We start from the raw sequence: 71,574 nt of genomic DNA on the forward strand, positions 1-71,574 counted from the left end.
CCCCAAATAAGCTGTTTAAAAAGAAAGAAAAAGGGAACTCATGAAGAGGAGGGAGGATGAGGTTTAACATTCCAGAACAAGTGAGGCCGGGCAGAACTGGGGTCCAGCCACAGGAACCATCTTCTTAAGATGTGCCCCTGGGGCTGGCACCATCTGATGCTGGTGGCCACACCAGTGGAGTCTGTGGGCACTGGATTCCCATGTTCACCCCGGCTGCCATGATTAATCATGATTGCTCTGGAACATTCTTGTCTTTCCCTCAAAATTGAAAGTCTTGGATATGAACACGTCTTTGGTCAACCTGGGCCGCCTGCTGCACATCCAAGCTCTCTGTGCCGGGGAGCTGGAAATGTGACCCTGTCCCCTCTCAGCCTCTACAGTGTGAGGTGGGGTCCTGTCTCCCACCTGCCTTCCGATTCCCATCAAATAGGAAGGGTCCAGAGCTTCCCTGGTGACGCAGTGGTTGAGAGTCCGCCTGCCAATGCAGGGGACATGGGTTTGTGCCCCGGTCCGGGAAGATCCCACATGCCGCGGAGCGGCTGGGCCCGTGAGCCATGGCCACTGAGCCTGCGTGTCCGGAGCCTGTGCTCCGCAACGGGAGAGGCCACAGCAGTGAGAGGCCCGCGTACCGCAAAAAAAAAAATAGGAAGGGTCCAGATGCTGAGCAGTCAAAAAGGGACAATGGTCCATGACACATGGACAGCTCTTCTGAGAACCTGGAGATGCTCCAGTCCCAGCAAGCCCAAGCCCTGGCTCCTCAGATTGAGACAGGCTGGGACCTGGGACACTTTGCTGCAGTGTTTGCACCTGGATAAACGTCTCCTCAAGCCACAAAATACAAAGAAACTATAAGGGACTAAAAATAACTGCATGCAGTTGGGGCAAATTATGGACAACAAGATACAAAAAGACCAAAAACCCAAATGCCACTTCTGAAGACCCCGGGAGCAAAAGCAGGGGGTCGGGAGAAACGCAGGGTACTGCTCATGTCCCCTGCACACAACGCCACCAAAGGGGTGGGCAGGCCACCTGAGCCACCCCTCCGGCCTGACCCCTGGACACACCCCTACCCTCACCCCATAGAAGGAACCAGCTCGCCCCCCTTGGGAAGAAAGCGGGCAAGCAAGGGAACCTGTCACTTGTTCCCGCTCCCCCCCTGCTGCAGCAAGAGCCCCAGTAAAGCCTTGCCTGAATTTCTTGTCTGGCCTCTTATCAATTTCTATTGATTAAGGAGGCCAAGAACACCGGTCGGTAACAAGATCATCACAGTTACAGATCCATGAGCATTTAACCAGCAAAAGCCTCCATGCTGAGCTCTGTACAAAGCGGGTGACTTGGGATTTCAATGAATTCTCCTGGTGGGGCCTCTATTCTTATCCCCATTCTACAGATAAATCCCGCAGAGGTTGCCTGGGGGGCGAAGAATTATTCCTTACCCTTCACCTAAAGAAGTTTAGCAGCTGTCCCTCCGATTTGCTGCAGGGGTTGGATCCCCTGTGTATACACGTGCTGCTCCCACCCCCACCTCCCTGATGAACTCCTATGCATCCTTCAAGCTGCACTCAAGTAGCCTCCCAAAGCCTGCTTTGACCTACTTAAGCAGGTTGAGGTGGAGGTAGGACACAGAGGGTAGGGCTGTCCAGCCCCACCTTTGTACCCCACTGAAGCCTGCGCAGGAAGGAGTGCCCTCCAAACTCCCCTTCCCCTGGCACCCTGGACTGGCCTCCATGCCCTCCTATCCCCGACGCGTGCCCACGCCACCAGCAGGAGCCCTGGGATTGCTGTGGCAGGTGGGAGCAGGTGCCGGGATATAAGCAGTGGACGCCACAGGCTCTCCGTTCTGGCCTTTAAACACTGTCCACTGCTGGCCCAGCCACGGAGGTGACCTTGGTTTTTCTGATCCTCACACTGGGACTCTTCACCCTGCTGAGTGTCCTCCAGGTCAGATGTCTCCTGCCACTAGAACATGGGTCACATTGACCTTCTAGGCTCCATTTGAACTCTGGAACAAATTCTGGGGCATCACCAAGGGACCTTCCTTTATTACACAAAAGAAATCCCCATATGGATTTGGAAAGAGATGGGAGACCAAATAGTAACCATGTGCCTGGGCTATGGGGACAGAGACATGAACTGGGATGTGACTAACCGTCTACTCCCTGTGTGATTTTTGTCCCTAAGCCTGTTTGCTACTCTGTAAAATGGGCATGACTGCCCTGCAGGGCTTTGAGAGAGTGAGTGTGGATAATGCAAGTAAAGTGCTCATCATAATTCCAGGCACATACTAAGCTTTTAGTACATGGAGTCCCTAATGACAACGTTCTGGATGATTTTTGTCATGCTTTATAATTAAAATATGTTTGCTTCTATGTACATCGGTGGTTCCCTAACTAGAATCCCCTCGGGAACTTTTAAAGCTCCTATGCTCCAGCGGTACTCCATACTGATGACATCAGAATGCCCGGGGTGCCACTGGGCAGCAGAGTTTGGGAACCTCTAGCACACAGCATCTGCCACGGTGCTCCCATAAGGTTGGCAGGACAGTGTGCTCACAGCAACATAGCAGATGAAGAACCCGGGGTCAAAGAGGGAAATGTCATCTTGCAGGTTGCCGACCAGGCTGAGGCAGGACGGGCCCTCTGACCACTGGAATCTCCACACGCAGTAGACACACGTCTGCGTGGATGAGCTCTGCTCTGAGCCTCGGATCTGCATTAGGCTTCCCCACCTGACCACGCTCTCCCAGCGCAGCCCCTTTCCTCCCAGCCAGACTCCCACACAGGAGGGAGGAGTGACCACCAGCTTCCGGATGTCACAGGCCCAGGGGCCAATGGCCATTGGGAAAATATCTGTGACTTCCGTCTAGAAGGCTGGAAACCACACAAAATCCTCAGCTGCCTCAGTACAGGGATATGGTCCTAGGGAAGTAGACTTGCCTCACAAAGCACTGTCTCGTTAATGATTTTTTATTATAAAGGTTTTTTGCTGTAACAGCTTTTTGCTACATTGCCACTTTTTGAAAAACTATTTTTTAAATAAATTATTTGTTTATTTTTGGCTGTGTTGGGTCTTCATTGCTGCCTGCGGGCTTTCTCTAGTTGTGGCGAGCAGGGGCTACTCCTCCTTGCAGTGTGCAGACTTCTCATTGTGGTGGCACGGGCTCTAGGCGCGGGGGCTTCAGTAATTGTGGCATGTGGGCTCAATCCCACGAGGCACGTGGGATCTTCCTGGACCAGGGCTTGAACCCGTGTCCCCTGCATTGGCAGGCGGATTCTTAACCACTGCACCACCAGGGAAGCCCCACAGCACTATTTACAATAGCCAGGACATGGAAGCAACCTAAATGTCCATCAACAGAGGAACGGATAAAGAAGATGTGGTACATATATACAATAGAATATCACTCAGCCATAAAAAGGAACGAAATTGGGTCATTTGTAGAGACATGGATGGACCTAGAGACCGTCATACAGAGTGAAGTAAGTCAGAAAGAGAAAAACAAGTATTGTATATTAACGCATATATGTGGAATCTGAAAAAATTGGCAGAGACGATCTTATTTACAAAGCAGAAATAGAGAGACAGAGAACAAATGTATGGATACCAAAGGGGAAAGGGAGGTGCGTGGGATGAACTGGGAGGTTGGGATTGACATATATACACTACTGATACTATGTATAAAATAGATAACTAATAAGAACCTACTGTATAGCACAGGGAACTCTACTCAGTGTTCTGTGGTGACCTAAATGAGAAGGAAATCCAAAAAAGAGGGGATATATATATACATATAGCTGATTCACTTTGCTGTACAGTAGAAACTAACACAATATTGTAAAGCAACTATACTCCAGTGGGTGGATATGTACACACTGCTATATTTAAAATGGATAACCAACGAGGACCTACTATATAGCACAGGGAACTCAACTCAATGTTATGTGGCAGCCTGGATGGGAGGGGAGTTTGCGGGGAGAATGGATACATGCATATGTATGGCTGAGACCCTTTGCTGTGCACCTGAAACTACCACAACGTTGTTAATCAGCCATACTCCAATATAAAATAAAAAGTAAAAAAAAAAAAATCCACCCCAGGAAGTCTTCATTTCCCCACACTCCCAGGCTATGTCATCTGCCAGCCCTGTGGGTGATACCAGATACCATGCCCTGCTGCCAGCGGGCGTCAGGAAGTCTGGGTGAGCCACAGCAGCCTGGGGCCAGGGCCCAACACTGCTGGCCGAGGACTGGGCGGTCGGCAGCGGCATCAGAAAAGTCTGGGTGCCAACTAGAGGCAATGGGGGGGCCTCCCCTTACCTTCCTTCCTCATGTCTGGACAGCGGTGCAGCAGAGCTGACCTAGAGCAACACTTTCTGAGTCAGAAATTCCGACCTAACTGCACACCCTACGTGACCTTGGGTAATGACTTTGAGTCTCACTTTCCATAAGCTTAAAACGAAGATGAAAATAACACCATCACCACCCCCTCCCCTGGCACAGAGAGCTGGTGTGATTGAGAAGCACAGCAAAGGCGCCTCGCGCACAGTAGGCGATTTGTAATTGACAGTTATTATCCCTATTTCCAACTAGTTCCCCGGGGAGCAGTTATCTGGGGCTGGATACAAACCCCACATCCTTGACCCTGACACAGTAAGAGTTTACTGCCATGTTGTGTTATCTGCCTGAGTCAGTCTTCTTGATCTGTTTCAGCAAAACACAAGACACAACTGCCAAAGGGCCAGCGGCACCTGGTCCTGAGGACGGCAGCGCAAGAGACGATGCTCTTCCCATTGCAGCCCCTTGGGCTGGGCCAGAGAGGGGACACGTTCCTGCTCCCAGGAGTGTAACCATCTGCATCTGGACCCTCCCCACTCCTGGCGCTGCCACCTCGTCTTGGCCCCTCTCAATAAAATCACCGTAACTGCCTTCATGGTGAGGGTCCTCCCTGCTGGGGTCTCCTGCAGAGGTGGATGCTGCAGAGGCAGACCCAGCAAGGGCTGGGTGCTGGGGGTGGAAGAGGGTGGCATGGCAGCCAGGGGTAAGGGGCATCGGGGTAAGAGGGACAGGTTTGGGGGCCACAAAAGGTGTCTATCCAGGAAGCGTGATGGTCACCTAGATCAAACCAGGGCTTCTCAAGTGGCTATTGTCAGGTCCTTTTCAGCCCTGAAGGGATCTCTGATGCAACGCTGACCACACAGAACTACCGGCTCTGCCCTGAGCTTATATTTGCCCTGCATCGTCTCAAATCTCTGTCTCTCTCTCTCTCTGCCATTGTGTCTGCTCTCAATCAATTTAGTCCAGTGGGATCACAAACATTCTAATAACATGATGACCAAGATACCTGGGGCAGGAATCTTCTAGGCTGGCGTGTTTCCCTGCCATTCCTGCAGTGCTGACTACACCCTCCCAAGCCCTTCCTGCTGCTCCCAGCACCCCCATGAGGTTTCTGAGTACAAGCAATCCCTTACAGGAGGTGATCCTGTACTTGTTTTGTTACAGAATCCAGGGGCCCCTACTTCTGTTATTCTCAAATCACAATTCAAAGACACAAATATACCCCTCAAATTCTCCTGCTCTGATTCTGTGGGATGGATCCCCATCCCCACCAATCCCTCCAGGCGAGAGGCAGGGCTGGCAGGGACAACAGAGACCCAAAGAAATGTTACAGCTCTCATGGGTTATTTTTTATTTTTTTTGCGGTACGCGGGCCTCTCACTGTTGTGGCCTCTCCCGTTGCGGAGCACAGGCTCTGGACACGCAGGCTCAGCGGCCATGGCTCACGGGCCCAGCCGCTCCGCGGCATGTGGGATCTTCCCAGACCCGGGGCACAAACCCACGTCCCCTGCATCAGCAGGCGGACCCTCAACCACTGCGCCACCAGGGAAGCCCTCTCATGGGTTATTATCTCCTCTCCCTTGACATGTAACCCTAGACTCGTTATCTTGAAATTAATCTGATATGATCAGCTTTCCTATATCTTAATAGCAGAGGAATGGGGAATATTTAAAGATGAAAGTAATGTAGGCAGTTGTATGTTTGTGTGTGTGTGTGTGTCTGTGTGTGTGTCTGTGGGCAAATAAGATTAAAGGCTCGTGGATTTAGGCAATTAAATCTGAATGAAAGTGTTGGACCTTCATGTCCCCTTTTCTAGGCTTAATAAATTGCAATCAAGGCAAGTACCAAACGAAGGTGTGACTGTTTTCAAAGCTCCCCATTATAAGAAAATGAGTTCACTTCCTCTTTGCAGCATGCAGGACAGATCGCTTTGGTCGAGAAAGTTCAAAGTTATTGGCAGGAGTGGAGCTTTGGTTGGGGTGAGCCATGGAACTTATTTTCTGCTTTGCTGGTTGGGGACAACCAAGGTTGCATTCCTCAGTAAGGATACAAAGCAGGTGCCTCAGGCCTCGAGTAACTCACCTTCTCTAGTTCTGGCTGCTGCTGCCTGCTCTATACGTATCCACGAGAACCTCAGAATTGAGCTCCAAATGGACAGACAGGACAGTAACCTGAGATCAAGTTTGCAAAGCGTTGGAATGCAGGCTATGGCCAGGCCTTCTGATGCCTGCTCTTCCTTCTTTCCTGAAGCTTCTGCAGGAGTGTTTGCATCAGGGAAGCCCAGAGGGAGCAGAGGCTGCTGTGGCTGTCCCCAAGCAGGGCTCACCCAGCGTTCACTGCTGCTCGGCACACTGAGCTGCAGGGGCACCCGTGGCATCACCATCCTGGATGGAGCCAGAAAGCAGCTGTGCCTTAGTCTACCTGAGGGAGATGGGGAAAGTCTCACAGGGCAGGGAACCGCATGGGGCCTGACCAGAGGAAGAGTTTGAGGTAAGATGGAGGGCTACAATGAGGGGTGGGATTGGCACGCATGGATGGGTCCTACAGAAGCAAGAGAGAGCCTACATAAACCTGTTCTGTTCGTCTTTACTCTGACTAGGTGTTGAAGACCTTTCCCAGCTCTGTTCCTGGGAATATGGTAGGATAGGCTATTTGCGCCACCCTACTCATGGGGGCAGGGGAATGGTTAGCAGCAGTGACTTTTAAAGGACAAAAAGTTTGAAATTTTGACTTTTTTTTTTTTTTTGGTGGTACACAGGCCTCTCACTGTTGTGCCCTCTCCCCTTGCGGAGCATGGGCTCCAGATGTGCAGGCTCAGCAGCCATGGCTCATGGGCCCAGCCGCTCCGCGGCATGTGGGATCTTCCCGGACCGGGGCACGAACCCGCATCCCCTGCATCATCAGGTGGACTCTCAACCACTGCGCCACCAGGGAAGCCCTGTTTTTATAGTTCATACTTTTTGTGTCGTATAAGAAATCTGTGCCAAATACAAAGATAGTAGGATTTTGTCCCATTTTTTTTCTAGTTTTATATTTTTAGTTTTTACATTTAGGCCTATGATCCATCATGAATTAACCTGATAGATGGTATGAGAAGGGTGGGAGATTTTTAAATATATCCAATTGTTCCAAGACAATTTTTTGAAAAACATTATCCTTCCCACACTGAACTGCCTTTCCACCTTTGTCAAAAACCAAGTGATTATACATATGTAGCTCTATTTCTGGACTCTATACAGTCCCATGGATCTATTCCATGGGTCTATTTATCTATCTTTACACTAATACAATACTATCCTGATTACTGCAGCTTTGTGATAGTCTCGAAGTTATGCAGTGTAGCCCCCTCAAATTTGTTCTTATTGACATCTTAAGAACACTGAGTTTCCAATTCATGAACATTGTATTATACATATCCCTTTTAGGTCTTCAATAGTTTCTCTCAGCAATTGTTTTTTTTTACTATACAGGTCTTTCACATCTTTTGTCAAATTTACTAAGATTTTGATAATTTTGGACATTGTCAATTGCATTTTTAATTTCAACTTCTGATTGTGCAAGGTAGATGTATAGAAATACAATCAGTTTTCATATATTAATCTTGTACCCTGCATCCATGCTAAACTCACTTATTAATCCTTTTGTAGACACTGTCAGATTTTCTACAAGTCATCTCTGAATATAATTTTAATTCTTTCTTTCTTGTACTTTTTTTCTTTACTGCCCTCTTGCACTGGCTAGAACCTCCAGTAAAATGTTCAGAAGTAGTGACAGTGGACATCCTTGCATTGGACCGGTTAGTAGGAGGAATGCATCCAGACATTCACCATGCTTCCTGAAGATTTTTTGGTAGAAGGGCTTTTTCAAACTGGGGAAATTCCTTTTAAATTCTTATTTGCTTAAAGCTTTTATCATGAATCAGTGTTAAACTGTCCAACTCACTTTCTGTGTCTATTAATTTAATCACATGATTTTCCCCCTGTATTAATATGGTGAATTACATTAATTGACTTTCAAATGTTAAACCTACTTTGCAGTGCTGGGATAAACCCTATTTGGTTAAGATATATTATGCTCTTTATATGAGTCATTTGTTGGATTTCATTTGCTAAAACTCAAAGAACCTTGATGTTCATGGCAGGTAATCTTCTAGCTTTCCTTTCTTGCAATGTCTTTTGTTGGGTTTGGGGATCAGAGCAATGTTGGCCACATAGATGTAACAGGAGAATATTTTTTCCTCTTTGATTTCTTGGGAGAGGTTGTGTAGAATTGGTGTTATTTCTTCCTTGAACATTTACCACTAAAGTGATCTAAGCCTGAAGGGTTCTTTGTGAGATTTTATTTATTTTTAAAATTTATTTATTTTTGTCTGCATTGGGTCTTTGTTGCTGTGCGCGGGCTTTCTCTAGTTGCAGCGAGCAGGGTCTACTCTTCGTTGCAGTGCGAGTGCTCCTCATTGCGGTGGCATCTCTTGTTGCAGAGCACAGGCTCCAGGCACACGGGCTTCAGCAGTTGTGGTGCGTGGGCTCAGTAGTTGCGGCACACGGGCTTAGTTGCTCTGCAGCATGTGGGATCTTCCTGGACCTGGGATCGAACCCATGTCCCCTGAGTTGGCAGGTGGATTCTTAACCACTGTACCACCAGGGAAGACCCTTTTTGTGAGATTTTAAACTACAAATTAAACTTCTGTCATAGACAGGGCTGTTTAGATTTTATATTTTTTCTTGAGTGAACTGAGATAATTTTGATCTTCCAAGAAATTTGTGTCCATGTCATCTAAATTGTCAAATTACCGTAAGTTGTTCATAATATTCTCTTTTAGTTGTAGTATCTGTAGAATCTGTAGTGGTGTTTCCTCTCATTCCTGATATAGGTCATTTGTTTACTCTTTTTCTCCTTATCAGTCTCAACAAAGGTTTACATTTTTTTTTTGAGCTTCTTAAAGAACCAGCTTTTGGTTTAATAAAATTTTCTCTATCATTTTTCTCTTTCCAATGTCATTGACTTCTGCTCTACCTTTGTTATTTCCCTTCTTCTGCTTATATTTTTGTTTGCTTTTCTTTTTCTAGTTTCTTAAAGTGGAAGCTAGGGTCATTGATTTGACACTGTTTTTCTAACATAGGCATTTTAGTGCTATAAATTTCCCTCTAAGTACTGCTTTAGTTGCATCACAAGATACAAGGTCAATACATCAAAGTATAGAAACTGCATTTCTATATACTAGCAATGAACAAGTAGAAACCAAAATTAGAAGGACAATACCATTTATAACAGCTCCAAGAAAATAAATACTTAGCTTTAAATCTAACAAAACTTATACAGGATCTGCATGCTGAAACTACAAAATGCTGATAAAAGAAACTAAAGATGTAAATAAATGAAGAGATATATCATGTTCATGGATTCGTGACTCACTAGCATAAACATGTGAATTCTCCCCAAACTTATATAGATTTAATGTAATTTCAATCAAAATCCCAGCAGTGTTTTTGTATAGATAAGTTGATTCTAAAATTTATAGAGAGGCAAAATTGATAGAAAAGCCAAAATAATTCTGCAGAGAATAAAGATGGAGAAATCACACTACCAGATTTTTAAGACTTATACAAGCTACAGTAATCTTGACCGTGTGGTATTGGTAAAAGGACAGACCCATAGATCAACAAAAGAGAATACAAAGACTGGAAATAGACCCATACAAATATGGCTGATTGACTCTTGACAAAGATACAAAAGAAATTCAGTGAAAAAGAATAGTCTTTTAAACAAATGGTTCTAGAACAACTGGACATCCATCCATATGCTCCCCAAAACAAAAAACATAAACCTCACATAAAAAAAAAAAATTAACTCAAAACAGATCATAAGCCTAAATGTAATATAAAAATCTATAAACTATTTAGAAGAAAATATAGGAGAAAATCTTTGAGAACTGAGGCTAGACAAAGATTTCTTAGACATGAAGCCAAAAAAGCACAATCCATAAAAAGGAAAAAAGGTTGATAAATTGGATTTCATCAAAATTAAAATTTTTGCTCTATGAAAAATACTGTTAAGTGAATGAAAAGACAAGTTGCAGACTAGGAGAAAATACTGCAAAGCACGTATCTGACATCAGATTTGTACCCATAATACATAGAAATTCTAAACACAACAGTAAGAAAATTAACAACTCAATTTAAAAATGAACAAATGAGGGACTTCCCTGGTGGCCCAGTGGCTAAGACTCCGTGCTTTTACTGCAGGGGGCACGGGTTTGATACCTGGTCCCCTGGTTGGGGAACTAAAATCTCACATGCCATGTGGCATGGCAAAAAAATAAACCCACAAGGCACATGAAGAAAGAAATCCTGGCCCAGTAAAAAAGGAACCAAAAACAAAAACAAATGAGTTGAACAAACACTTTGCCAAAGAAGATATGCAGATGGCAAGTAAGCACATGAGCAGATGTTCACCATCACCAGCTATTTCAGAAATGCAAATTAAAACCACGATGAGAATTCATTACACGTCTATTAGAATGGCTAAAATAAGAAGCATTGACAACATCAAGTACTAGTGAAGATGCAGTGCACCCTGTAACTACCTTTTTGCTGAATAACAATGTTTTTCTCAAACACACTACATAAATATGGTTTTATAAGAGGTAATATTTTGACATTGTGGTTTCAGGCAAAGACAGACTCACCAGTTGACTCAACACAACAGTTTCTCATCAGAGAACATATGGAACAAATTTAAATTCGCACCATATTTGAATGAACTGTAAAATGTTTTTCGTTGCATGGTGGAATCTTCTAGATTTCAGCCTGTTGTGTGCATTCACTCTTCACTCATTTTAAAAAGCTCTCTTATATTCAGCCTTTATTTTGTCCTAAAGCAGGGTCAGCAAACATTTTCTGTAAAGGTTCATAGTAAATATTCTCAGCTTTGCAAACCATAAGGCCTCTGTTGTAACTACTTAACTCTGCCCTCAGCAGAGTAGCCGGGGACAACAGGAATTCATTTCTACCAGGCAGGTCCCAATGAAACTTTACAAAAATGGACTGCGACTTGATTTGGCCCATAGGCCCAAATTCACCAACCCTCGTTCCAGGGGCTGGAGTAGATGATGAAGCTGTGGCACGTTTAGAACACGGTTGGCAGCGATGAGGCAGGGCCAGCTTCCATGGACACTAAGCATTTAATTAGCAGCTGCCTGAATTTGTTGGAGAAACATCTCAACTACTTGCACGTACTGGTCCCGAGGTAGTTTCAAGAGACGGCCCCTTCCTAACCCAGACCTCCTGCTTCAGCAGCACGTCCACGTTCTTAAGTCCTTTCACCATCCGTGCAGCAAGGGTGGGTGGAGCCTGAGGCGCGGAGGGGCTGAGGGCCTCTCTTAAGCGGCAGAGCTGTGTCAAGAGCCCAATTCCCGACCTCAACTCTAGGTCTTACCCACTGAATGAGCCCCCCTTTACAGGCTGGGCGCTCCCCAGAAAAACAGGAAGTATCATCACCTGCCCCAACATGAAAGTAACGGAAGTGTTTCTCAGGGCTGTCCAGGGCTGGCATCAGAATCACCCACTCCATCGGCATCTCTGGGGGTGGGACCCAGGTGGCCTTGACGCACACCCCAGGAGAAAAAGCAGTTCCTACTCCTCTAGCCCATCCAGCAGCCCGAGACAGGGCCAGGGTCCAGGGCTTTCTGCAGAGAAGCCCAGTCTTCATGATACTCACAGCAGGCATGAAGGAATAGACTTTATTAATCTAGCTCTCAAACACTAGAGGCTAAAATTCAGCTGAACTCTAACAACCTATTTACAGAGTGCTGTCAGCAGACCAGGCACGGCTGGCCCTGGGTCTTCCCCGAACACCCATCAAGCTCAGCCTCCCAACAGGCCAGAGCTGCTTTCCCCCTGCAGCCCACAGAGGAAGTTTATATACACTTGACCGAAACCTCAGCGACAGGATACCAGGCAGGATGGCACCAGACCAACAGAGACACAGACATACAGACACAGATGAAGGCTGAGACTGCTGAGCAGGCCCGAGGGCCTGGCTCAGTGCTTCTTCAGGCTGTAGGCCAGGCTGCCAGGGACCCTGGTGCCCTGCAGGGGCGGCGAGTTCCAAACGGCAGAGCTGGTGCGCTTATGGTAGCGGGGCTTGCTCTTCTTGAAGATGTCCTCCAAGTCCAGTGGCAGAATGGTTCCGAAGAGCTCCAGAAGGTTCGGGGGGTGGTAGTACTGGTGGATGATGGCCTGGCTAAGCTGGGTGCCTGCAGGAGGACACCAAGGACTGGGTCACTGCCCTGGGGCTCCCCCTGCCCCCCCACAAAGAGCCCTCGGCGCCCTCTCCACCTCAGCATTCCTTCACCTCCTGTCAGATCAGCTCCTCTCAGGGCCCTCCTCCAGCCGCCCCCCTCCCCCCCCACCAAACACCGATAGCCTCTCGCTGCACGCTCCTGCAGCTGCTTTCCAGTGACTCATGTGAGCCAGGCGCTCGGCTGAGGTCACTGCATGACCCCCTCATCCCCACAGCCACCTCGGAGGCCGGCCCTCTACCCGCCCCGGTTCACAAGGGTGAGATCTGCCCAGAGGCACACAGCTGGAGACTGGCAGAGCCGGGACTTGAAGACAAGTCCAGCTCCAGAACCAAAGCATCGGATGCCATGCTCGACTGCCTTGGTTGGCTACTCATGTCATCATCACCACGGCCCCACGGTGCCTGGTGCAGGCCGACACCGCCGGTGGCTCAGAGCCCGGCCAGCGAGGCTGAGGAGGACCCCGGGGGGTCGGGAAGCAGAATGTGTGCCCGGCACTTGCCCTGCACCAGGCCTTCCTACGCTAACTCACTTCATCCTCGATAGCCCTTCTCAGTTGGGTGCTCTAAGCACCCCCATTCCACAGATGGGAAAACTGAGTGAGAGTTTAAGTAGGCTGGTAAAAAGGTCAAGGGCTCCCCGGCCACGCTGACCCCTGCCCGCTGCCACCTCTGGAATGACTGGATGTTAAGGAGACGAAGTCAGATTCCAGTCACTGTGGGGTTCAGATGAGGTGAAACTCACAAAGCAAGCTCTCTTCTGTACAGTGCTGATCCCCTCCAGGGTTCTGGGCCCTTCCTCCGGGGAGTGAGACCGCAGCCTGCCCCGATCCCAGCTCAGCCAACTCTGCAAGGCAGCCGCTGCATGCACTGGCCCTGCTCACTCCCCGCAGGCCTTGCACCCAGGCCTGAGGTGGCACCTTCACACTTACCCACACTCCTGTTTAGAGGCCTGTAAACTCAGTGTCCCATCCTGCTGAGCCTCAAGTAACCCCATCCCCATCTCCAACTCCTCCTCCAGCTGGCTGGAAACCCCTGCTCCAGCTCTGTGCACTGCCAAAACCCTGCTACTCTTAGCTCTATTCCCACCCCCAGGCAACATATTTGGGTCCCTGTGGCCTGCTGAGTGGGACTCCAAAGGGGCAGCCAGATAGTCTGAGGTGGAACACCCAGCACCACGCCTGCCAGCAGATAGCTGAAATCTCATGTATCTGTTGAGAATGGAAGCACCCAACGTCATAGGTCTGGGTCCTCAGATGAGCCCGCTGGCCACAGGGCGCCCACCCTTCCCCCGGCGCATCCCGAGGCCCGATGCAGACTTGTTGGCCAACGAGTCAAGCTGCCAGCTCATGGGTACAACGGGCTCCTGACCCCCTCAGCCGCTGGGCCACCCCCTCCAGGGCTTGAAGTCACAAGTGGGGACTCGGCTCTCCTGGGGAGCTCTGGGCCCTGCTCACCTCTGGCCCAGTTGGGGATGGGTTTCCGGGGATGGGCCTCGTCATCCGTGGAGTCATCACTGTTCAGATCCATCCCGTAGTTATCCGGGTTGATCTTGGGGGGCGCCCTGTGTCCTTGTGGAGTCATTTGATATGAGGTACAAGCTGGGGACTGGAAAAGATGAACAAGGCCTTCAGCTGCCTGCCCTGCAGGCAGGCACCTGCCGCTACTGAGGGGCATGCGGCCCTGGCCACCTCCCCTCACTTCACGTGAAAAAAGAAGAATATTCAGGGGTCGCTTTTTAATTAAAAAAAAAAAAATCACACCACATACATGACTCCATGTCTCCCTTTTTCATGTGAAAGTATGTTGTGAACATCCTTCTAGGTTAGTGTGTCAGTGTGTGTCCTGTGACCCGCAGCAGGGCACTTCACTGGGAACCCCATGATGTGTAATTTAACCATGCGGTTCAGCTAACTTCCAAGTTTTCAACATCTTAAACCGTGTTGCAATGAAAACCTTATATTACATTTTGTTTGTAACAGCATTAATAGCCTAAATGCTTGTCATTAGGGACTGGTTAAAGACCTTCTGGTACCACTAACTGGAACACAGCGGTCAAAAGTAAGAGATTTACAAGCGGTGAAACAGACAGACGTCTAGGATACATTAAATGAAAAGAAAAAAATGAGAAAAAAATCAAACTGCCAAATGGTATGTGTTGTGGACTAAATGTCTGTATTCCCCCCCAAATTCCCATGTTAAATCCTAACCCACGATGTGATGATGTTTGGAGGTGGGGCCTTCGGGAGGTACTCAGGTCATGAGGGCAGAGGCCTAGTGAATGGGATTAGTTCCCTTAGAAAAGAGAGCTCCCTCTCCCCTTTGGCCATGTGAGGACGGCCGCTGTGAACCAGAGGAGGGCTCTCATCAGACGCTGGATCTGCCAGCGCCTGGACCCTGGACTTCCCAGCAGGTCTGTCGTTTAAGCCACCCAGTCTAGGGTAATTTGTTGTAGCAGCATGAACAGACTAAGACAGTATGGATAGTCTGTGCCCATTTAAAACTCTGTATATGTGTCTGTGAGAGCAAGTGTGTGTATAAAACGTATTTATACATAAAATATAGAGAGATATACACCAGACTTAGACTTTCCCTCTGGGGGTACCTTTCTTTTGCTTTTGCTTTATATTCTTTTATAAAGTTTAGTTTCTTTTCTTTTACAACAAATTCTACTTTCAGAATAAGGAAGAAGACATATTTCAAAAATAGTAAAAAACAACTGGGCCAACCGTATCCTTCCACCTTATGGTCCTAATACACACAACCCGTGCCTCCCTCTGGCTACCGGGAAGAGAATAACGAGAGCCAGGGGGCCCTCTCCACCCTGACGCCCGGGCCGCACCTGCACATCCACGGTCACGTTCAGGCCTTTGCTGGCCGCCGCGGCCTCTCTGGCTTTCTTCTCCTGCTCCTCCTGCAGCCGCTGCTCAGCCAGGCGCTGCTGTTCTTCCTGGGGTGACCCGGCGGACGGCGGGATGTCACAGACCACGTGTGCGTTCTCCCCCCACCACCACCAACGCCGCGCAGCGAGGCAGGCAGGGCAGCTCCTGCACCAGGGCCCCTGGACCAGGCCTCCCCAGCCCAAAGCTCAGCACAGACCCCGTGGGAGCCACAGGCCTGGCTCCCCTTTACCTTTTTCTTCTTCTCCTCCAGCTCCCTCTGCAGCCGCTCCTTCTGTAGCCGCAGGGCCTTCTCCCTCTCCTGCAGCTCCCTGAGGACCGAGCAAGAGCCTGTCAGGGCAGGAAGCTGAGGCCCGGCCCCGTTCCATCCTTGCCAGGGAAGCCAGGCCCCTGGCACACGCCGTAGAAGAGGAAATGGCAGGACAGGCACGCCAGCTAAGAGCCAGCAGCTGTGCTCGCGCCCAAGGGGCTAGGAGTGCACAGCCGAGGGTGGGGGAGCACTCAGCCTCGAGGCCCACCAAACTGGGCCCCCGTGCCTCCACACCACTTAGATCTCTGTGCATCAGTCTTGCCTGCTGTACAATGGGGAGCATAACACCTTTCCTCCAGAGCTGCCACGAGAACAAAATGAGGTCATCTGAGCTACCGCCACTCGTCCTGACCCACAGGCCAACACCCGGCCCCAAGCCTGACACGAAGCAGGGAGGGGCCGTTCACGGGCTCAGAGCCACCTCCACTTACTCGCTCATGACCCTGAACAAGTCACGGAACCTCTCTGGATCTGTGTCCCCCTCCGGGAAGTGGAGCAGCTGGTACCCATGCTGCAGGTGTCTTCAGGTGAGGATTAAACGAGGAAATACGTGGAAAGCGTGTGGCTCGGTACCCACCCAAGCTGCCAAACGCTATGACCATCGCCACCCCCCGAAGCCCCTGGCGCTGCCCGACACACATCCAATTCTAAAGCCACATCGGCTGCCACCCTCTGTGCCCCACCCAGACTCCTGTCTCTGACTCTGCCCACAGGACCAGGGACCCCTTTGGGCCAAACAACACGACGGCCCTAACGCAGTCAGCCCTCTGGTTGTGACCCACCTTCTTCTCCACTGGGCCTGTAGCCACCCACAAAGACGGACACGGAAAAAAGTGCTGCCTGGTGTTTCCCAGGGGGTGGAAGCAGGAGAGAGGCAAGGCCTGGGCCTGGGCCCACCCGAGAGTCTACATGCACACAGGCAGACTCTGCCTCTGCACACAGGCAGACTCCCACATATCTCCTGGCCAGTGGTGACGGAGGCTTATCCTCCTCAGCATCCCCAGGACCCAGCACAACCCGGCACAGGGACTGGCCTTGGATAAAGCGCTTGTGGAACTAAACGTGGAATTCTTGCCTGTCGCAGAGACCACTGCCTCTGCGAGGGCTCATCTGCCACGGTCCCCAGTTGGGGGAGGCGGGACAGTCGGGAAATGTTGGTGGGGGACAGCCCGAGTCATCACCAGCCCCAGAGGAGCACGCGCGGTGGGCACGAGCCAGGGATGCCGAAGGCCCTGCAATGAATCACAGCACGTGGTGGCCTGACTCTCCCCCGCAAAGGCCCTCAGTGGCTGCTGAGGAATGCTGGCTCGTCCTGTGGCCCCCCCGCCCCCTTATGTCAGCTGAGAAAAGAACAAACCAAAGGGCTCAGCTCATCCGGTTGGAAGCAGAACAGAGACACAATCCCGAGAGACCCTGCCCGTTACTCCTTGAATCTCCAGCAGCCAACACACCACGTTCGGGTGGTTCGCCTTGTCTGGGGCCAGGAAGAAAGCCTGTCCTTCTTTTCCAAACTCCTGAGTGAAGGCGGGAGCTGCCTCTAGGTGACGGTTACATCTGTCGCTCAGCCACACACGTGCACAGGAGGACGGCGGACGTGACGGCCAAGTGCTGCAAGGTCACCTGGGGGCCGAGCCTCTGGGACGCCTCACCTCTCGGCCTGGAGCCGCTCCTGCTCGCGCTGCTCCGCCAGCCTCTTAGCCTCGGCCGCCTTCCGCAGCCGCTCCTGCTCCTCCTCCCTCCTCCTCTGCAGCAGCTCCTGGTGGCGCCTCTCCTCCTCCTCCTGTGACCAGAGAGCAAGGTCAGGGTCCGCAGGCCAGCCTGGGCTGGAGAGGCGAGAGCGGGTCTGGGAGGGAGGAATGGGGGGTGGGGGGAGGAGCGGCTGGCCGGAGGGCCTGTCCTTCCCAGCAGCTCCTCTCGCGTCAAGAACAGCGGGGGATGACTTCCCTCGTGGCACAGTGGTTGAGAGTCCACCTGCCAATGCAGGGGACACAGGTTCGAGCCCTGGTCCAGGACGATCCCACATGCCGCGGAGCAACTAAAGCCCGTGCGCCACAGCTACTGGGCCTGCGCTCTAGAGCCCGCAAGCCACAACTACTGAGCCCACGCACCACAACTACTGAAGCCTGCGCACCTAGACCCCGTGCTCCGCAACAAGAGAAGCCACCGCAATGAGAAGCCCGCGCACCACAATGAAGAACAGCCCCTGCTCGCTGCAACTAGAGAAAGCCCGTACAGCAAGAAGACCCAACGCAGCCAAAAATTAAAAAAAAAAAAAAAGAACAGCAGGGGCTGAGCCCAGGGACACCCCGTACGAGGCTCCATCCACAAGGACCACTGCAACCGGCTTGAGGAGCGTCTTGCGACAACTTCTTTTGCTGCAGCAGCAGATTTAGTAGTTAAGGGTACAGACTGGATGGAGCCAAACTCATGAGCTGGGTGACACGAGGCGAGTCACAGAAGCCTTCTGGCCTTGGTTTTACCCTCATTGATAAAATGGGGACAACAGTCACGCCCACGCCTCCTAAGACTGCTGAGTTTATACACATGACGCACTTAGAACAGTGCCTGGCACAATGCAAATACTCCATAAATTTTAGCCATTGGTCTTATAACCCCCTAATGCCAGATTTGTGTTCCCTAGAGTCATAAGACCGACAGTTCCCAGGAAGAGGTGGGCCCGTAATCTTAGAGGCAGAACGTTTAATCCTCACAACAACCCTATCGAGTAGATACCACTGCTACCTGAAGGAACCAAAGCACAGAGAGGTCAAATAACCCACCCAGGGTCACACAGCTAATAGATGGCAGAACTGAGATTGGAAGTCTGCCTCCAGAGTCCCTGCACTTAACCCTCAAGCTGCTGCCTCTACAGAAAACACACGGCGGGTCACCGTCCCCGTCCCCACCTCCATGGCCTTTGTTAAAAACCTCCTCGTGAGCTCAAGGCAGCAAAATCCACCAAGATCAACCCAACAGAGGTGGGTGTGCCCAGCGGTCCAGGGGCACGGAGACAGTGCCGTCCTCCTCCTGCCGCGCGAGCCCGGCGCGTGTACCTGCTGTAGCCACCTGAGCCTCCGCGCCTCGTCCTCCTGCCTCCTGCGCGCCTCCACCTCCTCCATCTTCTTGGCTGCCGCCTTCTTCTTGGCCTTCTCCTCGGCCAGCCGCTCCTCCTTGGCCTGCGGAGCCCACCCACAGACGCCCATTGGAGCAGCCCCCCGCCACTCAGCCGTACAGGGTGGGGCCCAGTACGCTGCAGGGTAGACATTCCATGTCCCTGGGGCCCCGGCTTGCTCCCCACAGCCCAGGGGAGGGGGCACCCGGGAGCCAGTCCTGCCAGGAGCGCAGGGCTGTGCTCGGTCCCGGGCAGCCCTTCCACCCTCCACATGGCTCAGAACAGACCCCACGGCCCACGGGCGGCCAGGAGAGGGATACAGGGCATCAAACCCGTAACTTCCCGACGGGTCCAGTCCTAACCCTCGGGCCACCCAGTGTGACGGGCCTGGGTCCCGCCAGGGCACAGCGAATGGACGCTGCTGCCCACAGCCCGAGGCCTGCACCTTCTCCGTCTTCTCGTCGATCTGCGCAAACTTCTGCTCGATCTGCTTCTTCTTCTCCTCCTTCATCTGCTCCACCCGTTCCCGGGCCTGCAGCACCTTACGGAGGCGCTCCTCACGCTTCCTGCGGGCACAGCGTGGTCACAGGGGCCCAGCAAGGCCGCGGGAGACGAGGGCGGGGGCGGGGCGGGCACTTACAGCTTCACCTCCTCCAGCCGCCGCCGCTTGTCCTCCTCCACCTTCTGCCTGCGGAGCTGCTCGGCCTCCTCCTTCCGCCGCAGGTTCTCCAGGCGCTGCCGCTCCTTCGCCTGAGGGGGTGGCGGTGGGGGAGTGAGGGCAGCCCCGCGTTGGGCCAGGACGACCCCAAAGGCCTCCCAAGGGCCTGAGTCACGAGTGCCCTCAACTGAGCCCTGCCAAGGTGTGGGCGACACAAAAGCCAGGCTCAAGCCTGGATGATTCAGATTGATCTGCTGAACCAACTAGTACTTTTAAAAAGTTGTTTTTGAGATTATTATGTAGGCACATCACAAGAAGTTTGGAAAATAAAGGGAAAAAATGCCATCCCTAATCTACCTCACCAGCCTATAGTAACCTCTGTTAGCAGAGGTTATAACTATATAAAAAGTTATATTTGAAAAAAGAGTTAAGAACGAGGGACTTCCCTGGTGGTGCAGTGGCTGAGACTCCATCTGCCAATGCAGGGGACACGGGTTCAAGCCCTGGTCCGGGAAGATCCCACATGCCGCAGAGCAACTAAGTCCGTGCGCCACAACTACCAAGCCTGCGCTCTAGAGCCCACGAGCCACAACTACTGACCCCGCGTGCCTAAAGCCTGCGCTCTGCAACAAGAGGAGCCGTTGCAATGAGAAGCCCACGCACCGCAAGAAGAGTAGCCCCCGCTCGCCACAACTAGAAAAAGCCCGCGTGCAACAACAAAGACCCAACGCAGCCAGAAGTAATAATAACAACAACAACAAAAAGAACTCGATTGGGAAGGGACAGAAAGGCAGCTTTGAAAGTTATGGTTAATGTTCGATTTAAGGTGGTGGATGGGTACACGTGTGTTAATTGTTTATTATTATGCTTTATAACTGTTATGAGTATATATATATACACACACACACACACACACAGTGTATCGACTCTTTCCTAACGGTTGGAAAAAAAAGAAAATACTGTCAAATGCTAACAGAGGTTACTATACAGGCTGGTGACATAGATTAGGGATGGCATTTTTTCTCCTTCATTTTCCAAACTTCTTGTGATACGGCTACATACCAATTTCAAAAACAACTTTTTAAGTCTTAGTTGCTTCAGCAGATCGATGCTGGTACCTTCCTCCTCCACAGGCCCAGAAAGCCCCGGGGGCATGGCCATAGCAGTAGGCAACCAGCAGGACAGGCGGGGCCTCCAAGCCCTCCCTGGCCAAGGACGAGACTGGTGCTTTACCAGTAACGGTCAGGGGATAAGGGTAGAGGCTGCGACTTGGACCAGAGGCCCACCCCTCACCCCAACCTGGCTCCCATTAGACACCACCTCTGGGCTAAGCCACCCATCAGCCTCCCTCTCTCTGTACTAGTTACTGTCCATTTCTCCTTGGCCACTGACCTTGACTGCAGATTTCCCACCTAGAAATCTGGCCCCGAGGTAATACCATCCTAAAGATGGAGAGAAGGGCTCCGGTTATGGGTGAGATGGAGTAGACACTTCCATCTGTCTCTCCCACTACATGTGGCTGTATAACCTAACAGAATGCACGGAGCAGTTATTTGAGGCCTCTGCAAGGTAAACAGCCGCAGGCAGACTGGGGAAGGAGACCAACCTTTGAAGCATCACCGAACCAGCAATGAGCTGAATGCTTTTGTTCCCCTCCAGCACTAACTCAGTGAAGCCTGAGACCCCAAAGAGATCACCGAGGTGATGACAGAGCTCCGGGAAGAGCCCTCTGGTTCTGACTCAAAACACTGTGGTTTTTTCCCTCTTTTCTCCCTTCTCTCATGCTCTGGCCCACAAGCAATCCTGTGGCAACAGGGACAGCAGCAGTTACTGGAACCTGCAGAGTCAAAACTCAAGGAGGAGAACCTTCCATGCCACACTATGGAGCTGTGATCCCAAAACGCTGGGAAACACTGTTGCCTTTCTTTCTGTCTCCCAGCCGGAGGCCCTCCACGTGGTTAGGGGAGCACACAGCAGAGCAGAGTAACTAAGGCCCCAGCTTCCTGGCTGGGGGGCAGAAAGGGGGAGCCCCAGAGAAGAGGAAAGTACTGGATAGATTGAGAAAGTAATACCATAAGGTTTTTATGAACTCCCGGGCACAGCACCAAACTGGAGATGTTTGGATTTGACCCGAACTATCACACCTGAAACGTTGAGAACTAAACTCACAGGCCACCTGCCAGATCCCAGACGGACCGCTGACTGGCACACCCATGACAGAACCAAAGAGCACTGTAAAGGCTTTGAAATCTGCACGGATATTGGAACCACAGGCCACAGAAAGCAGGTTGGAACCACAGCCAGAACCAGTGGGTTACTGCTAAAGCAAACTATCAACAGTCTCCATAAGATTTAAACAAGACCCAGAGTCTCCTAACATCATATTCAAAATGTGCAGGCGGCAATCCAGAATTACTAAGCATACAAGGACCAGGAAAATCTCAACTCCCACGGGAAAAGGTAATCAACAGACACCAATGCCAAGATGTCCGGTTGGAATTCTCTGACAAAAATGCTCCAACAAATAATCACAGCGCTCTTAAGACAACTGGAAAAACAGAAAATCTCAGCAAGCAGAAGATGTAAAGAAGAAGCAAATGGCGATTTTGGAACTAAAAATGCAATAACTGAAAAAAAAAATTCAGTGGATGGATCCAAGAGCAGAATGGAGAAAACAGGAAGATAAATCAATAAAATTTATCCAATCTAAACACAGAGAGAAAATATACTGAAGAAAAATTAACAGAGCCTGAGGGAACTGTGAGATGACAACAAAAGTTCTATGAGGGTTTCCCTGGTGGCCTAGTGGTTAGGATTCTGGGCTTTCACTGCAGTGGCCTGGGTTTAATCCCCAGTTGGGGAAGATCCCGCAAACCGTGTGGTGTGGCAAAAAAAAAAAAAAAAAAAAAAAAAAAAAGTCTATGAAATGCTGAGAAAAAAACCCAAAACCTTGAAGAAATAATGGCTGAAGATGTCCAGATTTGCTGAAAGATATAAATCTACAGATTCAAGAAGGTCATCAAAACCCAAACAGGATAAACCCAAGGAAACTCATGTCCAGCCACAAAAGAATCAAACTGCTAAAAACTTAATATTAAAACAATGGGAAAAAAATTCTGAAAAGCAGGCACCAGAAGAAGAAAGACACATTATCCATCAGGGAGCAATGATTTGAATGACTGGGGATTTCTCATCAGAAAGTATGGAGGCCAGACGGAAGGAGCACATTTTAAGATTGCTAAAAGGAACAACTGTTAATCTGGAACTCTACCTATATTCAGTGAAAATATCCTTCAGAAATGAAGGGAAATAAACTTTCTCAAATAAGGGAAAACTAAAGAATTTGTTGCCAGCAGACTTCTTCTCAAAGAATTGCTAAAGGAAGTTTTTCAGACAGAAGAGAAATGATACCAGAAGGAAAGGTGAAGCATCAAGAATGAAGAACAACAGAAATGACAAATATCTGGGTAAATATCAACAGACTTCTTTTCCTCTTGAGTTTCTTTAAAATGTTTGACAGTTGAAAGCAAAAATTATTCTGCTGGAGTCATCGATGTATGGAGATGGAATATGTAAGACAAGGATCACACACAGTGGGAAGTCAAGGCATCTATAGGTGGTAAGGTTTCTACATTCCAATTCAACTGATAAGATACCGATGCTAAAGTGACTGTGAAAGTTAAGTATGTAATGCCTCAGAACAACCATTAAAAACCCTCAAAATGATATAGTCCAAATCGCAAGAGACAAATTAAAATGGAATACTAAAAAAGTCAAGGGACCCCAAAAAAGGCAAGAAAGGGGAAACAGAAGGAAAAAACAAAGGTAACAGCCAGCAATAATAAAACAGTAGACATAAATTGAAACATACCACTAAATATATCCAATAAGACACTGTTAGATTTTAAAAAGAAACAAAACAACCACCCTGACTCAACTATATGCTGTCTACAAGAAACTGACTTCAAATGTAATGACTGAGTTCAGAAGCATTATGCTGAGTGAGAGAAGCCAATCTCAAGAGGTCACCTGTTGTATGATTACACTCATGTGCCATTCTCAAAAAGACAAAACTATAGTGATGAAGAACACGCAGTAGGGGTGGGGGAGGGAGTTTTGTGGGGTGATGGAACTGCTCTGCACCCCAACTGTGGTAGTGGTTACATAAACCTATGCTTTCACAAAGTATAGATTTCACCGTATGATAATTTTTAACATAAATTTTACTGTAAAATGTTTTATTTATTTATTTATTTTTTGTGGTACGTGGGCCTCTCACTGTTGTGGCCTCTCCCGTTGCGGAGCACAGGCTCCCAACGCGCAGGCTCAGTGGCCATGGCTCATGGGCCCAGCCGGTCCGCAGCATGTGGGATCCTCCCGGACCCAGGCATGAACCCGCATCCCCTGCATCAGCAGGCGGACTCTCAACCACTGCGCCACCAGGGAGGCCCTAAAATGGTTTTTAATATAAATTTTTTTTTTTAAAGATGGAAAGAGAAATGGAAAGAGAGATGATCATGAGTCATAGAAGCCAAGCTGGGGTAGGAAGCCAGGCTGGAGGAGGATGCTGGCCTTTGGAAGGACCCCTCAAGGAGGGAGCAGGTGGCCTTTTGCTCTCCAACCACACGGACCCAGGGAAACCCAGCAAGAGGCCACACTGCCCGCTGGCCTATAAGGAAAGCACCTGGGAAACAAAGGCCACGTGGCACCCAGAGCACTCACCACCCTCTCTTCCTGCCCCCAGACTCCTGCTCTCAGCAGGGCTCAGCAAAACAGGCTTTTGTCCTGAAGCTTGACTATTAGGATTTCCCAGCCCAGGTCAGAGAATTTATCCTGTTGCACTGTGAATTTTATAGAAGAAAAGTTTCTTAGGTCATAGAATCCGTGCTTCCTCTTTGCCCCAACCTTGGAAGGTGGGCTGCTCCCCAGGGGCCACCATCAAGCCCAAAGCAGAGGGTGGGAGGGATCCAAAAGCTTGTGCAGCCCCTTCTACCTCCAGGGGTCTCAAATGAGCAGCCTCTCTGCCATCCATCAAACAACCACTTCATGCCGATCCACGTGCTGGGTGCTTGATACTCGCTACTACTCCCTGGTTTATCCAATCTTCCTGAATGAACCCCTGTCTCCACACTTTGTAGCCAAGGAAATTTAGGCCCAAAGGTTAGGAAACCAGTCCAATGCCACAGCGACCTACCTAGGTAGGTCCCCTGGCCTCCTGAGGACTGTCCCACCCGCGCAGATGTCGCATGCAGGGACCTGGGCTCCCCAAAGCAGGAAAGGGCAGCTTCCTGAACCTCTTGGTCATTCCTGCAAGGCCCCGATCAGTCTGGGTGGGGCACAGGTAGTTCCTTGTAGGAGGAAAAAGTCCAAGGCTGGTTCACTGCTGTGGGCCCAGGTGCCTTGTAGGGCCCTGGCACAAAGACAGGTACATAAGGACCACACAGCCTGCTTGCTGGCACGTTGGATGACACGCCATGGCCCTGTCCACCCAGATGGGACCAGTCTTCTTGCAGGAGAGGCCAGTTCAGGACCTGCCTGTCCAGCTGCTGGGCAGCCTCTTGATTTGCCAAGCTCCATGGCAGTGCTGCCGAGGCCCTAAGACCCCTGGCTGGAGGCAGAAGCCCTCCAGGTAGGTGGCCCTTCAAAGCGCCAGTGGACACTAAAGGACTCAGGGGGATGCAACCTTGCAGCTGCTCGGGAGACCCTGGGAGCTGGGACTGTGGGCTGAGCAGGTCCCAGGCCCCCGTGGCTCCTTGCATGCAGCCGGTGGTCCAGCTCAGCTCTGGGGTATCTGAGAAGAGAACAGCTTCTGTGGCCTTCTTTCTGGAGGATGGCACTGACAGTTCCACCATTACCCAGCAGACCCAGGTCTCCTTTCCCCACTGCCCCACCCCTCAAGGCAGCAGCTTAGGTCTGTGATCCAGTAAATCTCAGTGGCCTGGGATCAGAGATGCCTTGTCTATTCTCTTTGCAGCCCCAGACCCTGAGGGCAAGCCCGGCACCGGGGAGGTGGGAGGGACGTGGCTGGGGGGGGACACTGCACAATGTGGCCCTGGTGACCCATCGCAGGTCACACCCCCTCTGCTTCCTCCTGCCTGGAGACCAGTCGCAGGTCACACCCCCCTCTCATCCTCCTGGGCAGGCTCTGCAGAGGGAGGACACCGGCTCCAGAAATGCTGGGCCGGCGGGCCAGCCAGCCAGCAACTCTAGCTCACCCCCCACCTCCCGGCCCCCTAACGCTCTCACGGATGATGTTAGTGCCTCTACAAGTGCTGTCAGTTTTGCAGGGACAGGGCTACAGCGGGTAAGTGCTGGGTGGAGCTAGGTTACAAGCACAGGGAAAAGCTTTACTTACAACAAAGCTGCACTGTGGAGGAGAGGAGACAAGGAAAAAGCCAAGAGTTAATGCCAGGTGGAAGGCATCCTGAAGACGCCAGTGAGTCTGCTTGGGGTCTGCGCCCTCTCCCAGAGCCACCACCTCCTCTCACGTCACCCAGCCCTCATCCCCAACAAGTCAGCGTCCACGTGAGTCCCTCACCTTAACTACTCAGGCCGCCGGGAGGGAAAGGCGGCGGTGCCTGGGGATGGATGGCCATGGCGGTGGCCAGCCAGGCCAATTCTGCCACTTCCCAGCCCCGGATCCCAGACCCGGGAGGTCACCCTGAGCCGGCCGAGCCTCTAGGCTGCAGTGCAGAGCCCAAGGAGTCAGGACAGTCCCCAGATGTCGAGGTAGCCCAGGGCCACGGAGGCTCAAGCTGGTCCTTGACCAGTGCCAGGTCACACCCGCCTTGGCTCCCAGCAGCCTGGGGACATGCTGCAGCCTTCAGCCAGGCCGCCCTCACCTTGGGGTCCACGCGCAGGGGAGTGTTGCGCTTCATGAAGGATTTCACGCTGCTGCTGTGAGGGGTCGAGGTCGGGGTCATGAGCGTCTGGTTCCTCTGCACGGTGTGCAGGAAGGTCCGGAGGGGCCGCACCACCTGCAGAGGGACCAGGATCAGAGCTCGGGGTTGGGGGGCAGGGGGCGGAGGGAGGGCAGATGCACACTCACCTTGCTGGCGGGACAGGGCGGGGAAGGGGTCTTGCTCCTGGGGGGCTGCAGCTCCTCATCCTCCAGCTGCTGCTCTTCGTCCAGCTCACTCACAGCCTGCTTGTAGCTGCGCTTCCTCCTGCCGGCGTGCGGGTGCAGCAGCGTCACAGGGCCTGCCCTCGCGCCCCCCCAGCGCCCCCCGCTACGCCCCAGAAAAGGTCCCCCTTGTGAATGGAACTGGGCCCAGCCCCCGGGACTCCAGACTGAAAGGCACTGCACAGGTGGGGTCTCCCTGACCGACCCCCTGCCGACCAGTCAGAGGAAGGGGAGTGACCAGTCCAAGGTCACACGGCCAGGAGGACACAGGAGGATGGGGGTCTGGGATCCCGTGGCCCATCCCCAGGCCAGGCTCCTCCCACAGCCTGAAGCCACCTCTGTTAATAAGTGAGAACGCCAGTCCCCACCCCTGCTGAGAGGACACGGAGGCCCCTGACCACACGCCCACCCTTCCCGAGGGAGGACTCAAGGTTCGTGCCCCTCTGGGCCCCTCAAAACGGTCGCCTGCACACGCCTTCCCGCATGCAAACCTGACACTCTGAGGCGGCTCCTTGGGGCCATCTGCTTGGTCAGTCTTGGCCTCTGTGGAGAGAGCAGTTTCAGGGGGGCGATCGGGAGAGCACGGAGGGGTCAGGGGAAAGCGCCCACCGGCAGCGGCCGTGGCAGGGGCGAGGCTCTCTTCCCGGCAGACCCCAGGGTAGCCAGGAGCAGAAGTGAAGCATCAGGTTTAGCACCGCCTGGCTGTGACCCCTCTGTGGACACGCAGAGCTGGCATGCTGCCCGCAGCCCGCAGCCCCCTCGCCGCCATGCCTAGCCTCTGGGGCGAGAACAGCAGGACAGTCCCATCGAGGTGGCCCTAACCACATCCCACCCACCTCTAACACTGAGAGTGAGGGACAGAAACCTATGGAAGCTGCAAGCTCTAACAGGCCCCTTGAGTGGCTTCGAAATCCCACTCCTCCTGGCCCTTTCAGCTGGGGCTGGCACGGGGGCGGGGGCCTCCTGAGCAGGGTCAACACGTGCGGTGCGGGTCTGTACGTCTCATGTCGCCGCCAGGAGGAAGCGCCGACCTCTCCCCCGGCTCTCCGACACTCTTTACTCCAAAGGGTCCCGGCAGCCCCCCGGGGCCTATGGGGCTGGCATGCCCATTGTCCTAACCCCGTCCAGCAGCTGGGGGAGCCGTGTTCAAGATCTCACGGCTACGGTGCTCCTCCCACCAGGGAGATGCAGGCCAGGCCCCAGAGCCCACAGCTCTCATGCCGTTTAGCCAGGAGACCCACAGAGGTGAGAAGTGAGCCAGCGACAGAGACAGAACACAAGGCCAGGTGTTCACACCCCAGGACACAGTTCCTCCTGCCCACCCCTGGAGTGAGGCTCCAGGCCTTGACCTGGCACGTTCACAGTTAACGCCCCAATTCAGGTCCCACCCCCAGCTTCCTGCACCAACCAGCCATGGCCACCCAGTGGCACTCGGCAGCAGCTCCAGCCAAAAGGTGGGAGATGAAACATGCAGACTCGGAGATCGCTGCACCCTGGGTCTCATTTCCCCTCGGCCTATCAGCCCAGAAAACCGGGCTTGCCTCTCCTCCAAGAGAAAGTCAGGCCGAGGCTACCACGGCCTGCATGGCCCTGAGGGTCTGTAGGTCAGGAGACTCACCCCGCTGCCCTTCAGAGGGCGTTCCCTGGCCACCGGCTGCAGGCTGCGAGCCGGGCGTGCTAATGGCGATCTTGGTGGCACTGCAGAGCCGCAAGGCGCTGCCACAGTTCTTGGGGACCTAAGGGAAGAGCCACGGCTTTAGGGGTCTGCACATGGGACTCGCAGGCCCGCCCCTCCCTGGCCTGCCCGTCTCACCTCCGGCTCAGCTGCCTCCTCTGGCTCAGCTTCCTTGCTGGGCTCCTCCGCTGTGGGGCTGGAAGCAGAGCAGGGGGCACTGTGGGACCCGCCCAGCCCAAGCCTCCCCGCAGGAGCCCCTCCCCTACGCCCTGGGGTAGCGACCTAGGAGGGACCGGAGGATGAGAAAACAGAGCCAGGGGCTCCGTGGTTTAAGTCTGCGGCCCGGGCAGACGAGGGGTGACAACTTCTGAATTTGGCTTCACTTATATTCCATCAGGGCCTTGATCCGGGAGGTCGGCCCTTTCCCAGCTCTGTCTCGACCCTTTTGGCCTGAATGGGCCACGTCTCTTTTGAGGCCCGTTCTCCACTCACCGTGGGGCCGGCAAAGTCACCGGTCTCCCCATCCCAAGCACTGCCCCCCTGCTCCAGAGCACGGAGTCGTGGTGGTGGTGGAATAGCTTTAGTGATGGCAGGACGTGGCCTCCAGGAAAAGGAGCGCTGTTTCAAGGCAGTGCTGGGGTGTAAGCCTGGAGCAGGAAGCACCCCACCAACCCCCATGCCACCCACCCCAGTCTGAACTGGCTCCTCATGGCTGCACTGGCTCCCCCACAGGCCTCTGGATTTGACAAAGCAAAGGAGCCCAGGTCCCAGGGTAAGGCTTGGAGGGGTCAAGGCCAGGCCAGGACTGACAAGCGATGCTGACAAGCAATTCGGGAAGACCTGACACCCGGGTGGCACTGCCTGGTAAGACTGGGGCAGGGGCAGGGGGCACCGGTGGGCAGCCCAGGGGCAGTCCCTGTGATGAGGGAAGGCTCGAGCACAGGAAACGCCTCCACCTGTGGGGCTCACCTAGAAAGGCCACCCTCCCGTGTGCCCTGCCCAGCCCTGGGAAGGTCCCCAAGCCCTGGAACTGAACTCACCTCACTTTCTGGGGCACCTCGACATTCAGGAGCCTCTCCAGGTAACTGTGGCCTGACGGGAAAACAAAGGAACAAGAGATGTCCTCAGAATCAGCCAGGTGCCCCTCCAAGAGGTCCAGGGAACCAGGCTCTGATGGGGGCTCCAGCACTTCTCATCTGCAGCCAGACCCTCTCTACCTGCAGACCCCTCCCTTCACCAGACACAGACCCTCTCGACCCCGTAGACCTCTCCCTCTTCCCTGAGTGCACAACCCTGCCGTCAGCACTCCCTCGACTCCTAACCCCCTCAACAGATCTGCTGGCTTGATGTCTCCTGCTACCCCTAGAGGGTAACATGCCCATCTGAGGGCACGTCTTGGCTCCTTCACTGGGTTGGGAGTATCCTGGGAAGAGGGACAATGTCCAGCTCCGAGCCTCCAACTCCCAGCACAGGCCAACACAAAGCAGCTTATTCATTCAACAAACATACGTCGAGGGTCTATACCATGCACAGGCCCTGGGGACCCAACGGAGAGCAAACCAGACTGGGCCACGACCTGGTCTAGATAATCATCAGATAATCCTGTAACTGACATGTGACATGTGCCATGACAGAAACGAGCAGAGGACTTGAAAAGCCTATGATGGGAAGCCGAGCTGGTCTGGAGGCTGGGACGTAAAGGATAAGAAGGTAAGAAGGTCGTGAAGGAGGAAGGGGAGGGAGGAGGATGTCCTGGACAGTGGTTCTCAAAGTGTGCTCTGGGGTTCTGGAAGTCGAGTGCCCAAGAGGACCCTTTCGGGGGACCCACGAGGTCCTAACTATTTCCACCATAACACCAAAATGGTATCTTCCCTCTTCATGGTGTTGAGATTTGCCCTGAGAGAGTGAAAGCAATGGAGGTAAAGTACGAAGCCTGGGTACCAAACTGCGCCCCACACTCGGGACGGAAACGTCTGGTTTCACTTAAGAATGTCCTTGGTGAAGGAATGAAAACTATTAATTTTATTAAATCTAAACTTAAGTACATGTCTTTCTAATACACTATGTGGTAAAGTAGGAGGTATGCAAAAATGCCCTTGGGCTGCATAACCAAGTCTCTGAAAAGCACAGGGCTCTGAGGTCTCAGCTGAACTGGCCCCTTTTTTAACGGAATGCTGTTTTTTTGGTTTTTTTGCGGTACGCGGGCCTCTCACTGTTGTGGCCTCTCCCGTTGCGGAGCACAGGCTCCGGACACGCAGGCTCAGCGGCCATGGCTCACGGGCCCAGCCGCTCCACGGCATGTGGGATCTTCCCGGACCGGGGCACGAACCCGTGTCCCCTGCATCGGCAGGCAGACTCTCAACCACTGCGCCACCAGGGAAGCCCATGGAATGCTGTTTTTAAGTCAAAGAACAACTGACAAACTAGGGCTAATCAACTTGGGTATTTGGCGGACATTGTCTTAAAAATGAACAAAGGGAGGCTGTCCATTCAAATAAAAGGAGCAGTATTTGTTGCCAAGAATAAAAAACTGAGCCCCCCAAAAAAGCCAAAAATAGAATTTTGGAACTTGTATCCACCACCATGAACTTCATAGCTTCCCAATACCTAAAGATGTTTCTGATGAGACCAGAAAGCAAATGTTCTCCTTTAAAAAAATACATAATGAAGTGTGTCGACATCTGGAAGATGTGCATAACTCTACATATTTGTGAGCATGCACAAATTATCTGGAAAAAAAAAAAAGAATATGCACCATTATCTGAAAAGGCTTTTAAAGTACTCTTCCCTTTTCCAACTACGTATCTGTGTAAGGCCAGATTTTCTTCATGTACTTGAACCCAAACAACACAATGCAACAGAGTGAATGCAGAGCCCAGCTGTCTTCTTTTAAGCCACACATGAATGGGCTCTGCAAAATGCAGAATAACGCCAGTCTCCTCATCACATGTTTGTTTGGAAAACAGTTATTTTTTCTTAAAAAAAAAAAAAAAACAACAAAAATAAACCCAACTAACCTTAACAGGTAATTGGCTTGTTACTTTTATATTAAAGTATTAAATAATACTTTAAATATCAAAACAGTAAGTAATATTAATATAAAAATAAAATATTAATATTAAGAATTTTTTAATCTGTCAAGTTAATTTCTAATACAGTAACTGTCAATAGATAGCACCCTCATAATCAAAAGCTCTTTGGGGTCCTCAATAATTCTGCAGTCTGGAAGCAGGGGCTGAGGCCAAAAGTTGAGAGGTGCCAGTCTAGGCAGAAGGAACAGCATCTGCAAAGGCCATGAGGCAGGAAAGAGCAGGCTTTGCTGGGCACAGAAGAAGCCTGGCTCGGCTGGAGCATCTGGGCCACAGGTGCATGGCCAGAGGTTAAGGCTGAGGGAGCCGAGGCCGGAAGCAGGGACTTTCCTGGGGTGAGGCAGGCAGGCCTGGAGGTGTGGGAGGGAGCAGAACAGGGCTAGCTCCCACCTGAGGGGTCTGTAGCCAGGAGACAGCTCACATCCCCTGCCTCCCATCCCAGCTCAGGGCTCGCTGATGAGGGGGCAGGAGGGTGAGAAGACGCCCACGTGACCGCACAGCTATTCCACCAGCGCAAAGACTGCTCTGGAATGGTAAGTGCCACCTGCATGTCGTTCAGGCTTCAGAACAGGTCTGGGGGCAGGGAGAAGGCCTGGAGGGGGGTCGAGGGGCACCACACTGGCTCCAGAGGCTCCCCCCAGGCCCCAGGCCTGTTATGGGCGTTACTGGCGGTCCTCTCTCCCCGGCTCACCTCCCCGCTCCTCTGCTGCAGGTGCTTCCTTCCCCTCCCACGGTAACAAGTTACACTCAAATCCTGATATCAAGGGCTGCTTCTGGGGTAACCCAAACTAAAATCCAACCTCTGAGTTGCCCGCCCAGCCAAGCCCCAGGGCCTCGGCATCAGGAAGGCCTCCAGGAAGCCCCCTCTCCCCTCCCTGCTCCACACCCCTGAGCGCCCCGGAGGGTCACCCAGGCCACACCTCCACTGAGCTTCAGGGACCCAGGCCGTCTGCAGTTTTATCATCCAGTTTTGTTTTGATTTAGATGGACTGAGCTGTACCATATCCAAGCACTAAGATGGGTCCTCTACCCACATTCAAGGCAGGTGTTCTTACCGTTTAACACATGGGGAAACTGAGGTTCGGAGAAGGGTGTGCCCCAGGCCCCCCAGGCTCTGTGTGACTCCAAGGCTTAACCACTGTGTTTGACTGTCTTCCTTCCACAGGACTGGGTCAAAGGCAAATCAAATCAGAAGCCCACCCGTGTGCAGGGCGGGGGGCCGAGCAAATGGACTGACTTAAGAGCTTCTGGATGTCTGATCCAGAAGCATGGGGAGGGCCTCTAGGGTCTCTCCCCAAACCTCCCTCTAGAGTTCCAGGCTTGCCCGCCCCCTTGGGCCCCTGCCCAGGATCAGATTCACACCTGAGGAAATCTCCAAGGCAGGTCAGAATCACTTGGGCCCTTCTGAGAATCCAAAAATGGACAGTGTGCCAGATCGCATGTCTGCACAGGCCCCCGATTGTGTGTCCCTGAGCCCCAGGCCCTGGAGCAAACCCTTCCCCAGGTGGGGAAGAAACCGGGCCCAGGGAGGTGCCCTCACCTGCCTGACAAGCCCACCCTGTGGCTTTCCACCTGGCCTCCTCAGCAAGTGGCCACCATCCCAGGAGGGACGAAACATGTGGGGCTCTTCCCAATTTAGACTTGGTAGCCTCCTTAAGCCTCAGTTTAAACGTACAGCTGGGCCCAGACCAAACAGTTACGTTAACAGTAGGTGGCCCACAAACATGGTGAATCTAAGTGAGCCTCCGCAGGAAGGGAAACATGCGGGCCCTGGGGAAGAGGCGCAGGTACAAGCTCAGCATGGCATTAACCACAGGGACACTGCGGCCAACGGCCCCAGACCTGTTTCCTCATTTGTAAAACAAGAGCGTTGGACCAGATCTGCCCTGTCCAACATGGTAGCCACTAGGTACGTGTGGCAACTTAAATCTGAACTAAGTAAAATGTAATAAAACTAAAAATTCAGTTCCTCGATCAAACGAGCCACATTTTGAGGGCTCAATAGCCATTCGTGGCTAGCTAGTGGCTACAGTATGGGATGGCACAGATCTGGAACATTTACACCACTGCAGAAAGTTCTGTGGACAGCTCCTTGCTAAACGGTCCCCAGAGCCCCTTTGGCTGAGCCAGGCATGAAGGATCACCCTCCGCAGCCTTGCCCAGTACTGAGCCCCAGACTCACAGATGATGCGGGCGGAGGCAGCCGGCTCTTTGGTGGCCTTCCTGGCAATCCTTCTGCTTGATCTTCGGACGGTGCTCTCTTTGGAAACCAGGGAGTAATTCTGGGCCAGCGAGACCTGGGGGCCCGGGGAGGACGGGGCGATCAGGCTGCGCCGCACCGACCTGCGGTCCACACGGGAGCCCGTGGGCGTGGAGAAGTTATCCGGCAGGATGGGGGCCAGCACCCGCTCCCGCCACGGGGAGGCCGGAGAGCTGGGCGAGTCCTGCGGGCCTGGGGAGGTCGCGGCAATTCTGAGCTTGGAGGCGGACCTTCCTGCTCCAACCCCGCGGCCCTTGGGGTCCTGGGGTGTAGTTATCAGGGAGCTCATGGTGACAGACTCCAGTCTCCCGGCCTCTGGCTTCTGGGGTGTAGAGTCCTCCTCTGAGGTCAAGGTCATCTGGGAGGCCGAAGCTGTGGCCGGAGCCGGGGTGGGGGGTGGAGCCTCGGCAGACTGGAGCTGGCTGATGTGCTGCTCAGCGCTCTGGCGCTCGTTGATGCAAATCTCCACCACGGGTACCAGCTGGCACTGGGCCAGGCTCTCCTTGGGCTTCTCGGTCAGCACCGTGGGAGACTCAGGGGTGGGTGAAGGCGTGGCTGCCGCAGAGGTCACTGCAGCTGCGGCTGCAGCACGGGTCACCCGCCGCAGGACGGAGCCGTTCTCCCCCACCACTGTGGCCAGCCTCTCCACCTTGTCCTTGCTGCGGAGGTGCCGGGAGCTCTGATGGCCGCTCCGCGTCTTTCTGCGGGACAACCTGCTGGAGGAGGTGGAGCAGAAGCTGAGATGACCCAGCAGGGCAGGGAGGCTCCCCGAAATTCCAGCTGCAGGCACCGGCCTCCCCAGGAGCTGCCAGCTCGAGTGGAGTCTGAAGCGGAGGGCTAGGAGGCAGAAGACCGGGGTTCTGGTCCAGGCTCTGCTGCCTCTAGCCGTGACACCCCGGCTGCCCCTCTCTGGGCCTCAGTCTCCCTACCTGTAAACTGGGATAACGCCCATCCTCTCAGAACCACTGGGAAGATGAAATTCTCCTAAACCTCCCACTGACCGGGGTCACACTGGGCCAAACACCTTGCTGGAGGCATCACTCATGCTGTCGCCTAAACCACCAGACAGCCCTGAGAGGCAGGGACCAGTATCCTCACTTTAGATTTCAGAAACTTGAGGCTTAGAGACGTGGAAAATTAACCCAAGGACATACAGTTGCTAAGGGGCAGAGCTGGGGTGTGCACCCAAGACCACCTGACCCCTAAGACCCAGCCTCTTTCCCCTGGTGCTTTGCAGCCCATGGTCGTTACCAGGGCAGTTATAACCAGCACAGCAACAGGGTGTTAGGGAACAGCGCCCGGTCTACACCTCTGGTCACTCTCCCCCAAGCAGGTCAGGTTCTCTGGCTTCTCCTACCTCTGGAAGGAGAAGCCCAGATCAAACACCATGCCCACCTCCAACACACACAAGCTCTGGACTCCACGGCCTTGGGTTACTCTTTATTTCCCCTCAGCGGCTCCTTATCTCAGTTAACACTTGCGGATCAAGCTCTCCACGTGGGCCCCAAGCCTCCGGCCCCTCCTACCTTCTCCGGACGGGGTCTCTGTTTTCATCCTGAACATAAGAAATCCGTCTCTTTTTCCGTCTGTTCTTCTGAGAAGGTGTTTTGGGCATCAGCTCGGGCTCTTTGCTGAATTCTCTGTTTGGTACAAAGAGGGTGATGTTCGAGGCTGCCTGGAAACCATGGGTCCCCCTTCCCCACCCAGCCCACCCCCTGCCCCCTTCCTGGCAGTGCCTGGTCAAGCTGGGGTGACCAGCACCAAGCAACCTCTCCAAGGCTGCAAGTGAGTCACCGCAGGCACTCAGGGCTCCGCCCGCCCCCCACTCCACCCGCCGAGACATGGCAGGGGAGCAAGGTTGCCAGGCAGCCCCACCCTCTGAGGTGCAGCCCAACACCTCTCCCCGGCTTCCCATCACCCTAGCCCTGAGCATCCTGCGCACTCAGGAGGGACCGCTGGCGGCCTGTCCGTCCTGCCTGTCAGGTGGGGAAGAGGCCCCCGCTGGGGCCTCAGGCAGCCCCTGGCGCGTCCCTCCGGCACGGCCCTGCCCACACCTGGTGAACATGCGCTCGGCCTCCTCCTCGATCTCCTCCAGCCACACCAGGTCCTTGTTGTCCACGTTGCAGACAAACTCCATGAGCTTCTGGTCACAGAGCTCCAGCAGGTGAATGGGCCCTGGGGCTGTCGTCCCCATGATGGCTCTGTCTGGAGAAAGCAGAGACAAGAGGCATGAGGGCTCAGGGCTGGAATCTTCACACTCTTCAATGCCTCCTCCCCATCCCCACCCCACACAGCACGTTGTCCCCAGAAGCCCACAATGACCAGCCAATTCTGGTGTCAATGGACCTCCTTACAAATGGCCTTCTCTGGGGCTTAAAATGACAGGGCACGGCCAACTGCCTTCCTGGATCAGAAGAAACTGTGGTCCCACCAGGTAGGACCCCTTGACCTGCCCAAAGGCCTGCTCTTACCCTCCTAAGGGCTCCTCTCCTACTGCTGGAGGGTGAGTTACCCACGAGCTGACCCCAGGCATCAGGCCAAAGAACATCAAATCCAACTGCCTCTTCAGGAGGCCAGTGGACGGAAGGGGTTCTGCGTCCCAAAGTAGTGGGTAAGAAAGCGGGGGTCTACAGACAGGCTCTTCTCTAAGAGGCCCCTACAACCCTCTCCCTTGAGCTGAAATGCCCTTGAAACGCATGAGGGAGCACGAGGGGAGCGGATAAGCAATGTCTTGTTTTTAAGAAAACTTGTCTAGAAATATCAGGCAGTGGAAAATACAAAATTAGTTTTCTCTTAATTTCCTTTTAAAAAAATTTTTAAATTGAAGTATCGTTGATTTACCATGTTGTGTTAGTTTCAGGTGTATGGCAAAGTGATTCAGTTATACATATATATATATATTTATTGTTTTTAAGATTCTTTTTTATTATAGGTTATTACAAGATATTGAGTACAATTCCCTGTGCTATACAGTAGGTTATCTATCTTATACATAGCAGTGTGTATACCTTAATCCCAAACTCCTAATTTATCCCTTCCCCCTCTTCCCCCTTGGTAACTGTATTTGTTCTATGTCTTCACTTAATTTCTTAAAAAACTAGGAACTCAAAAAAGCAAACAAATAAACAAACAAAAACAAAAAAACAACTGGCAACTCAGATATTCTCCTCAAAACTCAGTTATAAAATCATCACCAAAGCCCCAGGCAAGGAAGAAGTGTTCTCTTCTGGTCATAGCAGGGGCTCAATAAATATCCCAACTGGTGGAATGAATGAAAGAACAAATGAATGGATGACAGTCGTTAGCCACAGTAACAGACTGCATATCTCATGCCATGGCAGTAACCCACCACCCTGATCTACAACTTCAAAACCAAGAACCACGCAGAGCTCAGCCTCCCACCTAAGATGGGAACTCCTGGAAGGAGGGGCTAGGTCACTGACCCCTTACAGAGCTTAATGCCAGGTCCTGGTGCAGCCTCATAGGACTTCCTGGGGGCTGATTTCCAGGGCACACGAGCCTTTGTTCCTTGAGCAAGCTCTGCCTTCCATCTGGAACCTTCTGTTTCCTATTTTGTGCAGCTCATTCCTCAGGACTTGGCTCTCAGCAACTCAGGGAGGACCTGACCACCAGCTACCATCCTATCCATCAATTTCAATTCTCCGCATGGCACTTGGGGGACTGTATCTGTTTGCTTGCTGCCTGTCTCTGACCACTAAGCATTTGTTCCCTGAGGACAAGCCCTTGTCTGTCTTGCTCGCAGCTTTGAAAGCCCAGAGTATGGCACAGTGCCTGGCACAAAAGGGATACTTGTTAAATGAATTCATCCATCTATCAACTCTATACCTAGAAATAAACATTCTACAGGTACTCCCACCCCAACACATACACATGTACAGGGACACCAAATGAACTCATTCTACACAGGTTAGGGCATGCCTTACTCATCCAAAGGCCTACTCCTAGATGCCAAAGGGAGCACTCATGGGGGCAGGTCCAATCGGGCAGGATCGCAGAGGCTTTGGGCAGAGACAGCTCTGCAGCCAGCCAGTCACCGACACAGCCTCTTGGCTGCCATCCTTCTGGATCCCCCCAGTCCCTCTGTCCCAGAGCTCAGCCCTGGCTAACGGCAGGAACCCAGTTTGAGGCTAGGAAAGAGAAAAGTGTTAAAGGAAGACAAAACACTTTGTTGCTATGGAAAGCAACAACTTTCTCTTTTTTATTTAAAGTATTTGTTAAAAATGGCAAAATGGGCGAAAGCTCCTTTCACAAAGTGCAGAAAGGTGTTTGGGCTTCTTCCATGAGGAAGTTTGTTTTCAGCAGCCTCAGCCTGGGTATTTAAAAAAGGTCATTGTCATTAGATCAGAGGTGACCCTGTGCAAGGAGGGATCAGTGTTAAGAATGAGGGTCCTGGGAAAAGCAGCAAAAATCTCTCCAGCCCCTGCAAGAACCTGGGCACAAACCCAGAGCACCTTACATCCCACCAAGGGTGAAGGGAGCTTGCTCATTTTCCTCTCCCAATACTTCTCTCACATCATACACCAGACTAGAGCCCCACAGCCCTCCTTCACAATGCCTGTTCTTTCGAGGGTGCAGGAAGTCGGGCACCTAACCCTGACCTCGCCTGAGCAAAGAAGGGTCACAAGAATTGCTTTCTTTAAAGAGTCCTACTCCGTGCTTGGATGGAGCATCATCTCATTTAATTCTCGCCACAACCTCAAGGAGACCCTTGTGCAGGTGAGCAAACTGAGGCAAAGAGAAGTTAAGTCAAGGGCAAGGCCTGGATGTAAGCTTAACCACAAGCTTTGCCGCCTACTCCATTTCAACCTCGGGAAGGCAGGCGCCAAGTTCTGGCTCTGGGCGCCCCAGAGAAGGCCACTGTCAGTGAACGTGCGTGGGGAATGACAAGATCAGGGGTAGCAGTGGATTCCAGAAATGGTCAGTTTAAAATGTTGCTCAGCCGACGGGGGAGGTGTTGAGCGAGAGTTAACTGTACAGAAATGCCATCTGGCATAATTCCGTCACACAACCCGGTCGGTGTGCGCTTCCTGCGCGTCCAGATAGATCAACAAAGGGCCTCCTGGGCACAAAAGAAGGTGCTAGGCACCGGGAGGGGGAAGGGACGGGGTTATTCTTTAGGATGGAGGGTGGGGGTCATCTCTGGCCCCAGGACCAAGGCAGGTCACCTCGTCACTTGGAAGAGGTGACCCATCCACTGCCAGGCCGCAACGGGGGCAGAGGGTCACGCCCCCGGTCCGGGGCTGGAGGAAGGGTAACAAATCGCTAACTACCCTCCACCCCCGCCGGCCGCCCGCGCGCACTCACTCGACTGCACCGCGTCTCCTAAGTGCTGCTCCGATCCAAGTCCGGCGACCTTCCCAGCACAAATCTCAGCCCACCCAAGTACCACCGCTCCCGGCCTCCAAAGCTCGCGGCTGCAAGGAAGCAACGGGGCGGTGCAGCGCGGGCCTAACCTACGATTTTCAAAACTGAAGGCTCGACCAATCCCCGGCAAGTTTGCCTGTGCGGCTGCAAAAACCTAAGCCAATCAGGTAAAAGGAAGCACCAGTTCGGCCATCTATTGGCTACTTGGATTGGCAGTCTGCGGGACTAAGAGGCGGGGAGAGGAAGCTTTGAAACTTTAACCCGCACAGCTTCCGGGAACGGCGGCGCGCGGCCTAGAGAGGAAGTCGCCCGCGGTGGGGGTTGCGCGCGCAGGACCTCGCACGCCGGAACTACAAGTCCCAGCGTGCACTGCGAATGCCCTAGGGGACGTGGGAAGTGCTGTGGGGCCTTAAGTCGTGGGCCTGGAGGTCGTGCTCTTTCTGGGAGTCTTATGCTTTGCCATTGCCATTACTTCACCCAATTTGTCCTCTATATGAGATGACAACCTTCTGACCTCTGCCACTTTTGAGAAATAATACTTGCTATAGACTTGATAATGTTTCTTAATGATTTCAACTTAAAATTACAAACTGAAATAGCACTTACATGCAAAATTTATGATACAGTGAAATCATTTTGATGACAATTAACAGTGTTTGAGTCACAAGTAAAGCCAAGTTGCTTATATGCTTCCCATGCTGTCAAATGTTAAAACAAGAATCCAGGGCTTGCCTGGTGGCGCAGTGGTTGACAATCTGCCTGCCAATGCAGGGGACACGGGTTCGAACCCTGGTCTGGGAAGATACCACATGCCGCGGAGCAACTAGGCCCGTGAGCCACAACTACTGAGCCTGCGCGTCTGGAGCCTGTGCTCCGCAAAAAGAGAGGCCGCGACAGTGAGAGGCCCGCGCACCGCGATGAAGAATGGCCCCCGCTTGCCGCAACCAGAGAAAGCCCCACGCACAGAAACGAAGACCCAACACAGCCAAAAATAAATAAATTAAATTAAAAAAAACACAAGAATCCAGATCTCTGTTCCCACACAAATTTGCAGCAGGTATATTTTCCAAGCTCAAACTGCAGTTCCAGCATAGTTTTTCAGACTTTGATGCAAATGCAAAGGAAATTTCCATTATTTCAAAATCCATTTAACTCTGTGATCCAGGAGTTTCCACCTAATCTCCAGTTGGGAGTGATTAATCTGCAATGTGATGACCTGCTAAAAGGCAAATATCAAGAGAAGAATCAAACAGATTCTACAAATGTCTTCCTGCTGATGAATATGATTGATTGAAATCATCTGCTCAGGGGCGGATATCAGCATCAGGCAGTACATATCTGTGTGAAAAGACATTTCAAAAAGGAAGTGGGTAAAAATCTCACTGTAGATCTGCATTAACAGATGAACATTGCAATCGAGTTTTAATGATAGGGAACACTAACTGAGCCACAATTAAGAAAATATTATCCTCCACGCCTCACCCTTATCCCCCAAATAGAATTCTATTGTTATTAGTAGGCATATACCTTTAAAAATTATATTCAATTATTATTACTATATTTTGAATTACATCAATTTTTAAAACTGTAGATATTTGTTTCCTCTCTTGTTAGGTAAGTACCTACGTAATATCCGAGATTTTGCCTCCTGGCCCACAAAGCCGAAAGTATTTACTGTCTAGACTTTATAGAAGCTTGCTTATCCCTACGCAAGAACAACATTTCTGGAACTAAACACGGGTACCCCCTTAGGAACGTGCAACTCAGTCCAGAGGACACGCGACCGCAGCTCCTAGCCACGTAATGATACTTTGCCCACCGGGCAGCTGCCAACGACTCCCTCCCTCCAGGTGCTGCGGGACTGGAGTTAAAGCCCAGCGGGGCAGACAGCGCATGCGCAGCCGAGTCTCCCTCAGGCATGTCAGCGCAGGCGCAGGTGGTGAGAAGCCACTGGTTGGGAGCCTGACTGCTGAGCTGCCGAGAGCACGTTCCAGGCAGTTTAGTTTCCAGTCTGTTTGTGCCGGAGGATCTGGCGACCAGCAAAGGACGGGCTACCCTTGATGGGGCTTCATGCTGCGGGTGGTGGATGGACCTGGGGGCAGGTGCTGGCTTCTTGGACACCTCAGACTATTCTGAATGAGGGTTTCTTTTTCTTTTCTCTCCCTCTCAACCTCCCTCCCTCCCTCCTTTCCTTCTTTCCAACATTTTAATTGTGAAATATAGCACACATCTAGAAAAAGGCACAAAACAGAGATATACAGCTTATTAGTTTGTCAAAATCATTTCTTAAAAACCACCTCCCACGTCAAGAAATAGAGCTTGGCCAGCTTCCCAGAAACCCCCCTGCTCCCTCCCCCAAAGTAAAACCTTTAAAAAAGTATGGTAATCATTGTATTGTATTGCTTGTACAGTAGTCTCCCCTTATCCATGGTTTCACTTTCCGTGTTTCAATTACTAGGGCCAAATGCAGTCTAAAAATATTACATGGAAAATTCCAGAAGTAAATAATTCATAAGTTTTAAATTGTGCTGTGTTCAGAGTGGGGTGTTGAAATCTCACACCACCTGCTCTATCCAGCTGGTGACAAGCATCAACCCTTGTCCTGTGTATCCCACCCATTAGTCACTTACTGTCTTGGTTAGCGGATCAACTGTCGAGGTATCTCAGTGCTTGTGTTCAAGTGACCCTTATTTTACTTAATAATGGCCCCAAAGCACCAGAGTAGTGATGCGAGCAATTCGGATATGACAAAGAGAAGCCATAAAGTGCTTCCTTTAAATGAAAGGTGAAAGTTCTCAATAAGGAAAAAAAATCGTATACTAAGATTACTAAGATCCATGGTAAGAATGAATTTTCTATCTGTGAAGTTGTGAAGAAGGAAAAAGAAACTCGTACTAGTTTTGCACCTCAAAGGGCAAATGTTACAGCCACAGTGCCCAATAACTGCTTAGTTAGATTGGAAAAAGCATTAAATTTGTACAATAAGATATTTTGAGAGACCACATTCACATAGCTTTTATTACAGTATATTGTTATAATTGTTCTATTTTATTATTGTCAGTCTCTTACAGTGCCTAACTTATAAATTAAACTTTATCATAGGTATGTATGTATAGGAAAAAACTTGGTATATATAGAATTTGGTACTATCTGAGGTTTTAGGCATCCATGGGGGATCTTGGAAGGTATCCCCCATGGATAAGGGGGACTACCGTATAGTTTTACCACCCAAAAACATGCATCTCTCTCAACATTATAGTTTTGTTTGTGTTTTTTTTTTGTGTGTGTGGTATGCGGGCCTCTCACTGTTGTGGCCTCCCCCGTTGCGGAGCACAGGCTCCGGATGCGCAGGCTCCGGATGCGCAGGCCCAGCGGCCATGGCTCACGGGCCCAGCCGCTCCGCGGCATATGGGATCCTCCCAGACCGGGGCACGAACCCGTATCCCCTGCATCGGCAGGCGGACTCTCAACCACTGCACCACCAGGGAGGCCCTTGTTTGTGTTTTTTTTAAAAAAAATAAAGTGTGATACAGTTTGCTCTTGTGTCTGGCATCTTTTGCTCAATATTACGTGAGACTCATCCACGCTGTTGTTCGTGGCTCTAGTTCCTTCACTCTTTTTTTTTTTTTTCCTTACGCGGGCCTCTCACTGTTATGGCCTCTCCCGTTGCAGAGCACAGGCTCCGGACGCGCAGGCTCAGCCGCACCGTGGCATGTGGGATCTTCCCGGACCAGGGCACGAACCCGTGTCCCCTGCATTGGCAGGCAGACTCTCAACCACTGCGCCACCAGGGAAGCCCAAATGTTTTTTGGTTTTTTTTTTTTTTTTTTTTGCGGTACGCGGGCCTCTCACTGCTGTGGCCTCTCCCGTTGCGGAGCACAGGCTCCGGACGCGCAGGCTCAGCAGCCATGGCTCACGGGCCCAGCCGGTCCGCAGCATGTGGGATCTTCCCGGACCGGGGCACGAACCTGTGTCCCCTGCATCGGCAGGCAGACTCTCAACCACTGCACCACCAGGGAAGCCCCTAATTCCTTCATTCTTATTGCTGCTGTGTAAAAGTACAGTTTATGAGTATTTTGCAATTTTAATTCATTCTACTGATGATGGATATTTGGGATACGGATTTTTTTCCCCACAAATTTCTGCTATTATGAATAGTGCTGCTGTAAATCTTTTAACACTCTCAACAGCTCTTGGGGGAAAAAATAGCATTATCCCTTTTTAGGGTTGAGGAAAACCATCTCAGAAAGGTTAAGTCATTTCCTCAAGACTATGACACTAGTGAGTGGAGGAGTCAGATTCTAACTGCAGACTCTGCCTCCTGAGAAGTTTCCAGAATCTTTCTCTGTAGAAGTTACTAGAGGAGTGTGGAAGTTAGCAGCACCTCTCTGACCTCTGATCAGCTACCAATGCCAGGGGCTAGCCCTCCTTGTTCTTTTGTTTTAACCAACTTTATTGAGGTATAATTATATATGACTATATTTTATTATTTATTGAGGTATAGTTGATTTACAATGTTGTGTTAGTTTCTGGTGTACAGCAAAGTGATTCAGTTATACATATACATTCTTTTTTGTACTCTTTTCCGTTATTGTTTATTACAGGATACTGAATATAGTTCCCTGTGCTATACAGTAGGACCTTGTTTATATGACTGTATTTTAAATGTCCAGTTCAGTGAGTTTGGGCAAATGTATGCACCTGTGATCAAAATAAGCACACTTCCAGCCCCTCAGAAATGTCCCCCCTGCCGCTTTGTACTGCAAAATGTGCTTTGTGTCTCACTCCTTCCATTCAGCTTTATATTTTGGGGAATCACCCATATTGTGGGTCTCAGTATTTGGTTTCCTTTTTATTGCTGAATAGTATTAAGTTGTGTAAATATACCACAACGTGTCTATTCATTCATCATTTTGGTTGTTTCCAGTGTGGGGCTATTATGAAGAAAGCTGCTATGAACATTCACAGAGAACTCTTTGTGGATTTATGTTTACGTTTCTCTTGTGTAAATATGTAGGAGTCGAACTGCTGAGGCATATAGCTAACGTATGTGTAACTTTATAAGATACAGTTTTCCAAAGTTGTTGCGCCATTTCACACTTCCACAAGCAGGTGATGCATGTTCCACTTGCTCCCCATCTTCCCTACTTCGTAGAAGACCCCACAGTTTTCTGACCCTGCTCTGAAATTCCAGTCACTCCAGCTGCCCCTAGGTCTGATACCTGCCTGCTCAGCTCAGCAGGGCTCCAGCTGGCTGCACCCCAAGGAGACAGAGGCTGAGTTGTCCTGGGGCTCAACCCCAGGTGTAACCCCTTCTCTCCAGAACTACAGTCTGCCTTCTCCTGTGGTCTAACACCTAAAAAGAGCTGCTCAGGGCTTCCCTGGTGGTGCAGTGGTTGAGAGTCTGCCTGCCGATGCAGGGGACATGGGTTCGTGCCCCGGGTCCGGGAAGATCCCACACGCTGAGCCTGCGCATCCACAGCCTGTGCTCCGCAACGGGAGAGGTCACAACAGTGAGAGGCCCGCGTACCGCAAAAAAAAAAAAAAAAAAAAAAAAAGAGTTGCTCATATTTTTGACTCCAGCTTTACTGCTGTTTACCATAGGAGGGCTTATTCTGTACTAGTTCCTCCGTCATAGCTGGACGCCGAAGTCCGCCATGCTGTGTTTTTTTTGGGGGGGGGGCCTATATATTGAAGTCTCAAAGAATCAGTCTTTTTTGTTGGTGCTCTCTGATCCTGATGGCTGAGAAACTCATTTATATGAAATAAGAAATGTGCAGACCAAAACTTATTGAAAGAGTGCCTCTCAATCAACGTGCAGTGAAGAATAAATATCACCAAACAAAATCCTTGTGCAAGTGTTATCTGTGCAGTCTCCCTCCTAGCAGGGCACTGAGTGAAATCACGATCAGAAGCTCTTTTATTGAGGATTTAGTATGAGGAATCGCGGTCTTGGGTAGCCAGTTTTAGTCTGGAGGTAATCGAATGCGTTCTCTCCCTAAGGTACAGCAGAAGCCACGTTGTAACCTGAAGGTTGTCCTGTTAATGCAATCAGCACGGGAAATTAGACAAATGGTTCATGGCAGCCAGCTATGGCAGCCTGAGGCATCCAGCTTGTAACAGGGAGAGCCTCGCTGGCGGTTCAGAAATACAGAAGGTCCGCCGTACTCCCTGAATACATACCTCAATCAAATAGAGTTGGGAGACCAGCAGGGGGAGCTCTCACACCCTGCAGCAACAGCAGAGCCCAACAGAAAGAAGGAAAGACTCCCCTTTCCTGGCAAGGACTCAGCCAATAAAAAGCCACGGACCCTTTGTTTACACTAGCCCTCCCAACTTCCTTTTCTTCCCTATAAAAATGATCTCTTTTCCCTTGCTGTGTGGGGACTTGGACAGAGCTCACCATTGTGGCCAACCCTAAATTGCAATTCTCTGCTCTCCTGAATAAACCCATCCTAGCTGGAAAAATATCTGGCAGTCTATTTGTTTCAGGTCAACAGAGAGAACCTTTCCTTTGGAACAGGAAATGCTTAAAGTTGGTGACTAAAACTCATCCTTCCTTGGATAGGAAGCGTACAGCCCTTGAATAGGAAGCATTTGCCACTTATGTTCCTTTTGCTTTGCTTGGGGGACTTTGCTTGTCTCCGCTCTGACCCCTTATGAGTGGTCTTAGAGTTGAGCTCACAGATGGCAGCCCCATTTTCCTCATTTAAGGTTTGTAAGGCCCTCCTCTCTGTAGCTTCAAGTATGGAAGGTAGTCGAGCACATTAATCCTTTGCTGTGTTCTAACGTGACACCTCTATTCTATTACAGAATATCTCATCTGGGCTGTCCTGCCTTGTTTGTGCCCTAGGGCAGGGGCCCCCAACCCCTGGGCCATGGACTGGTACTGGTCCTTGGCCTGTTGGGAGCCAGGCTGCACAGCAGGAGGTGAGTGGCGGGTGAACTGAGCGAAGCTTCATCTGTATTTACAGCCGCTCCCCATCGCTTGCATTACCGTGTGAGCTCCGCCTCCTGTCAGCATTATGGTGGGTTGTATAATTATTTCATTATATATTACAATGTAATAATAATAGAAATAAAGTACACAATAAATATAATGTGCTTGAATTATCCTGAAACAATACACCCCCGCCCCTGTCTGTGGAAAAATTGTCTTCCACGAAACCGGTCCCTGGTGCCAAAAAGGTTGGGGACCACTCCCCTAGGGGTATAGCACTCTTTTCTGTCCCTGGCTGAAGGAGATACTGTATAAGGAATTCCTATTCAGAATGAGTGGTTGAACTGTGGTGCTTCCAATGAATGATTCTGAAATTCTAAATACATGCGCCCTTTTCACGTTTTGAAATTTCACAGTCATTGGCTACTTTGGAGAAAAGGCAACTTTGTTTGGTTCTGCAAAAATCAAAGTCTATTTGACAACTGGAAGGTGTTTGACAGAGAAAGCTTGCAAAATCTGTTATGCTAGTGATGCCATAACAAAGTACCACAAACTGAGTGGCTTAAATGACAGAAGTTTATCGTCTCACCATTCTGGAGGCCAGAAGTTCAAGATGGTGTCCGCAAGGTTGGTTCCTTCCGAGGGCTTTGAGGGAGAATCTGTTCCCTGCTGCTCTCCTAGTGTCGGCTGGTTTGCTGGGCATCCTGGCACACCCCATCTCTGCCTTCATGTTCCACGACCTTCTCCCTCTGTGCTAGCCTTATTAGGTCACGTGGCTGTGTCTGAGGCATCCTCCTGCTGCCAGTGGGAGGCCGACTGACATGGGGTGGTATCTTTCTTTCCCTGCCACAGGTAATGAATAGTAGTTCCCCTGCTCTCAGGACGTCGACAGAAATAGGTGGAGGCCGTGCAGCCTAATGAAGCTGCTGTGTGATGTAGGGGCATGGGCCCTGGACTTGGGACAAAAAGCCCTGGGCCCCACTGTGTGACTTCAAGTGTCAACATCCCCATCTGCAAAGTAAAGGAAGTAAAACAGGCAGCTTTTTAAGGTCCCTCCAGTATTAATGATTCTTGCAGCTGCTGGGGAATCAAGTGGTAGTCTCTGAATCTAGAGACGAGCCCCATGCTGTGTGTCTGCTAGGAGGCCAGGGGACTGTCTGCATTGGATCCACTGCCCTTTGAGCAGGATGCCTCATTTACTAGAAGTCAGTTAATGAAAAAAAGAAAGAAAGAGGGCGTCCCTGGTGGCACAGTGGTTGAGAATCTGCTTGCCAAAGCAGGGGACATGGGTTCGAGCCCTAGTCTGGGAGGATCCCACATGCCACGGAGCAACTGGGCCCGAGCCACAACTACTGAGCCTGCGCATCTGGAGCCTGTGCTCCGCAACAAGAGAGGCCGTGACAGTGAGAGGCCCGCGCACCACGATGAAGAGTGGCCCCCACTTGCCGCAACTAGAGAAAGCCTTCGCACAGAAATGAAGACCCAACACAGCCATAAATTAATTAATTAATTTTTTTTTTTTAAAAAAGAGGGGATGGAGTAGGAATCTCTTCTTAGTTTCCCCCTCAATATCAAACCACTCTAGAATAACAACTTATAAGTCATAGCCATTTAAGGTAATAAGAAAAACTGAGTGTTTCTCAGTTTTTTGTTTCACTGAGTGTTTTGCTGCTTTCTGCAATCAGTCTGAATTTCCCCAGACTTGACCCTTTACCCATGAGGAACCCTCTGTTTTTCTTAACATGTTGAACTTGTAGATCACAAACTTGTTAAGTCACAGAATTTCAGACCCAGAAGGGGCTCTTTCCAGTTGAGGAAACTGACCAGAGTGATAAGTGGCTAGTTTTAACTAGTCATATCACAATTTAGTGGTAGGGCCAGGACTAGAAACCACCAAAATCAATTTTCTCAGCTATATGAGAGGTGATCTCTGAAGTTCTAAACCTTTAGGCTTAAGAGACTGATGTTTTGGTCTTGATTATCTGGCCAGTGATCTTTGCTCCCCCATGATGGTTCTAACTAATCATTAATTTTGCTTGGTAGGTTGACCATTTTTTTTTTTTTTTTTTTTTTGCGGTACGTGGGCCTCTCACTGTTGTGGCCTCTCCCGTTGCGGAGCACAGGCTCCGGACGCGCAGGCTCAACGGCCATGGCTCACGGGCCCAGCCGTTCCGCGGCATGTGGGATCTTCCCGGACCGGGGCACGAACCCGTGTTCCCTGCATCGGCCGGTGGACTCTCAACCACTGCGCCACCAGGGAAGCCCGGTTGACTTTTTTTTTAAATAAGACTTTATTTTTAAGTGCATTTTAAGGTTCACAGCAGAATTGAGTGGAAGATACAGAGATTTCCCATATACCTCCTGCCCCACACATGCATAGCCTTCCCAATTATCAACATCCCCTGCCAGATGGCACATTTGTTACAACTGATGAACCTACATTGACACATCATTATCACCCAAAGTCTGTACCTTACATTAGGGCTCATTCTTGTTATTGTACATTCTATGGATTTAGATTAAATTATAATGATATGTATCTGCCATTATAGAATCAAACAGAGTACTAAGAATCCTCTGTCTTTCTCTATTCATTCCTCTCTGCCTGCAACTGGTATTTTTTACCATCTTCAAAGTTTTGCCTTTACCAGAATGTCATATAGTTGGAATCCCAGAATACGTAGCCTTTTCAGATTGGCTTCTTACACTTAGTAATATGCATTTAAGTTTCCCCCATGTCTTTTCATGCCCTGATAGCTCATTTCTTTTTACTGCTGAATAATATTCCATTGTCTGATGGACCACAGTTTATTTATCTATTCACCTACTGAAGGACACCTTGGTTTCTTTCAAGCTGGTTGACTTTTTGAATGTCCAGAGATAGATTATTCAAAACTTTCCTCATCAGAATGAAATTCAATTAAGTCTCATTAAGTCCATTATCTCAAGTTAAATCTCTGATTAAATCTATTAAAGTGATGGTTCTCTGGACTTTTGGATTTCACAAAGGTGTAAAATTAACAAAAATGTTTGCGCATCTACATTGTGTTAATTTTACTGAGTAAATATGCATGTTTTTATCTAAGACCTACAATTTATTATTATCCTACTACTATAAAAGACATTTTAACTCAAAAAATAAAAGAGTACACAATTTCAGAATGCATCACAGCCAGATAAATAAGTTCCTCTTTGAAAAACTCTTGCATTGTTCTTATTTTTCTCATTTTGCACAAATCAGTAGAATCCTTGTCACCCACCAAACCCAGCCTACACATCAGCCTTGGAAACCACTGCTTTAAGGAACTAGCCAATGTGACCAAAATTCCTCTACAAAAGAGTTCTTCTGCCTCTGAATGGCTTCCTTCAAGAGATCTTGGAGGCTGAAGACATTTCCAAGCTGCAAGAGAAAACAGTGAGGGTGGGAAAGTAGGTCTTCTAAAGCTGAACTTGCAAGGAACTTCCTGGGAGAAGATTTGTAACTTTGATTTCTATATGATGAAACATTCCTGAGACTTAAACTGCACTAGAAGTTGAATGGGGGTGGGGGGTGGGGAAAAGAGAAAATGTTTCTTTCGGTGAATGTAAACTTGCTGGACCAGTTAGAGGTAGGTTAAATCCTAGTCCGATGGTATAGACAGCTGCTGTGTGGGCCCTCACACTCAGAGTTGGCAGATGCAGAGAAGGTGGTTAAGGGACAGGTCCCTGGTCAGGGAACTGGGATCCCTCTTGCAGCACAGCACGGCCAAAAAAAAAAAAAGACATCATACAATTATTAGCAATATTCGCTCAGATAATGCTGGCTCTTCTTTTTTTTTTTTAATATTTATTTATTTAGGCTGCACCGGGTCTTAGTTGAGGCACACAGGATCTTTTAGTTGCGGCATGCATGTGGGATCTAGTTCCCTGATCAGGGATCGAACCCGGACCCCCTGTATTGGGAGCGTGGAGTCTTAGCCACTGGACCACCAGGGAAGTCCTGGCTCTTCTTTTTAAACAATGTTCCATGGTTAACAAACCACGTTCTTCACAGCAATTGGTGCCCTTCACTATATCTGTCTCTTAAATTCTATTGTCTGAGAAGAGATATACTTTAAAAAACAAAACAAAACAACAACAAAAAAAACAACCTTCATCCTTTTGTGGGATTTCCTGGGTATATACAAGTCAGAGTATAATTCCCAACATTCCTTTAGGTCATGAGACTGTACCTGTGTTCTGCTTTACCAATAATGCCCCATTTTGCTCTCTCTCATATACTCTGCCTCTCTTTTGCAAAGAGCCAGGTAAAAATCAATCTAAGATTCTTCCCAGATAGTAGGGGCATTCAGGACGCTCCCTAGGCACTGTGTGCTCCTGGAAAAAGTAGGAGCCCAGGGGATTTCTCCCCACAGGAAAATAGGAAACCATAACCACTGGAATGGAGAGGGGTTCGTGCCATGACATCTCTCCAGAACTTGAAGTTGTGCCTGAAGATCTCATTTCCTCAGAAAAACTGAGCAAGGGGGAGAAGGTGAAATAAGAAGACAAATTGTTGAGGATTATAAAGTCTCTGCTACACTGTGAAGCTCTGGTGGGTCAGTGCATCTTCCCCAAAGGTAAGTACAGATTACTAGTAAAGACTTTTTCACCAGGTAGGCTCTGAGGCTCTTAGGAATGTTCTAGAATCCTTCAGGAGAATGGTATGGATAGTTCTACTGTCCTCGCAACCTGGCCTTTTGTCACCTTGAGAGCTGTGATGTTTTGTTTGCTTGTTTTTTTTTTTTAACTGGATATGAACCGGGGACCAAGAGCTGTGATGTTTCACCACTAGATTATGTTTGACCACTAGATTTTTAAATAATTAAAATAAATTTTAAGATAAACTATAAAGTAAATGAAAATATTTAAAAATAATATATCCTCATTATAAGAACTTTGAGACAAACAGAAATAGAAAGTGATCACTGTAATCTCCCCATCTGATCACACCATGGCTGTATTTCTTCCTATGACTCCTGGGTATTTTTTAGGCACAGCTGTAATGGCATCCTAACAACCTCGTATTTTTTTGTTACTTGGTGTGTGTGTGTGTGTGTGTGTGTGTGTGTTTTACCATGTCACCACTTCATGAGTCTCACTTCTACTGGCTATGAAATTCCTTCTTGTGGGTGGCACATTTTAGTTAAATATCTCCTTGTTGAGCTTGCGGACAGTATGGCTTTTGTTTTTGCTGTTACTCACCAGAAATCTATGAAAGTGTTCATTCTGCCAGGCCCTTGCCTATGTTAGCCATTGTTTTGTTCAAAATCTTTATTAATTGAATAAAAATAGCAGCTCATGTTTAATACATATTTCTTTTATTACTGGTGAAGTTGAACACTTTCCCATATTCTTTTGTTTGCACCTTGTGTTTTTTAAAATTAATTAATTAATTTAGTTATTTATTTATTTTTGGCTGCATTGGGTCTTCGTTGCTGTGCACAGGCTTTCTCTGGTTGTGGTGAGCAGGGGCTACTCTTCCTTGAGGTGCACGGGCTTCTCATTGCGGTGGCTTTTCTTGTGGCAGAGCACGGGCTCTAGGCGCGTGGGCTTCAGTAGTTGTGGCACACAGGCTCAGTAGTTGTGGCTCATGGGCTTAGTTGCTCCGTGGCATGTGGGATCTTCCCAGAGCAGGGCTTGAACCTGTATCCCCTGCATTGGCAGGCGGATTCTTAACCACTGTGCCACCAGGGAAGCCCACACCTTGTGTTTTGGTGACATCCTGGTTAAGTCCTTCAGGCAGAACCAATTAGAAGGATGTTTCCCATTGATAATCTTTTAGATATTCACAGTAAAGCATTCCATAGAGAGTGGGAGTGAGAGGGCTAAAATACATGATAGTAATTATCAAATATTCTACTTTAAATACAATTATAAATAGATGAAATGTTATTTTAAAATGAAAGACTAGTAAGTCAGAGAAAGACAAATATCATAGGATATCACTTATATGTGGAATATAAAAAAATGATACAAATGGACTTATTTACAAAACAGAAACAGACTCACAGACTTAGAAAGCAAACTTACGGTTACCAAAGGGGAAAGGTGGGAGTAGGGGTAAATTAGGAGTTTGGGGTTAACATATACACACTACTATATATAAAATAGATAATCAACAAGGACCTACTGTATAGCATAGGGAACTCTACTCAATATTCTGTAATAACCTAAATGGGAAAAGAATCTGAAAAAAAAAAGAATCTGAAAAAGAATAGATATATGTATATGTATAGCTGAATCACTTTGCAGTACACCTGAAACTAACACAACATTGTAAATCAACTATACTCATATAAAATAAAAATTAAGGACTTCCCTGGTGGCGCAGTGGTTAAAACTCTGTGCTCCCAATGCAGGGGGCCTGGGTTCGACCCCTGGTCAGGGAACTAGATCCCACATGCATGCCGCAGCTAAGAGTTCTCATGCCACATCTAAGAGTTTACATGCCACAACTAAGGAGCCCACATGCCGCAACAAAGGAGCCCGCCTGCCGCAATTAAGACCCGATGCAACCAAATAAATAAATTAATTAAATTAAATTAAATTAAAATTAAATTAAAAAATAAAATGAAATACTGAAACACCTCCCCCCCTTTGTTCTCAGAGTAGTTTTTATTTGGTTCAGCGCATATACTTGACGTTCAATGCATCTCCATGTGCACTGAACTAGTTAGTTTCTTGTCTACTTCCTCCCATGGTAAGTGAAGACCAGAAAGCAGTTATGTACAATGCTATTAACTGAGGGCCCCTCTGAATAAAAGATTCACATATTCAAAGATTCCAAAAGGGGACTTCCCTGGTGGCACAGTGGTTAAGAATCCACCTGCCAATGCAGGGGACATGGATTCAATCCCTGGTCCGGGAAGATCCCACATAGGCACCACATGTGCACCACAACTACTGAGCCCGCGCACCTAGAGCCCATGCTCCGCAACAAGAGAAGCCACTGCAATGAGAAGCCCGCGCACGGCAACGAAGAGTAGCCCCGGCTTGCAGCAATTAGAGAAAGCCCGCATGCAGCAATGAAGACCCAAAAAAGCCAAAAATAAATAAATTAATTAAAAAAAAAAAGTTTTCAAAGGTATAATCCTAGGTCCTTTTCTGCTGCTGTTGAATGTCCTTCGCCTGGTTTGAAGGCTGTCTGACTGGCTTTACCCTCAGATTTCTGACATCACTCTTCTGCCACATTGTCACCTTTGTTTGCACCTTTTCAGTTTATCAGCACCATAAATTCTTTCTCAGATAATGGATATTTGTTTTATATTACTAACTGACATCTGCTGGTACTGCCTGTGTCAGGCATGGGGCTGAGTACTTTTCAGGCATTACTCATTTAATCTTTACAATACCCTATATGGTAGTTACTAGTATTATTCCCAGTTTACAGATGTGGGCAGAGTCTCAAAGAGATGAGCCAACTTGCTCTGGACCCAGAGGAGATGCCTGGGGAGTGGCCGGGATTTGAATTCAGGTCCTGATTCTAGAGCTACTAAAACATGTCACCTCAAACCTGCAGTTTAACCCCAAAGCTCCTGAAAAAGTACTGTACTCTGAAATCTCATGCCATATGGCCGAACACTTGTACATAGTAGATGCTCATTAAAATCTTTGCTGAGGGGCTTCTCTGGTGGTGCAGTGGTTAAGAATCCACCTGCCAATGCAGGGGACATGGGTTTGAGCCTTGGTCCAGGAAGATCACACATGCTGTGGAGCAACTAAGCCCGTGCGCCACAACTACTGAGCCTGCGCTCTAGAGCCCGTGAGCCACAACTACTGAAGCCCACGTGCCTAGAGCCCCTGCAACAAGAGAAGCCACCGCAGTGAGAAGCCACCGCAGTGAGAAGCCCGCGCACCGCAACGAAGAGTAGTCCCTGCTCTCAGCAACTAGAGAAAAGCCACGTGCAGCAGCGAAGACCCAATACAGCCAAAAATTAAATAAATGAATAAATAAATAAATTTATTTAAAAAAATCCTTGCTGAGTAAAAAGAGGATCTACCTGTTTAAAAGATTTTATGTCTCCAAATGAGGTAGTTTCTCTGCCTCTCTGCAAACTATAAACTCATCGTTGAGAATTCATAGGAACATTCCTTGGGGCTGCAGTGGACTAGAGCATCTGAGTCTTTGGAATGACCTGATTGAGAATAGAACAGAATTTTTGACCTGAAAAATTCTTTACTACAGAAAAACCAATAAGTTGTGGATAAACTGTGTAGTGGAAATATAACAAAAGGTAGGATACTTAACATCCCTCAACTTTCAAAGACAAAATTTTGTCCTGTTTTCTGGTGAAATGATGTTCATGTTGCAGACTCTGAATTGCTTCCCTGTTTGGACCTGACACATCTGGGTCTGTCTGTGGGTAATGTGGCCTCTGAGGACATTTTTATACACTTGGCAAAGGGACCACCTTTTCAAGCTTGGACCTTAAAATCCCAGTGAGACCTTCCTCACAAATGGGCTCCAAGGTAAGGACATACCCCTTTTCCCTAACAAAGTCCAGATTGCAGTGTTGGTAACCTCCTGCCAAACTCAAATAGGACCTCAGCATCCTGGGATCCCCTGGAACCACTTCATTTATCTCTGGGCAAACTAAACATGCTCAGTTTAAAATGCAGTGAAGCTCACCACTGTCCTTTGTTTTGGAGAGTCTTATTTTTGCATAAGTAGTCCATCCTATACAGGCTGCTAACTACTCTGTATTCCCCTTGCCCCTATGACTGCTGGTGTAAATAAACTGCATCTCCCCATTGGGAAGCAATGATAATAAACAAAATTTTAAAAAATGAAAAACAAAAGCTAAACATGCTCAGTTGAAAGTCTTTGTCACAATATTTTATTAGACTAATTTCATCCGAAATAAACTCATATTCTAATTACTGATTTTGTTGACTGCCTTAGTATTACATCTTTTCAGTGTTTTATAATATTGGTTTATGGACCATGTTCAGAGTTTGTATGTTTCTCTTTGTCTCCCTCCTTCTGTGCTCACCCCTCCCAGTTTTATGCTTTTGCATTTGTCTCCCTCCCATCCTCAAGGCTCTAGTCCAGAACTGGCTCTTATTATGACAGTTGAGCTGCCCCACTGAGTGATTAAGGATGACACAGATCCAGGCACTGAGCCAGCAGGCAGCCTGGCTCACTCCCTGGACTGCAGGATGAATCCTGGTCGACCCACGTCTCTGGACTTGCAGCTTGTTACACACCTTAGCCCAGGCAGGTTTCAGCAACAATTTAGTTCAGCCCCTAGCCTAGCCTGGCCCAGCCCACAACTTTAAGAAGGGATCCAGCTCCATCCCCCATCTAATTTGAGACTTTTAGTTCCCATGACCCCCCCAGGAATGAAACTTGGGGTTCCCACTGAATGTCTGGGCCTGGAGCTCTTCAGCACACTTAATGCAGTGCATTTTCATCCTGCTTCTCATCCATGGTTCTGAGCCCCCCGTACGCAGAATAATGGCCCGTAGAGGCGTCCACATTCTAATTCCAGGAACCTGTGAGTATGTTACCTTACATGGCAAAGGGGAGTTTGCAGATGGGATTGAGTTCAGGATCTTGACATGGGGAGATTGTCTTGAATTCTGCCAGTGGGTTGATGTGATCACAGGGGTTCCTTATAACGAAAAGGGGGAGACAGGAGAGTCAGAGAAGATGTGATGATGGAAACAGCAGAGGTCAGAGAAAGAGATTTGAAGATGCTACACTGCTGGCTTTGAAGATGAAGGAAGGGGCCTGAGCCAAGGGATGCAGGCAACCTCTAGAAGCTGCAAGGAAACAGATTTACCCCTTGAGTCTTCAGAATGAATGCAGGCCTGATGACACCTTGATTTTGAGCTCAGTGAGACCTAATTTGCACTTCTGACCTCCAGAACTGTAAGATAAATTTGTGTTGTTTACGCCACAAAGTTTTCAGTAATTTGTTACAGCAGTAATAGGAAACTATCTTTGTTTTTCTGATGTTGCTGCTCTGTTTTCTTTTTGATTATTTTAAACCTCCCCCTCCTTTTCTGTGTGTGGAGCTGAGAAAGACTGTCAACCATGAATTTGCCCACAAGTGGACCCTTTCTCTAGAAATAAATGGTGACCATTTATTAAAGTGGGAAAACAGATTGGTAGGGACAGGAGTGTGTAGAATGCTAGCTAGTGTACTTTCAGCATTTTTTTTAAGTACTGAAACTTTAAAAAAAGTTTTTTCTAAATTACACATATACCATGTATGCACCTATAAACCTAACATTGTAAGGCCATAAATGAATTGCCAGACTGTTTTTGAAATAGCTATAACCTGATAGTGCAAGTACTGGACAAAAAATAATTGAAATCTGAGATATCTTTTTATCCCTGCCATCTAGTGCCTGTGAATTAAAGAAATAACTCACCCTCTCTAAGACTTCCCTTTTCACTATCTGCCTCTTTCAGAGTCTGTGGGAGTAATAACAATGTTTAAAGGCTTTTAAGCAATTAGAATTGTTTTCTTGTTATCAGATTGGTGATGCTTCTATGAGAAAACCATTGTATAAGTTATCTATCACTGCAAAACAAACTACCCCAAAGCTTAGTGACTTAAAACAAATATTCATTATCTCACATCATCTCACATCATTTTTGTGGGTCAGGGTTTCAAGAGCAGCTTGTCTGGGTAGATCTGGCCCCAAGTCTCTCATGAGGCTGTGGTCATGATGTCGGGCATGGTGCAGTTGATCTGAAATTTGATTAAGGCCGAGGATCTACTCCCAAAGTGACTCGCTCACATGGGTGACAAGTTAGTGCTAACTATTGGCAGGAAGTCATGGCTTATCTCAAGGATCTCCCCATAGGGCTTCTGAGTGTGTTTACCACCTGGCAGCTGGCTTCCCACAGGGCAAGCAGTTCAAGAGAGAGCAAGGCAGAAACCACAGTGCCTTTTATGACCTAGCTCAGAAGTCACATGGTATCGTGCCCACACATCCAACTGGCTACACAGGTCAGCCCTGCTCAGCATGGAGTGGACTATAGAAGGGCATGAATAACAGGGGACAAGGATCGCTGGGGGCTATCTTAGAGGCTGCCTACCATGACCAAGGAGTAGGTTCTATCTAGTCTTCAGCCTTAAAGCCTTCCTTATCTCATAAATCTCTAGAGATGCCGAGTAGGAAGGAAATTCCAAGGTTAGTCCAAACAACTAGCTCACAGGAACCACATCTTTAAAATCATATCACCTAAAACTCTCTACTGATAATTTAAAACTGAGTTGCATAAGCCTTGTCTCATTTGCATTAGAGCCTCTGTATCTCCCAGGAGCAGAAACCCTGCCTTGTACTTCTGAAGCTCTTAGGACATCTCGCCTGCTCCTTGGCACAGAGTTAGGAATACATACATTTTTGTAAACTTGACAAATTGTCAACGGGCATTTGAAGAGTAACACATTGGTTAATATCCAGCCCCCCTCCCCCCCCACCACGCCCTCTTAATTTGATGTTTCTGTGTGTTTTGAAAGCCTGGGCTTATGGGAGTGGCTGACTCCAGAATTTTAGAAGTCAGTTGTAGGGTGAATCTTTCCACGCTGAGGTTGAATTTGGAGTCCAAATAGGGGCCAAATGGGGGTATATACAGAACCAAAACTATTGCCAGCGGCCTTGTCCAGGGATGCTAGTGAATGAAGCACATTGGACAGAAGCAATATGTGTAAACAGAGAGACAGGATGTCAAATGTGGTGGAGACACAGCTGCACCTGCTGTGTGATTTTTAGGCAAGTCCCCAAATCACCTAAACTTTCTGGGTGTGGCTTCCTTATGATTTAATTGGGATAATAATGCCCACGTGTTTTCAAAGATGTGCAGCAACTGGACCTCTCTACTGGAAGGACCATAAATAGTTAATAATCACTTTACAGAGCACTGGCAATATCCAGTATAGCTAACGATGTAATACCCACCCCATGATAGACACCCCAGCAATTCTATTCTTGGTCTGACCTTGGAGCAGAAGTTCTCAGCCCTGATTGCATGTTAGAACCACCTGGGGGAGTTGGGGTTTTTTTAAGTGCTAATGTCTCAGCTCTACCCTCAGGGATTAAGATTTCATCAGTTCTGGGATGAGGCCCAGAAACTGCTTTTTTACAAAGCTCCCAAGGCTATTCTAATGTGCACTCTGGCAGAGAGAAACTCACACAGACAAAGAGACATCCACCTGGTACCAAGTATACACATAAAACCAAGGGGGATTAAGCATCTAAATGTAAAAAGTCAATCTTTAAAATTCTTTTAAAAAGGTAAAAACTACCACATGACCTTGGGATATGGAAGGATCTCATGAGATTCGAAATGCATACACCATAAAAGATAAGATGGATACATTTGCCTTTGATGTGTAAAAATCTTGTGTTTGAAAAGATGCCATAAACAAAGAGAAAAGATAAGCCACAGGCTGAAAGAAGTAATTTGAGAATCAGATAACCAAACAAAGGATTAGTATTCAGAGTATAAAAGAATTCAAACATGTTAGTAAGAAAAAGGTGAATTACCTATAAATGCTCCAACCAAAAGACACAGGCTCGGGGAATGGATACAAAAACAAGACCCATATATGTACTGTCTACAAGAGACCCACTTCAGACCTAGGGACACATACAGACTGAAAGTGAGGGGATGGAAAAAGATATTCCATGCAAATGGAAATCAAAAGAAAGCTGGAGTAGCAATACTCATATCAGATAAAATAGACTTTAAAATAAAGAATGTTACAAGAGACAAGGAAGGACACTACATAATGATCAAGGGATCAATCCAAGAAGAAGATATAACAATTATAAATATATATGCACCCAACATAGGAGCACCTAAATACATAAGGCAACTGCTAACAGCTATAAAAGAGGAAATCGACAGTAACACAATAATAGTGGGGGACTTTAACACCTCACTTACACCAACGGACAGATCATCCAAAATGAAAATAAATAAGGAAACAAGAGCTTTAAATGACACAATAGACCAGATAGATTTAACTGATATTTATAGGACATTCCATCCAAAAACAGCAGATTACACTTTCTTCTCAAGTGCACAGAGAACATTCTCCAGGACAGATCACATCTTGGGTTGCAAATCAAGCCTCAGTAAGTTTAAGAAAATTGAAATCATATTAAGCATCTTTTCTGACTACAACTCTATGAGATTAGAAATCAATTACAGGGAAAAAAATGTAAAAAACACAAACACATGGAGGCTAAACAATACGTTACTAAATAACCAAGAGGTCACTGAAGAACTCAAAGAGGAAGTCAAAAAATACCTAGAGAAAAATTACAATGAAAACACGACTATCCAAAACCTAGGGATGCAGCAAAAGCAGTTCTAAGAGGGAAGTTTATAGCAATACAAGCCTACCTCAAGAAACAAGGAAAATCTCAAACAATCTAACCTTACACCTAAAGGAACTAGAGAAAGAACAAACAAAACCCAAAGTTAATAGAAGGAAAGAAATCATAAAGATCAGAGCAGAAATAAATGAAATAGAAACAAAGAAAATAACAAAGATCAATAAAACTAAAAGCTGGTTCTTTGAGAAGATGAACAAAATTGATAAACCATTAGCCAGACTCATCAAGAAAAAGAGGGAGAGGGCTTGCTTGGTAGCACAGTGGTTGAGAATCCGCCTGCTGATGTAGGGGACACGGGTTTGTGCCCTGGTCCGGGAAGATCCCACATGCCGTGGAGCAGCTGGGCCCGTGAGCCATGGCTGCTGAGCCTGCGCGTCTGGAGCCTGTGCTCCACAATGGGAGAGACCGCAACAGCGAGAGGCCCACATACTCACCCCCAAAAAAAAGAAAAAAAAAAGAAAAGAAAAAGAGGGAGAGGACTCAAATCAATAAAATTAGAAATGAAAAAGGAGAAGCTACAACAGACACTGCAGAAATACAAAGCATCCTAAGAGACTACTATGCCAATAAAATGGACAACCTGGAAGAAATGGAAAAATTCTTAAAAAGGTATAACCTTCCAAGACTGAACCAGGAAGAAATAGAAAATATGAGTAGACCAGTCACAAGTAATGATATTGAAACTGTGATTAAAAATCTTCCAACAAACAAAAGTCCAGGACCAGATGGCTTCACAGGTGAATACCATCAAACATTTAGAGAAGAGCTAACACCCATCTTTCTCAAACTCTTACAAAAAATTGCAGAGGAAGGAACACTCCCAAACTCATTCTATGAGGCCACTATCACCCTGATACCAAAACCAGACAAAGATACTACAAAAAAAGAAAATTACAGACCAATATCACTGATGAATATAGATGCAAAAATCCTCTACAAAATACTGGCAAACAGAATCCAACAACACATTAAAAGGATCATACACCATGATCAAGTGGGATTTATCCCAGGGATGCAAGGATTCTTCAATATACACAAATCAATCAGTGTGATACACCATAGTAACAAATTGAAGAATAAAAACCATATGATCATCTCAATAGATGCAGGAAAAGCTTTTGACAAAATTCAACACCCATTTATGATAAAAACTCTCCAGAAAGGGGGCATAGAGGGAACCTACCTCAACATAATAAAGGCTATATATGACAAACCCACAGCAAACATCATTCTCAGTGGTGAAAAACTGAAAGCATTTCCTCTAAGATCAGGAACAAGACAAGGATGTCCACTCTCACCACTATTATTCAACATAGTTTTGGAAGTCCTATCCATGGCAATCAGAGAAGAAAAAGAAATAAAAGGAATACAAATTGGAAAATAAGAAGTAAAACTGTCACTGTTTGCAAATGACATGATACTATACATAGATAATCCTAAAGATGCCACCAGAAAACTACTAGAGCTAATCAATGAATTTGGTAAAGTTTCAGGATACAAAATTAATGCACAGAAATCTCTTGCATTCCTATACTAATGATGAAAAATCTGACAGAGAAATTAAGGAAACACTCCCATTTACCACTGCAACAAAAAGATAAAATACCTAGGAATAAACCTACCTAGGGAGACAAAAGACCTGTATGCAGAAAACTACAAGACACTGATGAAAGAAATTAAAGATGATACAAACAGGTGGAGAGATATACCATGTTCTTGGATTGGAAGAATCAATATTGTGAAAATGCCTATACTACCCAAAGCAATCTACAGATTCAGTGCAATCCCTATCAAATTACCAATGGCATATTTTACAGAACTAGAACAAAAAGTCTTAAAATTTGTATGGAGACACAAAAGACCTCGAATAGCCAAAGCAGTCTTGAGGAAAAATAAATGGACTTGGAGGAATCAGACTCCCTGACTTCGACTATACTACAAAGCTACAGTAATCAAGACAACATGGTACTGGCACAAAAACAGAAATATAGATCAGTGGAACAGGATAGAAAGCCCAGAGATAAACCCACACACCTATGGTCAACTAATCTATGACAAAAGAGGCAAGGATATACAATAGAGAAAAGGCAGTCTCTTCCATAAGTGGTGCTGGGAAAACTGGACAGCTACATGTAAAAGAATGAAATTAGAACACTCCCTAACACCATACACAAAAATAAACTCAAAATGGATTAGAGACCTAAATGTAAGACTGGACACTATAAAACTCTTAGAGGAAAACATAGGAAGAACACTCTTTGACATAAATCACAGCAAGATCTTTTTTTTTTTTTTTTTTTTTTTTTGCGGTATGTGGGCCTCTCACTGTTGTGGCCTATCCCGTTGGACTGGGGCATGAACCCGTGTCCCCTGCATCAGCAGGCACACTCTCAACCACTGCGCCACCAGGGAAGCCTGCAAGATCTTTTTTGATCCACCTCCTAGAGTAATGGAAATAAAAACAAAAATAAACAAATGCGACCTAATGAAACTTAAAAGCTTTTGCAAAGCAAAGGAAACTACAAAGAAGACAAAAAGACCACCCTCAGAATGGGAGAAAATACTTGCAAATGAATCAACGGACAAAGGATTAATCTCCAAATTATATAAACATCTCATGCAGCTCACTATTAAAAAAACAAACAACCCAATCCAAAAATGGGCAGAAGACCTAAATAGACATTTCTCCAAAGAAGACATACAGATGGCCAAGAAGCCCATGAAAAGCTGTTCAACATCACTAATTATTAGAGAAATGCAAATCAAAAGTACAATGAGGTATCACCTCACACCAGTTAGAATGGGCATCATCAGAAAATCTACAAACAACAAATGCTGGAGAGGGTGTGGAGAAAAGGGAACACTCTTGCACTGTTGGTGGGAACATAAATTGATACAGCCACTATGGAGAACAGTATAGAGGTTCCTTAAAATACTAAAAATAGAATTACCATATGACCCAGCAGTCCCACTACTGGGCATATACCCTGAGAAAAACACAATTCAAAAAGACACATGCACCCCAATGTTCATTGCAGCACTATTTACAATAGCTAGGTCATGGAAGCAACCTAAATGCCCATCGACAGACGAATGGATAAAGAAGATGTGGTACATATATACAATGGAATATTACTCAGCCATAAAAAGAAATGAAATTGGGTCATTTGTAGAGACGTGGATGGATCTAGAGACTGTCATACAGAGTGAAGTAAGTCAGAAAGAGAAAAACAAATATCGTATATTAACACATATATGTGGAACCTAGAAAAATGGTACAGGTGAACCGGTTTGCAGGGCAGAAATTGAGACACAGATGTAGAGAACAAACGTATGGACACCAAGGGGGGAAAGTGGTGGTGGGGTGATGAATTGGGAGATTGGGATTGACATGTATACAATGATGTGTATGGATAACTAATAAGAACATGCTGTATAAAAAAATAAATAAAATAAAATCCAAAAATTCAAAAAAAAAGAAAAAGAAAAAGATGAATTATCTAATTACCGTTACTTTTTGTAAGGAGAATAGGTAAATAAAATGGGCAGAGTTATATAGGGAAGGTTTCAGCAGTAAAAAAAATGAATCAACTATGTATTAACATATATACACATTTACATATGTTCATACATACATATGTATTAACATAAATAACTCTTAAGACAATGTTGATCAATAAAAACAAGACCTTCAGAATTATACCGTATGACGCCAATTTCCTGAAAAAAATTGAAACACACAAGTCAACACTATATGTGTTCATTAATAAAGACTGTACAAGTATAAATACACACATGGGTCTGAAAAACACTATCCTGAGTTTTATTTTTACCTCTAAGAAGAAAGGGAAATAGGATTGGGATTTCAAATAAATCTATAATATTTTAGGTGTTCAACTGAATCACAAATACATGAATGTCTGTTGTATCATTATCTATACTTTTTTGTATGCTTAAAAATATTATAAGGACTTCCCTGTTGGTGCAGTGGTTACGAATCCGCCTGCTAATGCAGGGGACACGGGTTTGTTCCTGGTCCAGGAAGATTCCACATGCCGCGGAGCAACTAAGCCTGTGCGCCATAACTACTGAGTCCACGTGCTGCAACTACTGAAGCCCACGCGCCTAGAGCCCGTGCTCTGAAACAAGAGAAGCCACCGCAATGAGAAGCCCGCGCACCATAACAAAGAGTAGCCCCCCACTCGGCACAACTAGAGAAAGCCCACGTGCAGCAACAAAGACCCAACGCAGCCAAAAATAAATAAATAAATAAATAAAAATATTATAAAAATTATTGAAAAATCTAAAAATTAGTTATAGCGTCTTTGGGGGCTAATCCTCTAGAACCACAACAGACTTTTTAGTGTGAAATCTTGATCCGATTATCCTGGTTTTGTAAACGGTCACTTTAAAGAGAAAGCTCGTGACCCTGTAGAGAAACAAAGGCAGAAAGTCTTTAGTTCATATAGTAAATATCGGGGTTTTAGCTTCCTATATGAGGCGCCGTTTGGGGGCGCCAGAGGACAGCACAAGCCAGCCGATCTCAGGTTCTCCCAGGGGAACAGAACGGCCGGGTTCACCTGTTCCATACTGGTTAATAATGAAATATCTGGTGGGTTCTTACCTCCTGAAGTGACTTGTGATGACGGTAGCACGTGCTGTCTTTAACGCCCTGGACTTGATATAGTAAGGGTTTGCGGAGCCCCTGAAATGCAGCTTATTTTTGACCTGAGTACTTAGAACTTTTCAAGCTGAGTCAGGTGGCAATGGTTCTTCCATTGCATAGGGTTATGAAAAATTAATTTGGCTGAAACTCTGTACTTTCTGACACCCCCAGGATCCTCTTGAGCAGGAAATGAGGCTGCTTGATAAACGTGCTTTTTTTATCTCTTGAGGAATTGTCATATATTAAAAATAATTTAAAAGAAAAAAAGGATGATCAAGGTTGTTACCCAATATTACAAAGAAAATTACAGGTAGATAGGTTGATGCCTGGTGAAAATGGAGTGTGAACGGCTTCCCTAACCTAATCGGAGGGTCTTCTGAGAGGTCCTGTTAAAATCATCCAGCCGGGCTTCCCTGGTTGGGAGTCTGCCTGCCGATGCAGGGGACATGGGTTCGTGCCCCGGTCCGGGAAGACTCCACATGCCGTGGAGCAGCTGGGCCCGTGAGCCATGGCCGCTGAGCCTGCGCGTCCGGAGCCTGTGCTCTGCAACGGGAGAGGCCACAACAGTGAGAGGCCCACGTACCGAAAAAAAAAAAAAAAAAAAAAACACAAAAAAACCCATCCAGCCAAGTTAGGAGGAATTCTTCCCATTTTATAGCAAAGGAAGAGAAAAGATCACCAAGAAGTCCCCTCCCCTGGGTCCCCTAGACCAGTGCTGTCCATTAGAACATTCGTGACGATGGAAGTGTTCACATTTATGATGTACAATGAAGTAGCCACTAGCCATGTGTGGCTGCAGCGTGCTGAACTACGGCTAGAATGAAGAATAAAGTTTTACATTTTATTTAATTTTAGTTCTTTTGAATTTAAGTGACCACATGTGGCTGGTGGCTACTGAATTGGACAGTGCAAGTCTAGATATTTTTAAATGTTTATTTTTGTGTTGTACCACTAATATATGCACTAAAGAAAATGAGATGCATGTTAAATTCAAATTTGGGTGTATATACTTCTAAATTTTTCCCTACAGATGTCAAATGTACTTATAAATACACACGTTTTTCTTTTCGAAAATGGGATCATACTTAACATATTGCTTTTAATGTTTTTAAAAAGTAATATACAGGGAACATTTCCCCATACCAGAACTTTATATAATTTTTAATACTTGGAGTATCCTCTGTTGAATGATAATAATGGACAGTTATTATTCTAAGCACACTGCCCGCATTATCTCATGTGATCCTCACAACCCCATGAGGTAGATATTCCATTTTACAGATGAATTCTCTGAAATACATAAAGATTAACGTGTACTTTGCAAAACTCAAGCAGAGGCAGTGGGAGAGTCAGGGTTTCAAGGCTCCCAACCAGGTGGGCTGACTTCAGAGCCTGCTGCTGAATCTCTCTGCTTTAAATAAAGTTTTTTATTATTTATTTATTTATTTACTTCTTTGCAGTACGCGGGCCTCTCACTGTTGTGGCCTCTCCCGTTGCGGAGCACAGGCTCCAGACGCACAGGCTCAGCGGCCATGGCTCACGGGCCCAGCTGCTCCATGGCATGTGGGATCTTCCCGGACCGGGGCACGAACCCGTGTCCCCTGCATCGGCAGGCGGACTCTCAACCACTGCACCACCAGAGAAGCCCTAAATAAAGTTTTTTAAAGTTGAAGTATAGTTAATTTACAATGTTATGTTAGTTTCCAGTGTACAGCAAAGTGATTCAGATATATATAGAAATAGATATTCTTTTTCAGAGTCTTTTCCATTATAGTTCATTACAAGATATTGAGTAGAATTCCCTGTGCTTTACAGTAGGTCCTTGTTGCTTACCTAGTTTATATATAGTAGTGTGTATATGTTAATCCCAAACTCATAATTTATCTCCCCCACCTAAATAAATTCAGTTTAAAATAAGCATTCAATTCATCTAAAAGACACCCCAACAGCTTTGTCCTTAGTTTTGGTCTTAGGGCTTGAACACATCCTTTGTGCTACATTCAGTAATTAACGGGATGCTTTTAAGTTGCTTTACTTGACCAATGGGGACAAAGAGCTGAGTTTACTGAGCACGTGAGCCTTCATCTCTGCAACACAAGGATGCCTTTAGGTGGTGTCAAGCCACTGCTGCATGGGGGCAGGTAGAAGAGCAGTGGCTCTTCCTACTGGGCATGTAAAACCTCCTACCCCAAAAACCGATCACGTCAGCCAAGAGTTACCTGCCTTGCTGCAGAGTACAGCACTTGAAAGCAGATAACAAAGTGGTGTGAGTGAGTTAACCTGCTGTGTTCACAGCCAAGCTCCCCACCTGTAAAACAGGGTTCATAAACTTCTTGAGTGCCTGCAGGGAGGGATGCATCTGGGTGCTCCTTGAGGAGGTATGGAGGTACATAAGGCGTGATCCTTGCTCCCAAGGAGGTAGAGCAGTGTAAGCACTTGAGAGCACATCCCTCCAAACCCACATGGCAGCTTGTGCAAGAACACAGGCAAAACACCAGGTTCAACAGAGCAGAGACAGAGAGGTGTCGTCTCCAGGGAAAATTCCACGAAGACGGAGACATTTGACCGAGGAGCTGAGGCTTCATACAATGGTTAAGCTTTCAGTTGGGAGAATTCCCAAGTGGAGAAACAGAATGATGTGAAAGAACATTGGTCTTGCGAAGCTGACAGCCGCTGACACAGCATCTTTTTTTTTTTTTGCGGTACACGGGCCTGTCACTGTTGTGGCCTCTCCCGTTGTGGAGCACAGGCTCCGGACGCACAGGCTCAGCGGCCATGGCTCACGGGCCCAGCCGCTCCGCGGCATGTGGGATCTTCCCAGACCGGGGCATGAACCTGTGTCCCCTGCATCGGCAGGCGGACTCTCAACCACTGTGCCACCAGGGAAGCCCAACAGCATCTTTGTTTAAGCTTTCAATTCTAATTACAAATGAATAAATGCCAACCATCAAATAAAAATGAGAAAATCTAGGCAAATATAAAGAAGAAAACTTAAATTATACCTAGTCCTGCCACTTAGAAATATTTCCTTCTAATCTTTTTCCTAGTTGCCCCGACCTAGTTGCATACTTTAGTGTCATTTTCCCCCAAATCTCCCTTGGAAATGTAAAACTCCTTATTATAGATTTAAAACACAATATGCATTTTACCAACATCATCCTCTTTGGGGTGTTTTCCTGAGACCCTGGTGACTGGCCCCTAAGGGGACAGGTTGCTCTCTGCACTGCAGCCCAGCTGTCATCCTGGGATCTCCCTGCACCATCATCACCCTGAGGATTCCCTTCTCCTCGCTCTTGTGTTGAGACCTAGATTCCCAGATCAAATGGCTTTTTTTCTTTCTTGGTTTACCCCTTTATTTTGGTGGAACACATCCTCTAAAAGCTTTCTGGAAATGGGTGCATGGTAGCTAAAATGTTTGAAACCCTTGCATGTCTGTTAATGGCTCTCATTCAGCCCCATCCTTGATTGATGATCTGTCTAGGAATTGAACTGTTGGTCACAAGTCAATCTCCTACAGATCTTTTTAAGGTGTTGTTCCATTGTTTTCTAGCCTCCAGTGTCCTGCTGAGACGTCTGCTACCAGTTTGATATGTTATCATTTCCCTGGAAGCTTTTAGAAGGGAGCTTCTCTTTGTCCCTATTGCTCTGAGGTATCATGGTGATGTCTGTGGTATGGGTCTGCTTTTATCCATTGACAGAAATGCCTTTTTATTCCACCAACTCACATCATCAGTTTTGGAAATTTTTTCTTGAGTTATTTTCCAATGATTTCTACTCTCCATTCTCTTGGTTCTCAGATTCTGGGCTTGCTGGCTTGTGCCCTAGTTTTCATATCATTTCTGAACATTTTTCTAGCTCTTTGTCTTTTTCTCTACTTTCTGGGAGATTCCCTCAATTTCATCTTCCAATACCTCCTTTGAGTTTCTAATTCTACCATTATATCTTATTATAACATGTTAACATTACATAATGTAATATATTTAGTATAATATATTTTGGGGAGCTTTGTTTTGCTCTCTGTCCCTTTTTCATAGCATCCCTTTATTCCATAGATGCAGTATCTTCTCACATCTCTCCTTTCTGTACTTCCTGTCTTATTGTTTCCTTCAAGTTGATTTTTTTCTGATTCTTGTTCATCTTGCTTCTGTCTTTCATCTAAGAGATCATCATCCTCAAATGTCTGGCAATCCCTGCCTCTCAGTTCCTATGTAATAGTAAAATATCAAAGAGCTGATTGGATGCTCAGGGCTCACAGATAGGGCTGGTCCAGCCTGGCCAGGGTGTAGGGTGATATGAGCCTCCTCTGCTCGCCTTCTAGAGGGCATATGCCCAGCTCCAGCAATCTGGAGGCCCCAGTGGTCAGGACTAAATCCTTTACTTAGTCCACTGGTTTTAGAGTGCAGGATCCTGACCCTTAACCTCTTCTGGTGTGGCCCAGTTCAAGACTCTGCTTTTACTATCTGCAGAGAATAAATTTCCAGGCTTCAGCTGGGGTGAAGAAAGGGGCAGTTGCCCATCTGCTCAGAATACAGGAGGGGATCTGGGGATCTAGTTTCATCTTAAATAGACTTTTAGCCACTCCTGTTTTCCATTACTAACCAATGTGTCTTCCCCAAAGATTTGTTATATAAAATAATTGAGATAGCCTTTGCATAACATGGGACACTTTATAAGGGCACAAATATAAGGCAATTCTCTTTTCTAAGGGATACTTTTGCAGGGGGAGGGGAGAGGTTCAATTTATATTTAAAGAAATACAATATTAAAGCCACAATGAGATACCACTTTACACCCACTAAAATGGCTGCAAGTAAAAGAACGGATAACTCCAAGTGTTGACAAGGATGTAGAACAACTGGAACATTCATACAGAACTGGTGGGAATGCAAAATGATGTAACCACTTTAGAAAACTGTTCGGCAGTGTCTTGAAAAATTTCAACATATACTTACTACATGACTCAGCAATTCACACCTAGGTGTGTTTACCCCAAAGAGATAAAAATATGTGTCTACACAAAGACTTGTTCACAGATGTTCTTAGCAGCTTTATTCATAATGGCCCCAAACTAGAAAGAACCCAAATCCCCATCAACAAAGGAATGGATTTTTAAAAACGCAGTATAGCCATAGAATGAAATACTATTCATCAGGAAAAATGAACAAAGTATTGATACATGTAACAACATGGATGAGTCTCAAAATGTTAAACTGAGTGAAAGAAGCCAGACACAAAAAATACCTATGATTCCAACTAAATGAAATTCTAGAAAAGAAACTACTTTATAGTGACGAAAAGCAGATCGGTGATTTCCTGGCCCAGTGGTGGGAATGGGGTGGGATGGCTTGCAAAGGTGCATGAGGAAACTTTCTGGGACGGTGGAAATGTTCTACATCTTGATTATGTTGATGGATTCATGAGTATAAATGTTTGTCAAAACTCATTAAAGTGTCCATTTAAAAAATGGGTGCATTTTATTGTATGTAAATTATACTTCAGTAAAGGTGATTTTTTTCAGTGGTTCATAAAGAGATTATGACTTCTGTCCATGGGCAAGGATTGTTGGCCATTGATGCATGGGCTTCACTTGAGGGAGCCAGCTGTTCTGATGATCTATTTTATGGGTGTTACTGAACAAAGTTCGTGTGCCCGACACACAGTGAGGCCAAATAAAACTGAGATGATGGCGTTTGGAGCAGAGAAAGGTTTACTGCAGGGCCAAGCAAGGAGAACAGTTGGCTCACGCTCAAAAACCCTGAGCTCCCCAATGGTTTGGGGGGAAATTTTCTTATAGGCAAAATTTGGGGTGAGGGCTGCAGGGCGTGTGACTTTCTTCTGATTGGTTGGTGGTGAGGTGGTGTTGGGTGGTGCTCCAGGAATCTTGTGCTCAGCCTGAAGTTATCAATACCATCCTCCACCTTAGTGGGGGCCTTAGTTCTGCAGAAGAACTCAAAGATATTATGTCTATTCCTTGAGGAGAAACCAGGACCTTGCCCCAGGTGTGTCTTGACTGCTCCTCCCTTGTTTCTGTATTCCCTGACTTCCCTGATTAGCAACTATTTGAATCTGCCCTTTGGAACTCAAAGAAGGTCAGGGAGGCTGAATGAAGCCTATTGCCTACAAACAAGAAACAGGGGACATGGAAAGAATTTGTACGTGGGAGCCCTACAGGGTCCTGCTGGGTTTCATTACCTCACGTGGCAAAGGAGAATTAAGGTAGCAGATGGAACTGAGGTTGATAATTAGCTGAAGTTAAAATAGGAAGATTGTTTTGTTTTATCCAGTGGGCCCAATATAATCACAGGGATAATTAAATTTGGAAGTGGAAGGCAGAAGAGATTAGAGTGATAAGATGCATAGCCATTGCTGGCATTGGAGATGGAGGGAGGGGCCAGGAGCCAAGGAGTGAGGGCACCTCTAGAAGCTGGAAAAGGCAAGGAAATAGATTCTCCCCTAGAGCCTCCAGAAAGGAACACAGCCCTGGTGATGCCCAGATTTAGCCCAATGACATGTCTGACCTACAAAACTATAAGATAACAAATTGTATTGTTCAGGGCACCAAGTGTGTGATAAATTCTTATAGCAGCAATAGCAAGCTAAAACAGGAATTAAAATGGAGTTTACATCTTAAAGTTTACATCTTAAATTAAGAAACTTAAGTTTAAAAAACTTAAGTTTAGGGCTTCCCTGGTGGTGCAGTGGTTGAGAGTCCGCCTGCCGATGCAGGGGACACGGGTTTGTGCCCTGGTCCGGGAAGATCCCACATGCCGCGGAGCGGCTAGGCCCGTGAGCCATGGCCGCTGAGCCTGCGCATCCGGAGCCTGTGCTCCACAACAGGAGAGGCCACAACAGTGAGAGGCCCGTGTACCGCAAAAAAAAAACCAAAAAAAAAACACTTAAGTTTACATCTTAATTTAAAACCATTTAAGATGTAAGCTATTATGTATAGGATGGATAAACAACAAGGTCCTACTGTATAGCACAGAGAACTATATTCAATATCCTCTGATAAACCATAATAGAAAAGAATATAAAAAAGGATGTGTGTGTGTATATATATATGTGTATATATATATATATATATATATATCTGAATCACTTTGCTGTACAGCAGAAATTAACATAACATTGTAAATCAACTATAGTTCAGTTTAAAAAAAAGAAACCCATTTCAGCTCCTTACACTAGTAAGATGGTAAAGGTAATTAGTTAACTTCCTGCTGGGCCAGTCTCTTAACTAGTTTGCTAATTTACCTATAGGATTTCTCCTCTAGAGGACTCCCTTAAGCTTCTCCCCAGAGGGTTATAAAAACGCAACCATTTAAAAAATAGAGATGCACTGTCCTAATCCTCTATAAATCCTCAAACTATAGAAGAAGCTGTTACTGATTCACACACGTAACTCAGGGGAGCCCAATCTTGGGGATGGGAAAATGTG

The 71,574-nt window shown here is 47.9% G+C and overlaps 1 protein-coding gene across 2 annotated transcripts; it reads right to left on the minus strand.

Moving 5' to 3' along the window:
• Positions 1 to 12,061: 12,061 nt before the first annotated feature.
• On the minus strand, positions 12,062 to 39,229 carry INCENP (inner centromere protein). 2 transcript variants are annotated; one of them, XM_060104277.1, is made up of 18 exons: positions 39,088 to 39,229; positions 35,817 to 35,967; positions 35,289 to 35,402; positions 33,685 to 34,478; positions 29,454 to 29,505; positions 28,552 to 28,609; positions 28,357 to 28,474; positions 27,230 to 27,281; positions 26,664 to 26,781; positions 26,458 to 26,592; positions 19,598 to 19,707; positions 19,403 to 19,523; positions 18,899 to 19,021; positions 17,495 to 17,625; positions 15,768 to 15,846; positions 15,478 to 15,585; positions 14,093 to 14,243; positions 12,062 to 12,591 (listed from the first exon to the last, which is right to left on the minus strand). In XM_060104277.1, exons 2-18 carry the CDS (start codon positions 35,954 to 35,956, stop codon positions 12,377 to 12,379), a joined length of 2,619 nt encoding a protein of 872 aa, XP_059960260.1. In that variant the 5' UTR covers positions 35,957 to 35,967; positions 39,088 to 39,229; the 3' UTR covers positions 12,062 to 12,376. The 2 variants fall into 2 exon arrangements, with proteins under 2 accessions (XP_059960260.1, XP_059960258.1); XM_060104275.1 differs by having other exon boundaries at positions 33,685 to 34,475; positions 39,088 to 39,171.
• Positions 39,230 to 71,574: the final 32,345 nt, after the last annotated feature.

The sequence above is a fragment of the Mesoplodon densirostris genome, chromosome 7 (assembly GCF_025265405.1).
Source record: "Mesoplodon densirostris isolate mMesDen1 chromosome 7, mMesDen1 primary haplotype, whole genome shotgun sequence".
NCBI lineage: Eukaryota > Metazoa > Chordata > Mammalia > Artiodactyla > Ziphiidae > Mesoplodon > Mesoplodon densirostris.

Coding starts and splice junctions, on each gene's coding strand:
- INCENP (XM_060104277.1), bottom strand. CDS start 35,956: ATGGGGACGACAGCCCCAGGGCCCATTCACCTGCTGGAGCTCTGTGAC. Junction 28,610..29,453: donor GAGGTGCCCCAGAAAGTGAG/GTGAGTTCAGTT, acceptor CTCTGCTTCCAG/CCCCACAGCGGAGGAGCCCA. Junction 28,475..28,551: donor AGGAGGCAGCTGAGCCGGAG/GTGAGACGGGCA, acceptor CTCTTCCCTTAG/GTCCCCAAGAACTGTGGCAG.